Source organism: Centruroides vittatus, unplaced genomic scaffold, assembly GCF_030686945.1.
Source record: "Centruroides vittatus isolate TY-2023 unplaced genomic scaffold, ASM3068694v2 contig_108, whole genome shotgun sequence".
NCBI classification, from domain to species: Eukaryota; Metazoa; Arthropoda; class Arachnida; order Scorpiones; family Buthidae; genus Centruroides; species Centruroides vittatus.
In genome coordinates this window covers 151,475-223,563 of record NW_027120695.1, presented here as the reverse complement: position 1 = coordinate 223,563, position 72,089 = coordinate 151,475, and the positions used below count along the sequence as shown (strand labels likewise).

Here is a 72,089-nt window from a genome sequence, read left to right as displayed (position 1 = left end):
ACGTAGAAGACATATTTACCTCGAAATTACGACAGCGAATGTTCAAATTATAATTTTTAAAAACAAATATTTGCTTAACGAATGGGCTGACAAAGTAGACCCAGACATTTTAAAACAAAACAAAACTATATCACTAGCGCTAGTACACGACAATGCTAAAAGCACGTGCTTCGCTTAGAAAATGGCGGGTTGCAGTCACGTGACAAAATACAATGTTAACTAAACTGTGATTGGTTAAAGCGTAATAGCTATCGATATCATGCAACCAGACGCATCTCGACCGACTACCCGTAGCGAAGGCTGCGTTTCTTTATGCAGCGAGAGTGTAGCGAAAATGACGTCACGAGCAGCTATCGCTACACGTCGCTGCATCATAGTTTAGAAACGCTTTCCGCTGGAGCGAAACATGGATGCCGTAATCTATCCACAGTTAATTCCACAGTTACAGCCGAAAGTAGTGCTTTAGTTAAAGAACTTCAATGTTTAAATAAAGAGATATAAAGAATTGAGCATTTCTCTTTCCGAAAATGTGAACGAAGTAAAGACATAGATGTATAATTATATTTAAAATATAGTATTTCCTTATTCTTTAGATAACTTTCAGAGTCATTTTATAAAATTTAATCCTTAATGTTTCCATAATATTTATTTTTTGTGTTTTAGAACTTTGTTTCCAACCAAGAGAAAACAAAATTCTAAAAACACAGTATTTCTAATATAGCACATCCTTGCGTAAACTTTTATAAATAGCAATTGTAATAAATAAATAATTTTTTTTAGAAATTGTTACTTCTATTAAAATGTATCTTTATATACATTTTAATGTATATAAAGATACATTAAACATGTTGATTAAGGAAATTGCCTTCATCTTGATGATATGATGGAAAAATTAAATCAATTTGATAAAGAATATAAAGAAAATTAAAAAATACATCCTCAATTTTTCTTGACTTAAAATAAATATATTCGTAGAAAAAAGAATAAAAAATAAATTCGAGAATTCGAAAGTATTTAATTTTAAAATAAATTTTATGCTGGAAATAAGATACAGTAAGACCCCGCTTAACGCGGGGGATGCGTTCCTAGACGACAAAGCGCGAAGCGAAACAACGTTAAACGAGGTCATTTTAACATAGAGTAAATAGGGATAGGAGAACACGCCACCAGAAATAAACAGATTTTACTTTAATTTTAGGTTATTTTTACATTAATTTGCATAATAATATACGTTAAATAACACGTTAACATATGCACACAGAAATGGAAAGTTCATCTTTTGTGACGAATGTCTTGGCTCTTTTGAAATTCTTAAGATCGCATCAAAAACACTGCGGATTTTTAACCTAATTGTTTAAGACGATCGTTTGGTTGAATCGATAACTTGGACGGACAACAACACTGGTTGAGATGCGAGTGGTTATCTTCATTATTGATATCATTCCCTGACCTTTATAATCAGAAACAACTTTTACTCCACACTTTAACGAAGCGAGGATCGTTATTGAATGTAATACATATTTAAGGTACGCAATGGTAAAAAATTATACACTTTAACGGGTCTGTTTAGATATTCGATGAAATAAACAGGTATTATCTAGAATAACAGTTTATTAACTTTAACGGTAACATATATACAGTATCGATACTGTATACAATACTCTATTTCATTAATCAGTATCCCGTTTGATCCAACTCCATTATGCATTATAATCGTTTGATTTCAAGTACCTTTCATATAAAAATATTCACTAAATTATCAACTATGTATTATAATTTTTAATTACAGAATTCAACTATGAATAATTTGTAGGCTTTACCGTTATTTCTACACCAATAAAGTAAGCAGATAATATCTTCAATAAAATTTCATACAAACAAATTATTAGCATTAAAATTATTCATTACAAATGACTTTATATGCAAATAAGACAAGACAATTCAGGTTTTAACGCGACTCGTCAATCTTCGTTTGAACAATTGAAGTGTAACTTTTTTACAAGAATTTGATACTTGTGTTGGAAATCAGTAAACTGTATGTAAAGATTCTGTTCATGAACATTATAGAAGACTCTTTGCAACTCGTAAGGATCTGGGTGTTTCTGCAAATCAAAGTATAGAAACTCTTCGTCGTTCAAAGCGGACGAAATATAAAATTTAGGTGGGCGATAATGGACGCAATACGGCTTATTATGAGCAACGAACATTAACTCGTGAATACAATTGTTCAAAGTGAAATTCTCTTTAACAAGACTTTTAAATTATCCAAATCCATTTTGTACGCCACGAAAACGATGTCGTAAAACAACCCTTTCGAATTATCTGTATAATTTATCAAGTCAAATGCCCATAAAAAGTCGTCACTTACAAATAAATATACGCCGTAATCGTGCTTAACAAAATCGACTTTATCCCCAAAAGTCAACTTTCCAGTTTCAATGTTATACTTGACAATTGTTTTCTTCGAGATATTTTTATGTCGACTATAAATATTTCCATTGTATTCCATAATTGCCCAAACATACATTTGTTCGGGTAATTCAAACTCTTTCAGTATTTTCACTTCTCGTTTCTCATTAACTCGAAATTCTTGCATTGAAACATCAGCCCATTCTTGGAAAATAATCTTGTAATTGTCTTTTGGACCCTCTTCAATATTTATCAATACTGACTCGGTTTCTCCTGTAAAATGAAAATTGAGGATCTGATACTGTAAAGTCTCATTCTCTGTAATTTTTTGGAGAATGCAATCTGAAAAGTAAAACGTCGATTCGATATTTAGCTTTATTTATATTTATTTTAAAAATAAATTGCATATTTATTCAATATTATTGAAATGTAAATGTTTTCATCGACATATAATACGTCACAATTCACTTTGAGTTAAAATTGAACCGTCTAAATGTTAAAAGATAATTAAAACATTTGTGTTTTGTGAGAGAAATGGTTTAATTTCGTGTGTAAATGAGGATTTTAAATAGGTTTTTCTCACACGAAGTTGACAGAAATGTCAAAATCGCGTGGAAATTCCGTGTTTTAACCAGGAAATATAATTTTGTGGAAATTACAAAGATATTAATAATCGAAATCAAAATACATTAACACATTTAGATAGAAAGTTTATAAGCGACTAATATATAATCTTTAGACCAAATTGAATCAATAAAATAGTAACAAAACAACGTTCGATCTTTAAAAGAATTGATCAGAGACCCTTTTTCAAGTGATAAAATACTTAAAACTACTTTCAAGACTAATAAATCGTGCAATATTACGAATTTTTTAAGCGAGATCATTAAGTAAATATTAAAAGTTTATTTTGTTCACATAATCTATGAGGAAATGTTCGTCAATTAGCCTCAACTTGGAATTTACCTTTTCTACCACAATGATAACAAACAAATGTAGAAAAAGCTTAAAGATGTGCGCCCCACTAAGGAATATGAATGCAAGTAGATAATGGAACATTCTACGCGTGTGAATGAGTTGGTGCGAATTGCAAGGCCTGTTGTACCCTTCAAGAATAGCAGCTCTTATTAAACTAACGTGATTGTACCTACTGCGGAGAAAAACATTCCAAGTCGTGTTTGGTCTTCCTGAATATTACAATCACATTATGGATTGTCCCCAAGGTTAAATGAATGCACGTATTGCTTAAGTTGCCATTTCCAATAAGTAGCCGAGTGAGGGTGTAACGCTATGATAATAATAAACACGTGATTTTAATGAAAATAAAAGTACACAACTGTAAGATTAAATTCAAAAGTAAAACTAATAGAACTGTCGCACCTGAAGTTAAAACACAACAAAACATTAAACTGCATCAAAAAACACAAATTAAAATAACATTCTGTGAATCCAATTACCGTTTTGATAGCAGAAGAAAAAATGTTTAAACCAAAATAAAAATCAAAGCCTACGAAATTATAATATTTCAATAGAGAGATTTAAATAATAGAATAAACTCTCTTATCGACTATTATTTGAAAAAAAAAATGAATTTGTAAATACACAATTTAACTGTTGTAAGTGATGTACAAATGTTCATATTTTGTACATACAACTGAACTTTACACTCATCACTACAAAAAATTTAAATAAATACGTCTAATGATATTCGAAACTTATTTCTGGCACTCGCACTCGATAAGTTTACATCATTTTTTTTCAGAACGTATAAAACTATTCAGTATTGTTTCCATTTTATTGTAAAATTCAAACTATTTGTTATTGTGTTACTTGTTTCCATAACATGAAAAATTTTTCCACCGTGCAGAATGAAAACCTTAACACAAACTCTACTATTTCTAACCTAAGAAATCATTCTTAAAGCATAACAACACAATTACTGAATCAAATTGACTGTGTTGTTCCAATTCTTATCAAAAGTACAATAAATTCGGAATTTCGTCAAAGAAACTATTAAGAATTTGTACAACGTCAATATGAATTCTGAATATAATATAAAACGAGTTAGAAAATTCTCTTATTATTATTTTCCTGTTGCTTTTCTCCTACAAAATTGTCTTTCTGTTCCTCTGCTTAAATGAATGCTAACATAATAATATGATTGCCGTCTATTCCACAAACAATTCTATATATAATAAAAGAAATACCTTTTGATTTTTCTCTGTTCCTTCGACAAAAGTCATCGGCAGTAAAACAGTATTCCAACAGATCGGCTTTCTACATAAACAACAAGCGAAAGACAATTTAAACAAATAATTAATAAATATAACAATGTGTTATTTTTTATTTTAAGTAATTAATTACTAATTATTTTAGATTATACGGGTTTTACTAAACGCTTACTTTTACACTCCAATCTCCCTTTATATTTACTGTACCGTCGTTTTTTTCAGATGGGTTTCCTGTCAGAGAACAATCCCCTTGGCATTGTTTTTCGGTTTCGGACGAAATTTCCCTTTTCTTCACTCGGTGACCCATAGTGTTTTCATTAATGATAGCTTCATCATTAGTTTTTCGAAACTTCATATTGCCCACTTCGGTAACGGGTGAAGCCATTCGAATATTCGAATGTTGAAGTAAATAGATGAATATAAAAGGTTGTACGAGGACAAGGAGGAATTGCAGCAGTATCAAAAAATACACAATTCTTATATGGGTTTTATAATCGTTTTCTTTGATATTTTTCATTGTGCTATTTGTAATTCAATACAAAAATTAATTAGTAAATAATTTTCTGAAAAATAAAATATTATAAGCTTTGTGAGAGATGAAAACTATATAATATTAAATACGGGGTGCTTCATTGTTGAATTTTTCGAATTTAATTCGTTTTAGCAGGCCACAAGTTCGATGAAATTTTCCCGCTATAAATAACGGAAATTCAATTAAACTATTCCACGACCCGAAACGATACCGATTTCAGAAAACATAGAAGAGAAAGTACACGTAATTTAAGGTAAAAATAAGGCAATTAAATGCGTTAATAATAAATTAAAAACAATACCATTAAATAAAATAATTGAATATTATACAATAAAATGAAAATTGCTTAAATAGGCAATGGTTGTATTGTGTTTAACAAAAATGTTTTTGTACTATAATTAGCTGTCGTTACTTATCATAGATGTGTGAATAAATAATTACACTCAACTCTAAACTACACACTCTCACATTATTACTACTGTAAGATCGTGCTCATTGTTCAAAAAAGCATTTTGACGTTTAGTGTTATTTTATTGTTATAAATCGACGAAGAACACACAATTTAACAGATAGAAACAAATAAACCTAAAATAATGCGATGAAAGAACGAAATACATACGAGCGAGAGACGACTTCTGTTGGATTTTTCACTGCGTGCGGTTCGAACTTGAAATGCAAATGAAATTCGAGATTTCTCTGTGTATTTGTGATTTTTAGTCTATGTGTGTGGAGGCGGTCGACTCTATTAAAGTTAGATGGTTCAAAGTCGAGAGGGTAAGGCGATATAGGGAGTGAAGACGAATTTACTCGTTATTAAAATTTACAATTCTTTATAAAATTCATTATTACACTAAAAATTAAGTTAAGGTCCATTTTATAATTAAAAATATGAAAGTTCATTTTAATAAAATATCGTATCAAATGACGCCAGCAAAGCCAAGCCACTGGTTGCCGGATTTTTAATAAAGATGTTACAAGCTAACAATTAAATAAATAATAAAGTTAAAATATATTCCGAGTGATTCTCTCGAAAACATTATTCGAATGCACACACTTTTATGAATTATTGAAGTAACTAAAGTAAATACAACTGATTAAATAGATTATTAAAAAATAATCAAGATAACACTGCACTCGCCTTCTTTGTTACAACGATAAAGCTTTGATGCAAATGATTACTAAATTAATGTATCTGTTACAGTAAAAACGCGTTTTTACTGGATGTCATTGTTAAAACTAGAATTTACTGCTAGTCAAAAATGAATTTGAGTTAAAACTAGTTTTAACTAGACAATACGGGTTTTAACAATGACATCCAGTAAAAACTAGTTTCAACTAGTTAAAACGCGTTTTAACTAAAAACGGGTTTTTACTGTAACATATCGATATTAATATTTATTTCTGCTTTAATTTCTGTACATTAAAAATAGAAATATTCAACACAGGAGCAAGTTTTATTTATAAAATTGAATCTAGAGCTAATTTTAAATTCGAAACTGTAATTATTTTATAAGAAAAAGGTGCACGAACTCGAAAAATATTCATTTTGATGAAATTTAAGTAATTCTTTTTAATAAATCGAGTACACACCGAGTGATGTCTTCTGTGGGCTTTGACACTACAGGCTTTCACTTCGAATTTTAACCCACCTAGACACGAGCTTCCGTTTGTTTTATATTTTTGATAAAAGCTTTGCGTGACGTTATTTATTTAATTACAGCATGTTGATACTTTTGTTTACATAAAATAAAATAAAAAATTAAAATTAAGTAAATTGATTTTCTGTTTAAGTTTAACATCCTCTTTATAATCAGAACAGCATATTTAATTGTATTTATGTTAGAGTTTTAGAAACGATTTGAGTGTATTTGGTTCTCATAATTGATTGTTTTATTTTTGTACGTAATTTAGTTAATTTTATATACTTTAAATAATTAACATTCTGCATAATTCGAAAATCGTCGAGATCTGTGGAATCCATTCTTGACATCCACGACATTTTGGAGATTCAACTGTTGAAGAAGCAAAATTGCTTTGTTCTATGCTGTTTTGATCGTTGTGGATATCTTATACGCAGTTTATTTGAATCTACATTAATATATTAATTTTGAAATTATATTATACGGCAGTGCTGGTAATAACCGTAGCTTTTCGTGCGTTTTTCTTAATGATATCATATATTTCCGTGTATCATTTTAAATCCAACAAGAATTCTATTCGACAACTGTTTACAGGAATGTTCGCATGCTAAGATATTTATTTCGAGAGTGAAATAAACAGCAATTATATCAAAATTAAAGTAACTGCTTTATAAATTTCTTACATTATTTTCTGTGTTCTATCGTGTTTAAAAGCTACTACAGCACAAAAGAATATCAGAGCATTTGATCCAATTGATAATGCAATTATGCATGTCTTTATGTTTCTTTTAGAGGATTTTACTGCCGTTTCATAATAATGCCATTGTTACTGTTATTTGTCTTTTTTACTGTAATTTGCTTATTTCGAACATCTATATTAGTAGTGGCCATACATTTAACACACGTGTGTTATTCATTGTACCATTTTCATTAATAGCCAATATGTTATTTGCATTCATTACGACGTCAATCGTCCCATTTTTCTATTCTATCGATATGTGCTTATCTAGATCGACAGTAGTTAGAGCAAAGAGCGATGTCAAAAATTTTGTTTATGTAATTTTTTTTATCGAAATTGAAATATTTCGTGCAATTTTTTGTTTCTCACATTATGCTGAAGTGTCTCGAATAGTTACTACACTTTACCGCGTGCGGAATGTACTTTATTGATAAAAGTTTGATTGCTGGACTCGTCAGCGTGTTTTTAACGTATATTGTTATTTTGCGTCAGATATATTAAACAAACTTAAAACCTATAATAGTAGTAACACTTTAACGAAAACTTCGAAGGTTTTCGGCTTTTGCCTGATCCTTTAGTTGAGCCAATATACACTAAATCTCTTCAGAACTTATCATTTCTCATACTGTACACTCCTGGGGCTGTGCTTTGATCCATTTTACCTTTCGCGTTGCGTAGTAACTTGTATTTTGTACTGGATATCCTGTAAACGATTTCGGTACCACTATGGCCAACAACATCTTCGTATAAAGAATTCAAATGCTGATTAAACTGTACTATAGCGCGGCTGGAGCCAGCGTTGCGCTGCTGGCTCGTGTTAGAAGTGGTGTGGGTGTCGCGAACGTTGTGTGTGGCTAGATGGTTGGATTAGGCGCGGTTAAATTACGTACCAGGTCTCTTCTATATCCGTGTTCTACAGCTATATCCTCGCTACTTTGTAACTCTAGCAAAACGTCGTTCCAATTGGTGTGATTTAGTTAAAGCACGGAATGCCGCAATCTTATACAATAATGGGTGAGAAGAATTTGCTTGAATGAATACTGGTAAGTAGCCCGGTTTGTAATAAACGCTCGTTCGATCCTTGTCAAGACAAATGCTGATATTGAACAAGTGAGCGCAAGTGCTACTTATCTGATCCAGAGGATAAATAGGTCATCCACGTACATTTTATAAACCACAATGTTTCCTATAAAACTACTTATTACCTCGCCTTCCAATTGCTGCACCACCAACGTCTGTATTCACCAACACGAGTTACAGTTAAAGTTAGGGTTAAATTTCGAGTTAACCAATCAACGTTTGCTTAACTTTTAGTACGTGAATGCTCATTGTTTAACTTTTAACTTTAACTATAAATTCTAACTCTAACTCGTGTTGGTAAATACAGGATAAGTCGCATGGGTTTTCTGATAGGGGTTGCCCATAGGTACACCCCGTTTTTGTATGTATCTGCCGTTGTCAAATTGGAACACTGAAATATAGTTCATGATGTGTGCAAGCTCCAGTGCCTGTTTGCGATGCGCATGGGCCCAACTCTCGCTTAGTAAAAGGTCCGTAATGGCACAGAATTACGATTGCAGCTGTCCTGATGGGTACAGGGAAATGAAATCAAATAGAGTGATGCGGGCCTCATCACCTACCTGTACCTGCCGCATGATATTGGTGTCTGGGATGTAGACAGAACATATGTAAAGGTGAGTGTTATTGTCTGTAACACAGACGGTGGTAATGTATTCTGTGGTGTGTTGGGAGACAAGGCAGGCGGTAATGTTTTTGTTCCTTATGATAGTATCAGCCTCGATGCTGTAGCCAGAGTCCTGAGCTGGATGGACCTTCCAGTCATTGAACCTGACTATAATGTTGTTAATTGTGTAGGAAATATTATTAAAACAATAAGTTACATACAAGGGTATTACTGTCGAGCCAATGATATTGTTCCAATTAGCAAAAAGATGCACGAAATTGTTTTTTTTCCCTCACACAATCAAGCATGTGCACAGAACAGCCATTATATTTAGAGTTCGAAAATGGCTGTGCAGCCGCTAGATGCAAGCATCTGTTGAGATAGAAAATTCTGAACCGTTTCGTTAAAAACAGGTGGCTACATAACCTACTGGACCTCATTCTTTCACATTCCTTTACTTCTAGCAAAAAACAGGCATAATTTAATGACGTTGCCTGATAGTTTAAATTCAAAAATCCTAAATTCCTATGTTAATCTTTAAAATTTGCAAGCAAGATATTAACAATCTCTCATTACATGAAAAAAAATTAGTGCTTTTAAAAGTATTATCATTTATTTACCTTTACAGGTTTTAAAAATGCCACCAATTTCCGTGTTACTTCCACATATAGTGCTGATCAAATTTTATCTATTTTTTTATAAAAGATTTTCTGATTTGATAGCGTTTTTGTTGCTTTATTTGTTTTCCAAAGTTCAAAACCCGGTTATATTCCTCCTTAATGGTTTCGTTCTTTCTGTATTTCCAAAAAGAGAATAAATTTCTGTTGTCTGTAAAAAAATAAATTTTACGACTATATTAAGAACTTTTGAAATCTGTTTTTATAAATTTCTGTATTTCCCAATTATTTCACGTTTATGCGCTGTCTCGCATTCAGGTGTAGACCACCATTTCACCATTTCACGACAAGGAATACCTCGAAATACAACATTACATTTTATCCAATTTTGACATTAAACTTCCTTCATATTGACATTGGTAAGACCTTCGGATCCGTTGTCCCTAGTACACTATTGGATAAATTAGCTTTCGAATTTGCTATCTCGGTCTGTTTGGAATTTGTAAGTGGTGACCTTTTTCTCTTTCACAACAGAAACATGTATTTGTTAAAGTTAAGATTCTCGAAAATCGAAAATTTTATCAATGTAAACTGTTTTGTAGATCACAATGGGAAACCTCGTACTACTTTACTTTAGTATGATAATTATGACCTTAATTTACACGGCATATACGATTGCACAAGTACTGACAAAAGTGATTATCTTCTTAACACAAAGAAATTTCTTGATGACTACAAGTCAACGAACAATAGCAATAGAAATTTCATTTAACGACTATGGTAAATATCTTAACGATTTACGTTATCATCTAAGTTCATTAGTTCTTGTTATTAAAAGAGCTAAACAAAACGAGGACCATCCTATGAGAACATTATGGTCACTAGCATATAACGAACTGACTACGCTAAACCAACAATTAGCTGACTATAAATTAGAGTATAATGAACTGAAGTCCACGGTTACGACAGGTAATACTACAACAGCCAAACGAGGACTTATAAATGTGGAAGGAAAAGTCCTAAAGTTTTTGTTCGGGACAGCAACCTCGGAAGAAATCGAAGCCACTAATAACGTGATTCACAAACTGAACAGAAACCAAAAACGAATGTTACGCATCTTGGAAGCCCAAACGACGGTATTAAAACAAACACTTCGAGCCGTCGAGGAGAACCGGAAGTACAGTACATGGATATGTTGTACTTCCGGTTGATAGTTAGAGATCCAAGAAGCTGGGAGATAGAGTGAATACATATGTTATATTTCATGTTAGATTTTTATCGGTTGTTAACATTTAGAATTTTTATACAACCCGTCTCTGGCGTCAAAATTAAGCTTGCTGCCATTTTAGAATTATTGAAAACATAAAAAGATTTTTAATGAAATATGATAACAGATGGCACCACAAACAATTTAAATTCTATTTCCAGAAAAGTTAGGCAACTCGTTACTAGAGTATTTTTACTAAAGAACTGGCACTTTTGAAACGAGACGAGAGTAATAACTGTAATTATACGTGCTTAAGTGGTTTTTAATTGAAACTATTTCACCGATTTAATTCGAATATACTGCACATTTACACTGTGATTTTACTATTCGGGAGAGGCTATTATAGTCCTTGCACATATCCGTTAGTGTTCATGATTAACAAAGTATTTAAATATACATGTATGAAATTTTTATTCGTAAGGTAAATTATACTTAAATGGTGACTGGTATCTTTGTTTATATTGACTTTTTTTCATATACCTCTAAAAAAGTTAATTAAAAAGTACACGTACTGTGTATATTAACAAATTCAATTGCTATCCTTGTGCCATTTTAAACATTATCAGTTGTTTTAATCAAAATAACAACTTATGTTTACTTGTGTTATCACTGACATTATCAGCGTTTCTGGTTAAAACATCGTAACTACTTCTTGTATTATTTGTATAAAATTGCTAATTGCATGACAATTGTGCGTAATATAATAGCAAAGTTGAAAAAATAGTAAATAATAATTCGAAATAAAATGTGAGAGGCTGGAGACTAGCTGACTATTTAACCCACATTTTAAGGGAGATTTATTTAGATATTATATTAAATACCAATTACTTAACCATTTAAGAAATTATTTAATTTGAAAAAATGAAACAAAATTTTCTGTTACTTGCGAAATTAATAGAAACAAGGAGTAGAACTTTTACCTGTTTGTCAACATCTCTTGGCGAGCGATATTATCTCACATGTTGATGAAACGTCTACTGATGCGATTCATCCCTCGAATCTCGTTAATTGGGAAAGATTTGTAGATAAAAAGGGTAAACATCCTGTTTTTGAGACGCTTTCGTCAAAGTTCTCCTCCACTCTCGTTGACTTTTTTCCTGTCTCCTGTCAAGAAGCTTTGTTCTATATGCAGTTTGTAATATTTGTCTGTTTTCTTAAGAATCTCAAATACGTCGGACGAACAGAGAATAAAGATAAAGCAATATTATTCACTACTTTGTAAAATCTCTCTCTTCACGATCAAATGTATGTGTAATTAGATAGATTATCAATAGATAATTATGATTTATTCGCTTGACTCTATGTTAAAGATGTTAAATTTCTCTGTATCTAATCTCTGATTCATTTATATTATTAAATTTTTGTTACGTTTAGCTGGTTTCCAGTTAGATTTATATTAAATTCTTCCACCCTATCGGCAGATTCACCATGCTTCCCACTCGAATTATATAATCTTTGACTCAAACATATATCTACGTATATTTATATTCGCGAGTTAAAACGCGAATTCTATCTATCTTAACTTGTTTCAAGGTTTTGAGTTGAAAGATCTCACGATCCTTGAAAGACAAATAATTTGGAACTTTATAGCCACCCAGTGAGTAAGTGAGCGGGCCTAATCCTCTCGAGTTCGCAAATTGCTGTTAAGAGCAATTCCACCCCAAACTCGATCCCCCAGATAATCATATTCTGGTGTTAATATAATACAGTATAGATTTAATACTGTAAAACTATAATAAATTTTATTTATTAAAATAAGAAGCGTTGCAGTGGCATTTAGAATTGCAGAGAAGATTCTTTTTTTAGACAAATACATCTTTTGTTGTTACACTGTTTGTTACATGAGCATCTTTTGAATCCTCGACCTGTATCAACACTTTGGGTTGTGGAGACAGACCGGAGTGGTATCTCAATGTCCGGCATTTCGTAAATTCATATCAATTTTTGTTCGCAGATATTAAATTGATTCATGGAAAGTAACTGTTTGAGGCGTCCATTTTTTGTTCCCAGTCGATAAAATTCTCGTCGAGTTTCTTTCATAACAACAGCAGAAATGGATCACGCATCTCCTTGTCCCCTGTCAGATATCAGGCACTGGGATACCAACTGCCATGCCTGTAGATGCCTCAGAATGTGGTTTTTCTGACAGTATTTTCATTTTCTTTGCTTGTAATTTCTAATATTGTATACACATTGTTTTGGACATTCAATTTATTTAAACGTAATATGCATTTTTTCTGTTTAACATCTTCTGAAATGTACCTTCCTAGATTGTCTTCACAATTTTATAAGCAAATGTAACCCAATGTAGATGTGGCTTCTTTCACGAGAGTGTTCATACTTTGTGTTGCAGACAGAGAATCTTGCAAACTATCATTATTTAATAAATGAAATGCTTTCCCTGAAATGGGTATTGTTCACAATCTCACTTTGCTAAACACCCAAACATAGTACAGATTTATTCCAAAGTAAAAAAGCTGTACTTTTCTTGAACCGAATCAATTTTAGACCGTTACTCCATGAAGTAGATTGATTGTCCTGCATCCAGATCGACAGCATATTTTATGTGTCTTGATTGGCCTTCTCTACGCTTCCGTGACTCTAACTTTGCGTTAATTTCCAGTTTACAATTTTAAGTTTTGAACGAGTTATTTTCAATTTTCTAAGACTATTTCAAACGGCCGGATGGCCGAGCGGTAAAGGTGGCAGACTACCGCTCTGGGGGACCCGGGATCGAATCCGAACGGGTCGAGAAATCCCCAGGAATTTTTCGGGGGGTGGTCCGTTCGGATATGTCGGGCCCCGTCCCTCACCACCCGGTCGCCCCATTGTGGGCCTGGCCGAACCCATAATGGGCCTACTAAAAGAGGCCCTCTTAGTGCCCACAGGGCGGAAAGTATTTTAAAAAAAAAAAAAAAAAAAAAAAAGACTATTTCAAAATTCGATACCGTTATCAGATTGGAAGGTGCAGAGGATACCGAGAAGCAGAAATAAATAAAATGAGTGTGAGTCAACTTTTTTCACCCTGTTTGTTACGATTGGCTTAAAACAAAGATTTAAACAAATGAGTTTGGTACACTAAAATAAACTTGTACTTTTTATCAAGTTGAGTCTGAAAATAACGCATACTCTCATAAATCACCTTCAGAAATATTTTTCAAAAAAATTCAGTGTATTTGTTATCCGATCTCTGCCACCGTGTCCAATAGAAATATTTGTTAATAATAAAATATGAAACAGATCATTACTTAAACAATACAATAACTTCTTCTGTAAGTTTAAGCGGAACTATTCATTTCTGTATATTTTTTCTCATTCAGAACATTATTATAATGTAACCAGTAATCTCCAGGTTCATTGTTCTCGTTCGCTCTAACTGTCTTCACTCCTCGTATAAATCGAAATAACTTTTCGTCAGTCAGCATAGAACGTTTGTCTTTTACATCGAAGGGATTCGAACCTTGCATTTATCATCACCATTTTACTCATTTTCCCTTCAAAAAAAATTGTATGCAAATAATTTTAAGAAATTTAAGTACAAAAAATTTACCATTTTCTTAGCACCGAGCAAAACTAGAATGGCGGAAAACAACTGACAACTTGACAAAACATCTCGAAGCCCGATACATAAATACTTAACCAAACGATTTGTTCAATCGGACCGTAAATCCGCTACTATTAATGATTAGATACTAAATATAATAATAATAATATAATTAATTATAATTAATTCACATAAAAGGTTGCGCTTAGCGTCTATCTTTAAAACCAAATTAGTTAGCATGTAATAATTAATAATAGCGGATTTTTAGCCCAATCGTTTAAGCCGTTCATTTGGTTTAACCGATAACATGAACGGACAACAACAACACTAGTCGAGATGCAACTGGTTTTCTTCATTATCGATATAATTCCCTCATTATTATAAAGAAACAATTTTTGTTTTACACTGTAACGAACAGGGGATCATTATTCTATGTATTGTAATAGATAGTTAAGGTACGCAATGCTACAAAATTATACATTTTGACGGGTCTGTTTATATATTCGATGAAATAACCAAGTATTTTCTAGAATGACGGATTATAGACTTTAACGGCAACATATATACTTTACATAATATTCTATCTGTACTTTTTACTGTTACTTCTACACAACAAAGAAAGCAGAGAATATCTTTATTAATATTTCATACAAACAAATTGTTAACATTAAAATTATTCATTAGTACAAACGATTGTATATAGAAAAGTAAAAATAAGAAAAAACGATTCAGGTTTTGACGCAACTCGTCAATCTTCGTTTGAACAATTAAAGTGTAACTCTTTTACAACAATTTTATAGTTGTGTTGGAAATCAGTAAACTCTATGTAAAGATTTTGTTCATTAACATTATAAAAGACTTTATACATCTGGTAATGGTAATCGTGTGTGCCTATCTGTAAATCAATAAACGCAAAAGTTTTGTCTTTCAAAGCCGACGAAATATAAATCTTATCATCGTTACGATGATCGACGCAATAGAGCTTGTCGTAAGCAACGAACATGAATACAAATCTACATTCAATCAGAGTAAAATTTCGCTTTGACAACACTTTTAAATTATCCAAATCCATTTTATACGCCAGCAAAACGGTCATACAAACCTGAATTGAATGCATAATGTATCTCGTCCAATGCCCAGAAAAAGTTGTCACCTAGAAATAGAAATACGCTGTACGTTTTATACTCAACAAAATCGTCTCTATCCACAAAAGTCAACTTTCCAGTTTCAATGGTATACTTAAGAACTCTTTTATTCGTCAGATTTCGAGGTGTACCATAGATATTTCCGTTGTATTCAATATGTCCTCAAACGTCCATTTGTTCAGGATATTTAAACTTTTTCAGTATTTTCATTGAGTCGAATCTCTTGCATTAAAACGTCATACCATTCTTGCAAAATAATCCTGTAATTGTCTTTTGGACCCTCTTAAATATTTATCAATATTGACGAATCATTATCGCTAAAATAAAAACTGAGCTCCTGATACTGTAAAGTTTCATCTTCTGTAACTTCTTGGAGAATGCAATCTGAAAAAAATAAATCGGCCATTAAATATTTACGTTTATTTATATTTACTTAAAAACAAATTGGACACTTATTTATACGAAAATGTTTTTATCGACATATAATACGTCACAATTCACTTTGATAATTAAAACATTTGTGTTTTGTAAATGAAATTGTTTAATTATTTGCGCATTTTCCACGATAACAAAAAGAATAAAACATTTCTCTTTTTTCTATTACAATTGTTTCTATGTAAACACCTAACCACCTGCTTATTTTCCAAGCCAAGCTTTTGCCTTTTATATATATTAATAATTTGAAGTAAATCTAACATTTTAAGTCTCTCGATAGACTGAGAGTAATGAATAAAATTCTACGTTGCAGCCACATTCTGAACATTTTCACCGATATAAATTACTTCTACTGGTCAATATTCCTTTTCAAAAATGAAACGACCAATCGTGAATCAAGAAACATGTCTTAAAACTGTAATATAAAAATGAAAGTTTAAATCGTGATGATCAGAAATTGTCGAACTTTTTCCTTATTTTCTTAACTTTTAGTATGAGGATTGAGAAATTCCAGCCAAAGCCTTGCCAGCTCTTTCCTTAGTTCATTTGTTTATCACGTGTGTAAATAAGAGTTTAAAAAGATATTTCTCACACGGAGTTGACATAAATGTCGAAATCGCGAGAAAAGTGCATGTTTTCAACTAGGCAAATGTAATTTTGTCAAAAGAATAAAGATTTCAATACTCCAAATCAAAATACATTAACACATTTAAATAGAAAGTTTATATGATTCTAATGATAATAAAAACTTATTTGTGACACTTGCACTCTTGCACTTGTATTCTTGCACTTAAAACATTACAGTTTACGTTTATAGCATTTTGATTTTTCAGAGAATATATAAACTACTCGTATTGTTTCCATTTCATTGTAAAATTAAAAAAATTTTTTTTAAGACCTAAAAAATTTCATCACTACAAAAGAAATTTTTTATTATACTTGTAAAGCGAATTTCAAAAAACTAAACAATGAAAAGCAAATTATTATAGCAGAATTTTTATACGATTTTCTTGCCACGTTCGAAACAAAACGAATTAATTTTAATAGAAATTGTCTCTATAAATACTGAGTTATACGAAATAGAACACAAAACGTTCGAAAATAAACTGGAAAAACATCTTTAAGCTAATCAAGATGTAAATTTTTCAAAACTGAAAAGTGTCGGGAAACAAGAAAATAAAATTCCAATTTAAATAACATTGAGTGATCTGATATATCGAGATTCCTGGAAAACTGATATCAACCCTTTACTTTTTCCCCACTAAATGAAAAACTTTTTTACCGTGCGGAATGAAAATCATAACGCAAACTCCACTATTTCTAAATCAAGAAATTATTCTTATAGCATGACAACACACTAACTGAAACTAATTGTCTGTGTTGTTTTAAGTCTTATCAAAAATACAATAAATTCAGAATTTCATCAAATAAGCAATTAAGAAATTTTCCAACGTCAATAATAATTCTGAATCTATATATATAATCCAATCGAGACGAGTTGATAATAATAATAATAATAATAATAATAATAATAATAATAACTCTCCTGTGGTCACCACCTGGTCGTGGTGGGAGAGCCCAGTAATTTTACTGATCCATAGGGCAATGCAGGCTGGAGCACAAGCTCCTGGTAGGGACACCCATGCCAGTAAGGTCTATGGGGAGAAATGAAGCTAAGAGTGACCACACACTCACATTCTGTGGTAATATATATCATGGTAGTAACCAGATCTAAATGTGATACCGGCTCGGACGTTGCCCAGGTTAACAAGGTCCGCGTTCGTGGGTTAGGCAGAGGCTCACGTTCGAAAAATAGGCCACAGTCTCCCTTGGTTACCGGTGGCGAAAGCAGCACCGGCCCAAGCATGGCTACTGCAATGCCCTCAACAGATGTGAGGAATCAACCCAGCCTTGGTGTTTCTGTGGCAATGCATCTACAGACCACAAAGGCTGGAAAACCACGCCAACAGATGAAATGGACAGTAGAAATGAACGAGTTTATCATCTGTAATTATTACATTATCACAAAACTCGAAACAAACATGACAGCATACAGACAACAACTACACCATAAATTCACACAACAATATCCTCACCTCACTGTTACCGAACAAAGGGTTGTTGATCAAAAAAGAACAATTATACACAACAACCTTATCTCACAAACAACACTTGAACTTATCAAACAACAGGTTGCTGATCAAATACATCAACAGACAGAAACATCTAACATTAATGAAGATCATGTAACCTGTCAGGATAATCTAGCAACAAGCATTGATAATAACACACATACAACAATTACCACTAATGATACTACAGACACTTCCTCTTCCATCACTGATAACATAGACTTGGATTTAGTTAATACGCTCTCACTTATATTTCAGGAAACACTCACTAAATATACAGGTACAGATCCCACACAACGACCACGAATACCAAAAATCAACACGTCAAAGGAAGTAGGAAAAACACTAAATTATGTAAACACTCACTTACTACCACACTACATTCATTCAATTTCTACACTCGCAGACATTCATACATTAGTTTATGCTGGGGCAGCCACAGTAGTGACACACCATGGACTGAAAGTACAATCACAGACAAATACACAGAAAACACAATTCTATCACAAGCCTGCCTGGCAGAGAAGAATAGAAACACAAATAAATGACATTAGACAGCAATTAGGCAGGCTAACACAATACACTAAAAACAACATAACACCCAAATTAAGGAAACAGCTCAAAAACATTTTCAAGAAAATAAAAACACACACAAGACATGAACATCACAACACACGCATTACAGAATACATTGATACACTAAAACAAAAACTTGCTGCCAAAGCACGTAGACTCAAACGATACAAAACATGTACACTACGAAAACAACAAAATAAATTATTTACAAACAATGAAAAACTCTTTTACAGACAAATTAATAACAAAGCAAACACTGATACACGGCACAGTGGCACACCAACAGAAGAAGAACTCACAACATATTGGTCTTCTCTTTGGTCCAGTGCTGTCACGCACAATGCTGATGCAGGCTGGATCGAGGAGGAGAACAGAAACTTGCACAACATACCAACTATGCCCTGTGTTGAAATAAACATACACGATTTCCAATACACTGTTAACAGAACACACAACTGGAAGACACCTGGTGTAGACAACATTCACAATTTCTGGTACATAAAGTTTACATCACTGCACCAGGAACTAGCTAAACACCTAACACACATCATCATCAATCCACAAGACATGTCAAATTTTCTTACTCAGGGCATCACCTACATGAAACCTAAAAACAACAATACCACAGACCCCACACAATACAGACCAATTACATGTCTTCCAACACTCTACAAATTATTGACATCTTGTATTGCAAACAAAATATACAAACATGTTGAAGAACACGACATTCTAACAGAACAACAAAAAGGTTGTCGTAGAAACCACAGGGGATGCAAAGAACAGTTACTCATAGATTCAGTCATTCTACGGCAAGCACACAGACAACACAGAAACATACACATGGCATATATAGACTACAGAAAAGCATTCGACAGTGTTCCACACAGTTGGCTGCTACATATCCTACACATGTACAAAATACATCCATCACTCATTGCATTCTTCCAAAACACTATGCAGCACTGGAGAACAACACTACATCTCAGGGCCCATAACACTTCCATACAAACAAACCAAATTTTTATTAGGCGAGGAATTTTTCAAAAAGATTCCTTGAGTCCTCTCTGGTTCTGCTTAGCCCTGAACCCATTATCCAACATGTTAAACAACACGCAATATGGTTACAATATCAGACACGAAAAAACAACACAGTTTACACTGTCACATCTCATGTACATGGATGACATAAAACTTTATGCATCCACACAAAAACAACTTCATCAACTCCTACAAATCACACATACATACACCAAGGACATACAAATGGAATTTGGCCTAGATAAATGCAAAACAGTTCACATAGAAAAAGGAATCCTGAAGAAAGAAGATTTTGCACTTGGAAATGGAGACGTTATTGAATCCATGGAAGAGGGCGAGTTCTACAAGTATTTAGGATTCCAACAGGCCAAACTAACAGAACATACGCAAATAAAGCAAAGATTAATTAAAGAATACCAAAGTAGGTTAAATGCTATTCTCAAAACACAATTAAATGCAAAACACACAGTTAAAGCAATAAACACATATGTCATCCCAGTACTCACATATTTTTTTGGAGTTATACATTGGACTCACACAGATCTTGAGCAACTCCAAAGGAAAACAAGAACAACACTTACTAAGCATAAACAACATCATCCTAAATCTGCCACAGAAAGATTAACCCCTTCACGTAAAGATGGCGGACGTGGCCTGATTGACATAGTTAACCTTCACTACAAACAAATACAGTCACTGCGAGAGTTTTTCTACAAAAAACAAGAAACATCACAATTACATAAAGCAGTAACTCTAGCAGACTCAAATAACACACCATTAAACTTACACTCACATCATATGGACACAACACAACATATAAAAAGCATAGACACCATTAAGCAATCGTGGGCTCGAAAGGCACTCCATGACAGGCATCCTTACGATCTGGCCCAGGATTTTGTTGACAAAACTGCGTCAAACAGCCGGTTAGCTCGGGGATGCCTCTTTGGGGAGACGGGAGGATTCATGATTGCCATACAGGATCAGGTCATAAATACTAAAAACTACAGAAAACACATACTCAAAGATGCAACACTCACAAATGACACGTGCAGAAAATGTCACATCATGCCAGAAACTATACAACATATCACCTCTGGTTGCAAGCTCTTGGCACAGACAGATTATTTACACAGACATAACCAAGTAGCAAATATAATACACCAAGAGCTTGCAAGGAAACACAAATTAGTAGACATCCACGAACCATATTACAAATACATTCCACAGACAGTATTGGAAAACAACACGCACAAAATGTACTACGACAGAGCCATAATCACAGATAAAACAATTTACCACAACAGACCAGACATCACACTCATTGACAAACACAATAAAATCACATACATTATAGACATATCCATTCCAAACACACACAATATACAAAACGCATGCACTGAAAAAATTAGCAAGTACACAGAACTCGCCCAGGAAATAAGGCATCTGTGGAGGATGGATAGGGTGCTTATTGTACCTGTTGTTCTCTCCTCTACAGGTGTCATACCACACACACTACACAAAAGCCTGGGCACATTAGAATTGAATAGAAACACATACATCACTCTACAGAAGGCCACTATATTGAATACATGTCATATTGTGAGAAAATTCCTGAATACAGACACACACACTGACACACTTCTTTAATTTCTGTTTTGGTTACTATGCCTTGACTTTGGTCCGGCATAGTACTTAGCCACCGGTGTTAACCAAGTATATCTAACTTAACCCAACATAATAATAATAATCAGTGCAGAGCCCAAACGATTAGAAGTTAAAAGTTGAAATTTGGTACACAGTTAGGGTACGTCACGAAGACGCACACTAAGAAGGGGTCTTTCGAAATTCCTCCCCACGGGGAGAGGGACAGGATTAAAACTTAACATTTCCATAAAAAATGGAAGTGTTAAGTAACAATGGAGAACAAGAGAAAACGACGTGCAAGATTTACGGACGCTGGAGGGAAAAAAAGAAAAAGAGTAATATGTTAGAACATATTCGATTTTCAAATTTAAACAGATTAGTTCGGTTTTTCTCGACTTTTCTTCTTTAGAACATTCGATGAAAATCGATCGATATAATCAGAACACGTCGTGAAATCGAACAATATCAGAATATTCGATTTTCAAGTTCGGATTTTCTTTCGAAATATTTAGTTTGTTGATGAAATTACTGTTTTTCTTTTGTGACTATAACGTAATAATCTAAATCTTCGCTATCGTTACTTTTGCCCGAGCAACGCCGGGCCTATCTGCTAGTATAATATAAAACCAGTCAGAGAATCATCTTACTCTTATTTTTTTGTTGCTTTTCTCCTCCAAAATTGTCTTTCTGTTCGTCTGTTTAAATGAGTGTTAATATTTTAATATCATTCTTTTCGATTCCACAAAAAATTTTCCATATAGGTCATATATATTAAAAAAAAATACCTTTTGTTTTTTCTCTGTTTTTTGACAAAAATCATCGGCAGTAAAACAATATTCCAAGAGATCCGCTTTCTACATAAACAACAAACGAAAGACAATTTAAACAACTAAAAAAGTAACACATTGTTATGTTTATTAATCATCTTAAATAATGAATTTTTAATACTTTTTAGATTATACGGGTTGAATTAAACACTTACTTTTACAATCCAATTTTCCTTTATCATTATTGTACCATCGTTTTTTTATATGGGTTTAGTGTCAGAGGACAATCCCCTTGGCATTGTTTTTCGGTTTTTAACGAAATTTCCCTTTTCTTCACTCGATGACCAATAGTGTTTTCATCGATGATGGCTTCTTCGTCATTAGTTTTCCGAGACTTCATATTGCCCTCTTCGCTAACGGGTGTAGCCATTCGAATATTGAAGTAAATAGATGAATATAAACGGTTGTACGAGGACAAGCAAAAACAGCAGCAGGATCAAAAAATAAAGTATTCTTATATGGGTTTTATAGTCGTTTTCTTTGAAATTCTTCATTGTGCTATTTGTAATTCAATATAAAAATTAACTAGTAAATAATTTTCTGCAAAAGTAAAAAAAATTATAAGCTTTGTAAGAGATTAAAACTATATAATATTAAATACGGGGTGCTTCATTGTCGAATTTTTCGGATTTAATTCGTTTTAGCAAGCCACTCGGTCGAATTCCGAAGAAATTTTCACGTTATAAATAACGGAAAGTCAATTAAACTATTTCCCGGCCCGAAACGCTATCCATTTCGATAAAGATAAAAGAGAAAGTAAACGTAATTTAAGGTAAAACAAAGCAGTTAAATGCGTTAATAATGAATTATTAGTCCAAAAAAAAATAAATAAACTCGTTCAATATGATATAATCAAATGAAAATTGCCTGAATAAACAATGGTTATAGTGTTTTCAACAGAAACGTTTTCCGTAATACTAATAGCTGTCGTTACTTATCATACATGTGTGATTTAATTACTAAAATTAAACACAATCTCACATCATCGCTATTAAGAGATAATATTCTTTATTTAAAAAGGAATTTTGATGTTTAGTGCTATTTTATTGTTATAAATCGACGAATAACACACAATTTAACAGATAGAAACAAATACGCTTACAATAAAGCGAAGAAAGAACAAAATATGTACGAACATAACGCGCAAGCGAGAGTCGAATTCTCGTACATTTTTCATCGCGTGCGGTTCGAACTTCTAATGCAAATAATATCCGGATTTTAAGAAAGATTTTACAAGCTAACAATTAAATAAACAATAAATTTCATATAACTCACGAGGTGTTCACACCAAAACATTATTTAAATGCACGTGATTATATAAATTATTCTAATAATTCAAGTAAATATTTGAGATTATCATACTATTAAAGGAATAATCAGGAAAACTCTTGACTCGCCTTCTGTGTTATAACTGTTACAGTCAAAACCCGTTTTTAGTTAGAACGCGTTTTAACTAGTTGAAACTGGTTTATACTGGATGCCTTTGTTAAAACCCGTTTTGTCTACTTAAAACTAGTTTTAAGTCAAATTCATTTTTGACTAGCAGTAAATTCTAGTTTTAACTAGAAAAAACCGGTTTTAACAAAGACATCCAGTATCAACTAGTTTCAACCAGTTAAAACGCGTTCTAACTAAAAACGGGTTTTGACTGTAACGTAACGATAAAGTGTAAATTAAGGTATTAAAATCTATTTCTGCATTAATTTCTGTACATTAAAAATAGAAATATTCAACACAGCAGCGAGTTTTATTTATGAAACGCAATTTAGAGCTAATTTTAAATTCAATATTGTAATTGTTTTATGCCGAGAAAATTTAAAAAACTGGAGAAATGTTAATTCCGATTAAATTCGAATAAATTTCTTAATATAAAACGAATACTTACCGAGTAATTTCTTGTTTGGTCTTCCACACTTTTCGCTTCTACTTCGAATTTTAATTGATTTAAACAGGAATTTCCGTTTGTTTTAAGTGTTTGATTACGTCTTCGTGTGACGCTATTTATTTAATTGCAGCTGGTTGATACCGTAAATTAGCCGATATCAGTTATTAACACTCCGTTTAAATTTTCAAAACTGATTTATTTAATTAGCAATTTCCTTTCATTGATTCGAAATGTAAAGTAAAGCGGAAAGTAAACGAAGGGTGAAAATATAACAAAATTATGTGTTTAGAAAGTTTTAATTACTTTCATATTTCAAATTAAACTTTTTAATTTGGCAATCGAACAATCCATTTATAAATAAAATGGTCGACTGCAGAAGTAACGATATAGAAAGAAGCTAGTATTAATTGCCACAACTTGTCACAAAAAAATATTAGCTTCTTTCGTGTATTGTGATGATTCATAGACTGAGAATAATGCGCAAGTTAGAAATTTCTTTGTCCTGTACAATATTCTTTTCCTGATAGCGAAACTGTCGTGCCGGTCATCAATCGAGCACCTTTGAGGAAAAAACATTTGAATTGAAATAACGTGATTTCTGGTGTGAATCGGTAGATCTAGTGTACTTAATCTGGGTCTCCTATTTCTGTTCATTCCTTATCCGTTCATATTAAATCTATCTGACTTTCTTCTCGACATTAAGACAAAACAGACAAACCCACAGACAGACGGATAAAAGCGCAAATTTGTAAGACTACGATTTTTTAAAATTGCAGCTCATTATACATGCTTTAGGCAAATGATAAAATTAAATTAAAATTGATTTTTATTTTAATACGAACAAGCAATAAACCGTTCTTTACGAAATGGTACAAAAGTCAAATAGAAATAACATCAATTTATAACTAAAATGAAGGTTATAAATTTAATAATTAGTTAAGTAAACACGCGGTTTATCGCGAATAGAAGTCGTTAACGATCGTCCGGACAGAAATGCATTTGCAGTTAATTACTTCATCCGGCAGCACTCGAGGATGTAGATAAAGTGCAAGAAAAAAACATTCTTACGGTAAATTCGTAAATAATTATATATTTAAAGTTTTCAGAATAAATCGTACAATTTACTTAGTATCGTATTCATTTTCTAAATGTCTAAAATGATTTTAATGAACTGTCAAATACTTTTATCTGTTGTCCAGAAATAACATTTTCTCTGTTGTGTTTGACTTCGTTTATATAAAACTAGCGGGTAGGCCCGGCGTTGCTCGGGCAAAAGTAACGATAGCGAAGATTAAGATTATTACGTTATAGTCACAGAAGAAAAAGAGTAATTTCATCAACAAACTAAATATTTCGAAAGAAAGTCCGAACTTGAAAATCGAATGTTTCAATATCGTTCGATTTTCACGACGTGTTCTGATTATATCGTTCGATTTTCATCGAATGTTCTAAAGAAGAAAAGTCGAGAAAAACCGAAACTAATCTGTTTAAATTTGAAAATCGAATATGTTCTAACATATTACATCTCTTTTTCTTTTTTCCCTCCAGCGCCCGTAAATCTTGCATGTCGTTTTCTCTTGTTCTCCATTGTTACTTAACACTTCCATTATTACATTTATGGAAGTGTTAAGTTTTAATCCTGTCCCTCTCCCCGTGGGGAGGAATTTCGAAAGACCCCTTCTTAGTGTGCGTTCTCGTGACGTACCCTAACTGTGTACCAAATTTCAACTCCTAACCGTTTGGGCTCTGCACTGATTATTATTATTATTATTATTATATATTATTATATATCATCATCATCAACTCGTCTCGATTATATATATAGATACAAAACATGGAAATTAAGTAAATTGATTTTCTGTTTTGGTTTAACATCCTGTTTGTAATTAGAACAGCGATTTATTTTATAAAATTTTAAGACCCGATTTGAGAGAATTTGATTTTCATTATTCATTGTTTGTTTTTTCTTTTGTACGTAATTTGGTTAATTTTATTAATTTTAAATAATCAATATTCAGCCTACTTCGAGAATGCGTGATAATCACGATGATCATCGAGATTCGGGGAATCCATTGTTGACATCCACGACATTTTGTGGATTAAACTATAAAAGAAGCAAGATTGCTTTATTTCATACTCTCATGAACGTATAAGCAGGTTATTATTTCTACATTAATATACTAATTTTGAAATTATATTACACCACAGTGTTTATAATAACAATAGCGAGGTCGAGGCCAAAGTACTCAACGCGAAAACGTGTACGTCGGACGTTGAGCGCCGCTTTCATGTAAGCCTAGAAGTTTGATAATGGCGTTTGGAAAGTCAGCGGAATTATGTTTGACGTTCCAAACGCCATTGTCAAACTTTTAGGCTTACATGAAAGCGGCGCTCAACGTCCGACGTACACGTTTTCGCGTTTAAAACTTCGGCCTCGACCTCGCTAATAGATTATAGTGCACTTTACTTAAGGATATCTTATATTTCCGTGTACCATTTTTACTTCAACAAGAATTATATCCGTCACCTGTTTACAGGAATATTTACATGGGAAGATATTCATTTCCAGTGTGAAATAAATGGCAAATATAGAGAGGTTGAGGTTCAAGTACAAACGTTAAACTTGTACGGCAGGCAGAAGTACGCGGTTTACGTTTTAACTGCAAGTAAAAATCGTTACAGCGCACGTTCGCAACATCCCACGAGTCACTGAACGTCGCGCACTGACACACGGGATAATTGTTGAAAAATGGCGGATACATTCAACAACGACGAATGTTAGCAGCCAAGATAAACAAACAAAACAAAATAAACTGGGATCATCAGTTATTGATTTTGGTCTAACAACTTCTTGTGTATTGGGTTGAGTTAAATCTTTTTTTATTGATGATTATGGTTTATCGGATCATCTTCCTATAGTATTACGTTTGGCAAATCCTGTTCAACCTAAGGTTAATAATAAGGGCAGTTTTTACGAAAGAATTTTTTGGAGTTGTGAGACTATGAAAAGGTTTGTGCTTGATTTTAAGAAACATTTTTTAGAATGTTATTGTTTCTTTATAGTAAATTAATTGTCGAGATAGCTAATTCCCGTAATATTAATTTCAAATTTATGGATTACATAAATATTAATAATTGGTTTGATCTGGATTGTCGCCTAATGATCCGTAATAGAAATAGAGCTTGGCGAGCTTTTAAGAAAAATGGTTTGGAATCGTATTGTAAATTGGTGTGATGAAATTTTGGATGTAGACATTACGGACTCTGAGTTGAACAATGTTTTAAGTAAAGTCAAAGTTGGCTCTACGTCTGGAATTGATGGTATACTTTCTGAATTTTGGAGGATGGAATCTGTCTTTCCAATATTGCTTAGAAGTTTTGATAGAATCTTGATATCTGGGGTAGTCCCAAAGGATTGGGGTAGTGCTATGCTATGTCCGGTATATAAAAATGGCTCTAAATCGATTCCTAGTAATTATAGAGGAATCTCTCTGCTGAACTGTGTTTCAAAGATTTTTTGTAGTATGTTGTATTATAGGTTGGTTACTCGGTTAAATTTAAAGGATATTTTATTTGAGAATCAGGCCGGTTTTCGTGAAAGTTATTCTACGCTAGACAATGTTTTTATGTTACATACAGTACTCTTATTACTAAGACGTTAATTAGAAAAAGGCGAAAGGTATGTGCATTCTTTGTTGAATTGTCTTCAGCTGTAGATACCGTAGATAGGAATTTAATGTGGAAAAAACTCTTGAAATATGGTATTTGTTTTAAATTTGTTTCTTTGCTTACAGAATTATATAAAGTGTCTAAGGTTAAGATTAAATGGAGCCGTCTCTGTTCTAGGTCATTTTTCACCGCTACTGGAGTTAGACGGGGCTGTGTTTTAAGTCCTGCGTTGTTCAGTGTATATTTAAATGATTTAATTGAACAAATAAATAATTCTGACTACGAAGGTATCGACGTGAACGGCATTAGTATTAAAATTTTGGCTTACGCAGATGATATAGTTTCGATTGCCGACTCTGTTAGAAGTTTACAAGGATTTATTAACATTTTGGATAAATATTTATCAGAAAATAATATGAGTTTGAATCTTATGAAATGTAAAGTTGTCGTCTTCCGTAATAGTTGGATAAATGGTGGTTTAGAAACGATGTAATCCAGGCAGTTTTCCAATGTAAATATCTGGGTGTCGTATTTAAATGTAATGGAAAATATAAATCCCATATTCGGACTGCTAAAAAGAATGCTTTTATAAAAACTGATAGAGTTATTCAGATCGGCGAAATTACGTAATTTAAATGATTGTTTAAGGATTTTTAATTCAATTGTGACATCATCTTTGTTGTATGCCTCCGAGGTTTGGGGATATCGATCTAACGAGTTATATCCGGCCATGGCTAATTTTATTAAAAAGTTGTTTGTAAATAAGTGTTTGAATTGGATCTTTACGACAATTGGGTTGGACGAAAAGCGATGGAGTAGGAGGTGTTTTTATACAACTCGCCTCTGGCCTCAAAATTAAGTTTTTGCCATTTTAGAATAATTGATAACATAAAATGTTTTAAAATTAAATATCATAACAGATGGCGCCACACAGAATTTAAATTCTAATTCCGGAAAAGTTACGCAACTCGTCTCTGAATTATTGTTATTAAAGAACTGGTACGTTTGAAACGACACGAAAATAACAACTGTAACTATATGTTGAAATGATTTTTACTTGAAATTTTACATCCATTTTATACGAATAAACGGCGCATTTTCGCTATTCGGGAAAGGCTATTATTGCCTTTGCACATATCTGTTTGTGTTGACGATTAACAAAGTGTTTAAATATGTATTTATGAAAATTTATTTGTAAGGTAAATTATACTTGAAATGGCAACTGGTATCTCTCTTTATAATGACTTTTTTATACACCAGTGAAAAAATTTATTAAAATGTACTGTATATATTAACAAATACAGTTACTATCTTTGTGTCATTTCAAACATTATCATTTGTTGTAATCAAAATGAAAACTTGTGTGTACTTATATCATCATATACATTGTCGGTGTTTTCGGTTGATATACTGTAACTACTACTTGAAATGTTTGTATAAAATTGCGAATTGCACGTTGACTGTGCGTAATATTAGAAAGGGAAGTAAATAATAACTCAAAATAAGTAAAATGTTAATTGCGTTAATTCGTTTTTTCCGTTTTACTTTATCGTTGTTGTTATGACGGTTGATGATTTTGCCATTCGTCCTTGTGGAATTCAACGATCGTTCCTGTAACAGTGGCGGGTTATCCTGTGCGAAAAAGGGAAGTTGCCTGGGCTCAACCCAATCTTTTATACGAAAGCATTTCCCCCAAAAAATGTACGAAGTCATCACTATACGAGGGGTCCCCCAATTCAAATTCGCCTGGCCTCATAAAGCTATAAATCGTCACCGTCCTGCACAATACATAAATATATTTTTACTACATACGTTTACGGTAAAGTTTATGGCTTTGAAATAATTGAAAATAGCATTAAAATTATATTAGATTGCGTTGACGTCATGATACATCGAGACAACTTAATTGGTGTATTCATAAATAACGTGTTTTGTCTTTATTATTAAATGCCATCTACAACAAAGAAGGAATGTTTCGATAAAAGGTTTGAGTTTTCAGATAAATATTTAACCTGAAAGCTGATCGCGGGTGGAATTTTTGTCATCTGTAACACACGAAGAATCTTCGACACTGTCCACTATTACTTCATCTATCAGACGAGTCATTTCCTCGATCAAGTTGGAAATTTTGCTATCGATACGTTTCGTCTTCTGTGCTTTATCCAGATCGGGATGAAGAAAATCCACACCGCCATCTTGATTTTGAGTTACGTTGCATCGCTCGATGACGATGGGAGCAGTTGAAGAAGGCTTTTCGGAATCATCCTCTTCGGTTTCCGTAATAAAAGCCCGATTATCGAATAAGATATCCGTTAACATCTTTTCTGCTTCGGCTAATTTCTTTGGATCTTTACCAATTACGAGAGTGTCGTTGACGTCTTCGGATCTGTTATCGCTAGCGTTACTTCCGTTCCAAATGTCGTTATAAGGAGGAAAATTGTGAGGTATGTTGAGTCGATTGTCTTCGAAGACACATTTGTACTCTACGTTATTCCAGATATTATTTTCGTTCTTAATATCAGCTCCAGCTTTTGAAATAGAAATAACTGTATCCGACATATGTCGAAAACTGTAAAATGATGAAATCTATTATTATTTTTTTAATCAGTAAAATTAATAATTAATTTATTCAAAGTATAGTCAAAGCCTCGATATAACGCCCTCCTAAATAAAGCTACCTTGGTAAAGCGCCAATGAATATTTGTGAATTGATTTCTCCCGCAAAACACTACAGAACTCTTGTGTATTGAAGAATTACTAACTGTACAGTTTTATATTGCAAACGACATTTTAATGCCCTGGTTATGTCTCACACGTCATCATCCGCCCCCCTATATTGTGGGCCAGCCAAATCTAAGATGGTCATAGGAAAAGCCCTCTCAGTCCCGATAGACGGCGAGGTCAAAGATGTAACTACAACCTTAGTAGATAGGAACTTCATAGGTAGATCACTTATGCTAGATCACATTGTGAGCCTTGGCCAGCCAATGGTAAATACGAAAAACTCTCCGAATGCCCACAAGTCAGAAAGATTCAAAGAAAGAAGGGGAAAGTCTATTTCCCAAAAAATTAAGACGGCAATCAGTAGATGGCGCCAAAGCATCCAGTCACTAATAAAATTGTTGTAGACGTGCTGCCATCTATCGATGATTAATTTAGCATTTAATTAATGTATTTAAAATGCTAATACACTATTATTTTTAAAACCTCTCTCAAAGAAAACTTCTACCCACAAAGCAAATCTTCCCACGCGAAATCGTTTAATACCCTCAGATGTTCAGCTATATTTCGAGTAAATGCATAACGGAGTATTAAATTCCCGTACGTACCTGTTGCCATTGTTTATTCCCATTTTGCCATTCTCCGGCGATTTCTCGCGAAATTCGTCATCTCCAGGAAACCACTGTATAAACAATTTGTTAATACACGTAAAGTATTCTTGAATCCGAAAAGAAAGCTAACTTACCACCCATTCATTTTTAGTTTTACTTTCTTCATCCGTTCGGCAGCACTTCCTATCCACTTTCGTTTCTGGCACGCCACCCGACTCGATCCCGGTGTGAATATTATCCGACAACTTAGGAAAAAACCAATCGTGTGTTTGAATTACAGATGGGCAACTGCTAGCCGTCAAGATGGAAGATATTCCACAAATCTCGGGCCAAACCGCATCGTTTACGATTTTGGTGTTGCTGTTGGGTTCCATATGACTGCTGAGGGACGATATGGTTTCCATCTCTTCCGTTTCGGATCCCGTGAGGTGACTTCTAGAACATCTCACCTGTAGAGGAGGATTCCTTTCCACGTGCCATTCGTTATCCTGCGACGTGTCCAGAGGAACCAAATACTCGTTCCAAATGCTGAATTGCCCATTGTACTCTCCACTGCAACAGTTAAGAATGCACTCGGTTACACTAAACCGGAAACGGAATTTCACAATAACAGAAGATTTACAGCTATAATCTGTTATTCTTCGAGTTATCAGAGAGATAAAGACCTTGGACGACCTTGTGCCACTTTCTTGCCAACTTATCTATTCGCGTGGCAACAAAATTCCTGCGAATTTTAGGAGACAGAACGGTTACATACCTCTCTGTTGATCCCCTGTCTCGTCGCCGTCTTCTTAAATTTTGAAACCAAGACTTAACTTTGATTCCAAGCTGCAAACAATAACCGGCCATTTTGTATCCTGATAAAAACTAATCGCTTTGACACAGTTATGACTTATCATCCAGAAAAAAGAAATAAATGTATATTTATTTCTCAATAAATTCCTGAAAATCGCTGAAATATTTTGCAATACGAATACTTGAAATTTAAATAATTTTTCGAAACACCAAGAATAAGCTCACGTGTTATCGACTCGAACAGAATTTGAATTCAATATCGAATAATTAAAATTAAGTTAAGTTGTATTCAGATTAAACTATTTTTTTAACTTCATAATCGCTTTCAAACAAGAAATATTTCTAAAATTAAATATTTACACGTAAAAGCTATTATTAAAAATGTTAAAGGTAATTACACCAACCATCGCTTCAATGCCACATCCGAAGCGACGCGACGTCGCGACGATTTTACAATGTCGTTTGGAATGACGATACGTTACGTTTCTTCTATTTAAACCTTTTATTTTTTTACGTAAATAGCGTAATATCGAGGAAATTGTCGTGTGGGTGTTTTTATTGGATTCTAGATAGAAATATCGTATAAATAATAATCGAAACAGCGGGTGGACCTCGCTCTTGTTTATAATAAATCGCGATTATCTTTCGACAATCTATAAAGCGAAGAAAGACGTTTTAAGCAGATTTTTTTCCGCAGCACTTATTTTGCAGCAATTGTTCGAAACATGAGCGAAGGTTTGCATCGGAATTGCCATCAACACATCAGAATCCTTTACGTGTTTGCCGTGTTGCAATTTATCGGATTGCTGACTTCTCCTTTTTTCTTCTATGCATTGACTCGTTATAGTGACACGTGCCAGGAAAATCTTTGTGTTCGTTATGTTGGAAGTGATGACGACCTGCCAGTTGAGGTGGTTCGAGTCGCGCGCCAGATCGGTAAAAGGGGGCAATCTCCCGAAAGAACGAACGAACCTCCTGGGGTTGAATTCTACTTACACCCTCAACCAACACAAGATACTGACGACTTTGTTTGGCTCACTTCTATGACTAGAGTCCCGGTAAGTGTGTCAGTTATTTTTAACCCATTACCTCCTTTAAACCTAGTAATTCGGGTAAATTACGTTCTTCGGGCTGAGAATGGGCACACCAGTCACGTAATTTCCATTTATGATACATTCTGAATAACCCATCGTGAATTTCAAACGTGCTTCGATAAAAGGGTGCACTGGACTGAAAATATAAAGTTAAATAATTATTCTAAATAATTAATTCATCAGTGATTACATTAGAAATATGTCTGCAGGTAACTTCGCTCCAAGAATACTGTTATTCCGCTCAAGAATATTGCCCAAAAGCCAAACAGGGTGCACCGGGTAAGAAACAATAAGGTAAAGTTGCGTGCTGGTAATTTTATGGTTAAAAAATTAACCACCATTCTACCATATTATTCAGGATTAGCAGGAGAGAAAGGCGATAAAGGAGACATGGGAATTAAAGGAGAGAAAGGTGATCCGGGAATGCGAGGTGTAATGGGTCCACCGGGTCAACCCGGAGCAAGAGGACCCAAAGGTGAATTACACACTTCTTAATGAATTATCATTTTAAATCACTGGTATAAATGAAAGTTATTGCTTATAGGAGAGCGAGGAGTGGAAGGTTTTCCGGGATTTGATGGTCACGATGGAATACCGGGACCACCCGGACAAGATGGAAAACCCGGAATGAATGGATTCGATGGCATCCCGGGGCGACCTGGAATTCCAGGAGAAAATGGCACCGATGGTAAGGTACAGTAAACATTTAATTCTTGCATCCCAACTTAGCTGTTAAAATAATTCCTATTAACAGGTTCTCCGGGTCCACCGGGTGAAATTGGTGCACCCGGTCCTAAAGGACCTCCAGGTTTGTTGAACTATATATAAATAAAATTCACATTATTATAAAATAGCATCTCGAATAGAAAAATCTAATTTCGCTCTTGAAACAGGATTGCCGGGACCTAAGGGTACTAAAGGTGATCCCGGATATCCAGGAATACCTGGTAAGTAGTATGTAATTCATTGATTCCTCCCGAATTCTGAGAGTAAACTACTTAATCTCTGCAGGTAATCCAGGAATTTCAACGTACAAACTCAACGGCTCCGCGGTGGATAAGCTTTTAAGTAATTTAAATATTCTGAATCGATAATTATCCGTTTTCTGTTGTAAATAATAAATATGTTTGTCAGTTCCAGCAAAGATAATAGATACTACAGATAAGGCCACCATATCGGTTCCCGAAGGTACTAAAGTTGTGCTTTCCTGCATGGCTACCGGAATACCCGAACCCAAATACACCTGGATAAGGAAGGAACACACTTTTCTACACCGCGGAAACAGAACTTTCAGTAAGGATATAAATTACGCTCCAATTTTACTGTAGAGAAATGTTACTAATGCTTATTGTTCTTCAGCAACGTCGGTACATAGCGAAAACATCACTCTAGATCCGGTAACACGGAATCACATGGGTACATACGTGTGCATGGCAAGCAACGGTTTGGCTTATCCAGACACAAAAACAATAAAATTGGAAGTATATTGTAAGCTTAAACACGAGAAATATAATTTGAGATTTCTAAAGATGCTGAAGTGATGTTTATTTCAGTTTCGCCTTACATAAAAATCGAAAATTCCGTGCAATGGGTGCGGAAACGAACAACTCTAGAATTAACGTGTAACGTGGAAGCTTATCCTTTGGGTATCTTCTATTGGTTGCATAAGAATAACATAGTGCAAAATAGCACCAAATATGAAGTTTCGCATCGTGAAACCGGGTACAACACCCTGATGATTCTAAGGGTCAAGCACGTCGAAGAAGACGATTATGGATACAACATGTATCGTTGCATCTACAAAAACGAGAATAAAGAAGTTGCTGGTGTATTTTCTATATTCGGTAAGTATCAAAATAGAACTTTATGACAGTGTTCAGAAGTGTAATTTTCAAATTTCCAGAACTACATTCCTCGGAATTTAACGGGAAAGATCCAAAGCCTTCAGTACACGGAACACGTAAGTACATTTCAGGAATTTACCACATTTCATCTTCTCTAACTTGGGGGATTTATATTTTTATACAATGTATTCTTTGTGTGGTAGCTCCACCTGTAATAGAAGAAGAGCCGCAATGTACTCCTTGCGAAACTTGCCCATTAATTCCTAAATGTCCAAAATCAGGTAAACTTGAAACAAATTTAGAAACTGCTGCATCTAGTCACAAAATCTACAATGGTTTCATTAATTATCACTAAATTCAATTAGAATCATTTCGGAAACATACTAAATGCTTTCTATATCATTTCAAAAATCGTTCGACCTCCGAAACAAATTTTCATGCCAAATTTATTTTTCTTTACAGGAATATATACGGGAAATGTCGTGAACAAAGAAAAATATAATGCAAAATGGAAAGAACTTTTAGGAAAAAGAAAACATGGTATTTATTAAGTTTATTTACAAGTAACTTTCGTATACTCGCACGCTTTCCCCTCAATAACTACATCTCTGAACTATTTGCATAATTTGCATAACTTGCGCGTGTTTAACGCCTTGTGACATTCAGTATCCTCAATACACAGTAGTCTCTCATTCTCAATACATTCAGGGTTTCTATGAAACTTTTGTTTTAAATTCAAATCTCTGGCTAGATGGTGAAGCAGTAAAGGCACGCGGACCAGAAATTTCAGGAAATTTTCAGTGATGGCCCATCCTAGAAATGTCATATTTTACCCCTCATCATCTATGCCGAATTCTATAATTGCTAATTTTATTGCATTGCATTTAGATTTATTTACTAATACAGTAAATGTAGCAATAATAATTATTACAATAACTTTAAATAAATTATGATTTCTAGACTGTGTTCTTCATCAAATTGGCAAGCCTGTTTTCTGCCATTCCTTCAAATTGGACTGGGGATCTTGGATGACCGATCCGATTCTAAACGATAGAGATCACTCGCACATTTGGTTAACAAAGGAAACCGAAGGAGAAACCAGACAATTATACCAATTCAGAAATATGGAAGATTTCAGAAACGACAATATCTTCAGGAATTACACCCTCCCGCACGCTTTTACGGGAAATGGCCATATCGTTTACAACGGTTCCCTTTACTACCAGACAAAAAACAGCAACAGGATCGTCAGGTTCAACACTTTTACTAACACATCGGAGGAATTCTCTATCGAGGAGGCATACGGCGACGACAAATACTTGTACAGCAGCAATCACAATTACATAGATTTCGAAGCTGACGAAAATGGTCTGTGGGCCATTTACGCTTCGAAGTTTTCTAAAAACATCGTAGTGGTTAAAATCGACGCGATCACTTTTGAAATCTTATCCAAATGGAACCTGACCCTAGACCAACAGGGAGTGGGTGAAATGTTTGTGGCTTGTGGCTCGCTTTATGCCGTGGACAGCGTAAAGGATATGGACACTAAAATCTACCTGGTGTTCGACCTGTACCTCAACACTACCAACGAGATTGTGGCAGATTTCATTAATCCTTTTCGACAGAATTATTTGGTTAAATACAACTGGAAAGAACAATCTATATACACTTGGGATAAAGGAAATTTGCTTACTTATCCCCTTCTCTTCACCAGTATGAATGAAGAATAATTTGAAGTTTTCTTATATACAGTAGTAACTACTTATTGTAATCGCTTTGAAACTCGGCAGTAACAAATTACTTAACATTAACAATTGGTACAGAAGAGTTAAATCGGTGAATACAAAGATAAACACTATTACAGGGTGGTGCATTCGTATGTCCTGGTGGTAAAATTAAATTATTCAAAAAGTCCAAATGCAATTAATATAGTAGTAAATGGACTGTGAAATACTGTAGTCATTCATAAATTTCACTTCTGCCAAATTCCTTACATTGCATCTTCGCCGCACTCCCGGAGAATCGGAAAATTGTCCAACGGAAAAGGGAAATCGAACCTCAATTACTCACATATTCCAAAGTTTAGGGGATTTAAATTGGAATTTTTAAGGGTACAATTTGATATTACCTCCAGAGCTACCGATATTGGAGGAAATGGTGCCTCCTAACCTCTAACACACACCCAAAAAATTAAGTATTTTTCCAGCTGGACACAGAGTGGTGTATATGCTTTCAAATTTACAAATTCTTATAATATTATCTGCAATCACAACAAGAGGAGTCTCTTTTCACCATATTATAATAAATCAGATGTAATTTAAGAGATGTATAAGATGTACTTTCCAACTTTTGACACTTTAAAAGTAAATATTTATCATCCTACACTATTTAAAAACCTGTAACAAATGTAGGATTATACAGGATTGCTCAGTTAACAATTGTAGAGACTAAAAACTGGTCTTAAATAAATATTACAAAAATAAATAAATAAATGTTTAAAATGAGATCTTTCCTGTTATCTGTATGTATGCAGTCAAACAAAGAACACAAAGACAATCCATTGCTGATATTTTAGTGACCAGAAAGTTGTAACTGAAGGGATATAAACAGGATGAAAATCACTAGGTACAGTACATTGCAGTATGCATCAATCTTGGCCAAAAGCAATGCACAAGTGAAAGGTTTAATAGGATTTTACCAAAACGTCTTGCAACTGAACAATACGGCAGAAGCGAACGGCATCGTATTGACATTTGCAGATTTATTTTGTCAAAATAACTTTAGATTAATACAGATGAATAGTAAGAACGATACCGATAGTATAACCATAAAGGTCGGCATGTTGCTTTGTCAGAGCTTACCGTACCGCAGTCCGAGTGTGAAACGTATCTCACCGAATCTACAAACCTGTCGGTGAAAATTAAAACAATTTTAGTATGTCACAGTTTGCCGACGTGCCATTTGATGCATACTGTAATCTACCCACTGCTCTAAACAAATTGGTCACCTGCAACCGACTCCTTGCTCGGTGAAATGTTCATTGGATCACCCTGTCATCGTAACGCGTTACAAATTAACTTTCATTTTAACACTCCAATAAACAATCTCAAAAAACACTTTTTATTAAATATGTTTTCTCTCTATATGTACATTATTGATACAACAATATGCTATGTAACAAAATATTATAAATACTCAATTTGTATTTTTTGTCGTCGATTTTATGTACATAACTTTTTTATTAATATACCGTGCAGCGTCGAAAATCTAGACGTCAATAAATCTGGATTAGGCTCGTGTACATTTAAAAATCTGGACAGAGTCTGGCTCCGATTAGTCTGGATTTTCGACGCTTCGCCATGTTTGAACCGATTGGAAACAATCTTAAACGAGTGTCGACACCACATTTTCTGTGCAAAGTTCTAATATGACAAAACATGAACGAGAAATATATATTTCTACACATAGGGTATATACATACAACAGCAATCCTTTAAGCTATGCATTCAATGAAATATTTTCTTTTGAAACTTCTAATTATTAACAACTTAACAATTTTATTATATAAACTAATAAATATTCAGCCCTGCGTTTTCTAAATTAATTTAATTATTCAGTAAAAATTGGTTTCAAATGGCACTATTTTGAATCTATCATGTGGTAGTTTTGAAGAGTTCAGCTCCACTAGCCACGACAAGAAACTTAGTTGCGCTCGCGCAGTAATGTCTCGACTCGCAAAGTTGCCGTCAATCATAAGTTTTTACCATTCAAATGCCAGTTCTTGATTACCTTCTTACATGCCTGAATTTCACTTTGTGATTATTTTTTGTAGTGTCAACTACAACAGTAAATGAAATCTGCTATATTCTGAAAATGTTTGGACCAACATCACACGTATATGCGCATATTCTTCCTACGAAGGTCATTTAAATGTTTTACAAACAGCATAAAAGCATTGTTGAATGTGTTTTGAATAATGTGCAATAAAAAATGCTGTTAATTGCAGATATTTTAAAATATTTTTAATAATTGTAAATTTAAATGATAGTAAATTAACTCTTTTAAATGTATTTTTTAACTTGGAATGTCAGGATGAAGTTTCATCCATCAGTTAATTAAATTCACATTATTAATAGTAATAAAGCTGATAATCATACAGTTTCGTCTATCATTGGAAGAGTTTTGCATGCATAGATTAAAGAATGTTTTGTATATCACATTACCAATACCTATCCTATAACATATATTTGTCATATTCATAAAACAAAAATAAAATTTTACTATCTTTCTGCTGCAGAATTTCTACCTAAATTAACTATTTGGAATTAACATTTTAAACCGATAAGCTCATTTAAAGTGTCAAAGACACTGTTTGAATCTATTTGTACTTAAAAGCCTGTTAACGTATTTCGCATTCAATTTATTACCTTGATAATACTGTTTTCTGAGATTATCAATGCTATTTTAATAAATTAGCCATAAATTTCATATATTTACATAAAGATTTAAATTAACATAGTAACAGAATTGTTACAGCATAAAAATTAAATTTGATCTTATTTTTGTATACTTTTTAAGAAATTTTTGATAAAGCAATTGAAGTAAAATTAACATTGTTATGCACAGTAGCAAGATAAGTACAAGTTTGTACAATTTTCATCCTCTGTACATTAATTTAAAAAGATCTGAAACACATCACAGATCATTGATACATATAAAAATTCTATTTTCAACCATAACCGGGAGTAAAAGATTAATCGAAATCTGCAGCAAAAAGATTAGATTTATAACATACAACTAAGATAACTGACTATTTAACTGACGAAGTATGGATAACACTAATTCTTGAAGTTTCTGAGGCTTACAAAACTCTTCTAACCAACTGAAAACACATCCCGATAATTCGGCAAAATTGGAGACCGAAATCGAAGAGTTAAACGACTGGAAGAGAGAATCGCAGATGGCCTGAAACTGAAAGAAAATACAGAAATTTAAATTAGCATTATGAAATTAATTCAATGAACAGAAAAATATGCCATTTGTGGAATGTAATATACTGTACTGTAAATAAAACATGAAAATGTTTAATGAACTAATACCGTTCGTCATTAGAAATTCAGTTCTCTTACTATGGAACTATAGGAAAATCTTGTTCGTATGCTCTTGTTCCTGTTTGTTTGAAAGTTCTACAACATCAACAATTTCTTACATTTTTAGTGCATTATACTCTCACAAAAAGCATTTTTTTCTGTCTATTTATGTCTTTGAAATTTCTTCAAATATTTTATGAATGAATTATTGTTTTAATTTTCTGTGTCCAAACTTCAAATCTTTATTAATGAAGTAAGAATCTTCAGGTAATAAAACTTATTAAACCTACAATGGTACAAGGATTTCAATTAGTAACACACTAGCTAATCAAAGAAATTCAAAATAACAAACAATTAGCTGAATTTCTTCTAAAGAAGTGCATCCAAAGTTCTATTAATATGCTATAATTACAACCATAAAATATCCACAGAAGCAATCTACTGTATACAAAAATATACATGTGACCATACAGTTATTCTTTACTAAAAGCATAAATTGTTATGAACGGGGGCATGTCCTGGTCGGCAAGCATGCCGATGACTTTTTTTGAAGAGCTGTTGGGAATACGTTCGTAATAGAAGAAATAAGAAAAAAGAATACATGCTATGCTAAGATAAGAATTATAAAAGTATTAACTGTGGAACTAATTAAGACATTACTAATAATTGCTAAAATCGAAATTAACTCCGATCCTTTCCCCCGTTCTCCTCCTCAATCAAGCCAGTCAGTTATGCAAAAGAAGGGGCGAGGTAGACCTCGTAAGGAAAATATCAAGGTCGCAGAGGATGATAATCAATTAGTGGATTTTTTGGGGGTAGAATATCTACTTGAAGGGGAAAATGATAATTTTGGATCCACGAGGAATTCTAGTATTCGAGATTTCTTTGAACCCGCGAAAGAACCGGAATTACAAGGTTGTGACGAGTCCAGTTATACTCTAAAATCGATTTATGAACTAATTCAAGAAGAGTTCTCATTTAAACTTTAAAATTCAATCAATAAAATCCGAAATTAACAAGATGAAAAAAGATAATTTTAATGTTAAAAAAGATATAAAGAAAATCTGTCAAAAGATACAAAAATTAGAAGAAAGGTCCAAATTTAACAATAACTTAAAAGGTAAGCTGGAATTTGTATTTGATAAAATGTTAAATGAGACTACAAATAAAAATATAGTTATTTTCAATTATCCATCTAAAACTTTGGACTTTTTGGAAGAAATTAAAAAATTCATTAACGACGACTTAGAAATTAATAATATAGAAATTGAGGGCCTAGTACAATTAAAAAATAATAAGAATAAACTAATAATTAAAATAATGATAGAAACTGTAAAAGCCAGAAATTTAGTTCTTAAGAAATTTTGGGCAGTAAGATCGAAAATGGTTGCTGAAATGAAGAAAAAAATAACAACAACAACAGATTTATGCTTAAGATCAAGGATTAGAGGAAAACAGACACAAAATAGGGTTAAATTAGAAAAAACTAGTAATAATAAAATACTAGTAAGAGATGATTACTATATAAAGGATAACCTAATACAGGTATACCTCGCCTTACGTCGGTAATTGGTTCCAGGAGGGGCGACGTAAGTCAAATTTACTTGCGTAGTTACCACGTCAGTCAAAACTACAGTGGAAAATGCCAATAACGAGCACTTAAAGACCGCCAAATAAGACGACAACACAGAAGTTTTCGTGTTTCATTCTCTAGGATTTATGATGATTATATTAACATTTACTGTAAATGTATATATTTTAATATGATTTTATGAGCTCTTAACACTTTTCTAGTGATATTACGACTTCAATATTTGTGGCGAATGGATGTAAAGTCGAATAAAATGACTTAAACTCGATTTTTATTTTTCCATATACTTTTTTGACGAACGACGTATAATCGAGAACGACGTAACTCGAGTTATACCCGTATATATTTATGATACTAACTCTAAAAAGATTATACAACTAGATCGTTTTTTGGAAATAGACAAATAACAAATTTAAAAAAGGAAGAGAATAAAAACAAAACAAAGCAGGATCTTTACATTATGGAAAAAGATATTGATAATGATTACAATAATAGTCAAGAAAAATTGGTTGTTAATGAAGGTAAAGAGAGAAATAATGATTTGAGAGTGTCTAATAGAGATAACAATAATTTATTGGTAACTTTTTGGAACATACAAGGTCTTTGAGTAAGATTATATAAAGCCTCTGTTAGAGAACTCATAAATTCAAATACCATAATTGGGTTTACGGAAACATGGATGACAAACTTGAGTGAAACTGAGAAGATTTAGAACAGGAAAATAGATTAATAGTTAGTAATGCTCAAAGAAAAAGTAGATTTGGATGTCCTTCATGACGATTAACGCTGCTGGCTAATAAAAGTCTGAGGAGATTCTCTATAATTATATATCAGAAAACTTTATATTTGTGATAACAGAACTAAATAATATTAAAACAATCTGGATTAATTCTTATTTAGGGATATTATTATTTTATCCTTCTCCATCTACAGAGAAGAAAACTGTCTTACAGGAAGCCTAAGGTCATATAGAAAAGTGATCCAATATGGTCTGGTATGGATAATGGGTGGAGATTATAATGCTCGTATAGACGAGAAAATAGATACAGTGTTTTCTCAGAATTTTGAAAATATTAAAAATAGAGATCATCTAAAGATAAATTGTTAAATATAGAAGGTAAAACGCTCTTGGAATTTGTTCAAGATAATCAATTAATAGTGCCAAATGGTAGGATAAAGAAGAGATATTCCTGCGGAATATACCTATATTTCCTCTAAAGGAAAATCAACTATTGATTATATTATTTGCTCAGAATTTATTTTTGATCATTGCAAGTCGCTTACAGTATTGGAAAATGATGTATCGGACCATTTCCCTGTACAACTGGTGTTGGAAAATTATAAAGAAAAAAGTATAGCAAAGAAAGTTTCTAGACAACTTGACAAGACAACAATTGGTAATAAACCTTCTTATAATAAACAAAAATTTTTAAAAGAAGTACATTTCATAATTAAAGAAATGCTAAGTCAAAAGAAAGTATACCAGAAAATAATTATAAAAAACTTATTTAGAAAAATATAGATTTAAAAAAAGTGTAGAATCCTATAGGAGAGTACAGTAGAGAGTCATTAATCCGAAACAATTGGGGACTGGGGTTGTTTGGATTAGTGATTTGTTCGGATAACCGATTATGTACGAAAAAATATATTAACCTGTCTGACGTTCAAATTTTTCTCCATTGCGTGTCGCTTCGTGTTGAATTTTCGTCGATTTTAAGCCTAACGAAAATTTTTATAATAATAATCGAGGCTATTGTATCATTTATTATTTCTTTATTTTGTACAAACAAAATAAATATATTGAAGAATATAAAAACATGAAAATTATACTTTAGAAGTAAATCTAGTATCAAAAACGCTTGATTCAGCATGACACAATCCGACCGAAAATCATTCGGATAACCAGCGATTTGGATTACCGGGGTTCGGATTAACGACTCTCTACTGTATATAAATGTGACTGGTATGATAATGTGTGTTATGATCGTAAAATTAAAAAACAAAAGAGTTTAAAGTTGTTTAGAAAGTTAAATTCAGAAGAATCGTTACAGAAATATTTAGACAATAAAAAAATATATAATAATTTAATCAAAGCAAAAAAGAAGATCTATTATTCAAATATAAGTAAGAAGTTAACTGAATCAAAGAATTCAAGAATTTTCTGGTCAACAGTCAATGGATTTCGAAAATCGAAGTCAGGGAATAGTGTTAAAAAAAAGGGTAGATGACGATAATTGAATTAAATATTTAAAAAATTTCTCAGAGAACGACTTGAATAAATGCAGACCGGCACAAAAAGATATCAAGATAATGCAAGCAGAAATTTCGAAAGAGATATTTAAGGTGAAAGTTCAAAAATGTATTAAAAACCTAAGAGATAAATCAACACCAGGATCTGTCATGATACCTAATAATTTTATTAAAATCTTTCCCCTGGAGTTGATTAAATATTTGACCAGACAATTTAATGACTTCTATAAGCAAAGTACTATACCGGAAAAATGGAACGAAGTTTTTTTTGCAACGATATGTAAACAAGGTAATAGAGACAAGCCTTCTAACTACCGACCGATAGCTTTACTGTCGGGGTTACGCAAAATATTTACAGCAATCTTAGATGATAAATTTAACAACTGGACTGCTTCTAATAATTATATAAATGCCACGCAATATGAGTTTGTCAATAATCGCGGTACCCAAACAGCACTGTTCGTTTTAATGTCCTTAATTCAAATACAACTGCTTAAAAAAAGATAAAGTCTTCGCTTTGTTTTTGGACTTGAAAAAAGCTTACGATTCGATCAGTATAATAGATTTACAAGAAAAATCATAATGCATGCGATTACCCGACGAAAATGATAGGAATACTATTTGAAAGATATAATATAATCATTAAACAAGATAATATCCTACGGCCATCTTTTGAAACCAACAGAGGACTTTTACAAGGATATCCATGGTCACCATATCTATTTAACTTTTATATATTTGATTTAAATAGCTATTATAAAAGGGAGGAGGATGAATTTAAAATTGATAATCAAATTTTACACTCTATTGCCTACGCAGACGACATTGTACTAGTTGCACCTACAGCAGCAGCAATTTGGAGTATTGGCAAATTTAATGATTTTGAAAAAATTCAAAATAAATTTATCCATAGAATTTTTCAATTGGAAAATAATATCCCTGGAAGTGCTCTAAGATTGGAATTAAATAGATTTAAACTAAATACCACATTAATAAAGAGATATATGAATTTTCTAATAAACACTATAAATTCAGGAACTCTAACAATGAAATTACTATATTTATTGTATCAAAAATCGAAGCATAAAGAACCGAATAGACATTAAATATGCCAACTATCGGAAATATTAAATACGTATGGGTTTTCCATGAGGTTATTCATGGAACAAACAAACATAAACAAACAGCAAAGTAAATTAGTAATACAGAGAGTACTGAAAAATTCCATTATTCAAGATATTGATGATATACAGAAAAGAAATAACCCAGACTGGTATAAAATAATTCTAAACTACCCATTGAATAATAACTATATGTTCACGAATCTAGCATTTAATGTCAAAAAATTCTTTATACAGCTCAGATTGAATAAAAATGGGATAATAATTGATAATAAATTCTTAAAATACTCACAATCCAAATGCCCAAGATGTAATAAAATACTATCTAAGTTTCACATTTTTTATGAATGTAGTAAAGCAGAAGAGATTATTCAAAAGACTGACAATGATTTGTATTACATGATAAATAACTACATTTAAAATATGGTTGTAACAATGCTTCTAAAACTAATATTGTGCGGAAGGACAAGTTGTGATAACAAACCACACCCTATGTAACAGGCGAAAGCCTTTTACGTTCGATAAAGTTTGATATATGATATGAAATTGTTATTAATATTAAAAAAAATCCAACTTACAACTTTAAATTTCACTTCATCACTGATTTGACTAGGATTCTGCCCGGGTTGACTCTGATGCATTTTTACCATCTGCTGGTAATTTCTATCGACGTCAAAATAAACAATTAAAACCAAGATTTAATAAATTTTCTAATGACAAATTATTCGATTAAAAACAAATGCAAATCTTACGCTTCCATGATCTGCAGCGCTACGACGTCTTTGCGTAGGGAATTTAATTCGTCTTCTTGTTTTTTCTTCTGTTGTAATAAGAATTGGATATAATCTATTGCTAAAAATAAAAACAATCACTTATCAAGACTATACTTTATATTCTAACACAATTGATTATTAATTAATTTGAGCTTAACTACAGACAACAATAAAAAGAATACAACTAAAACTTGACAAAAAGTTATTTCCTACTTAAATTTAATCAATTTTAACACAAATTCCTATGGCTAAGTGCAAACTATTTTGGGACATTACATCAAACGAAATTTGTATGCTCATCCTAGATTTGACTAACGACTGCAAGGTTGTTGATTTGATGTCATTGCAAATCACATGCCTTGACAGAAAATAGGAAGTCCCTTCGACAATTCTTAAATCCAACTTGTTAAATATTTCTCGCACTGAGAAAACATTTATGCTATTATCACTTATTAATTCATCATCAGTAAAAAATATGCGAGAGTTCTTAGCACAAAGCCATAAGAAAATGCATCGTAATTGCCAATTTTGTAAACAAACTCTTCCAAGAAATAATTCGTAGAGGTTGGATGAAGTATTTATTGATTCATTAGAACTACATTAAAAGCAATATCACAATCTGCAACACTGCAACACCAACCTAAAGAAAACAGTGATGTGACTACAGAAATCTCATTTGAAGATTGCCATTACAGATTGAGTAAATAAAATCAACAATTGTTTACTGTAATAAATAAGTTCTTTTAGCCTTCCTTTATTAATTTATTATAGTCTTATAAAAAAATTACACATATACCAAGTGATCATAATTGAGAGTACCTCTATTTGATGTTTTGTAAAGAAATATTTTGGGACGAATGGAAAATATTAACGAGGTTGAGGCCGAAGTTTTAAATGCGAAAACGTGTACGTCGGACATTCGGTGCTGCTTTCCCGTAAGCCTAGAACTTTGACAGAGGGTTTGGAAAGTCAGTGGAATCGTGCTCAACATTCCAAATGCCATTGTCAAACTTCTACACTTACGGGAAAGCAGAGCCAAACGTCCGACGTACACGTTTTCACATTTAAAAGTTCGGCCTCAACCACGCTATTTCCATTAAAAATTTAGTCTCTAAGGCACATTTGGAACTACAAGTAACATATATCTTTATAATATATATTTTATTTGTTGGGAAATTCCATCATCATTGATTATGATTTAGAATTTGGCTGCTGTTACGCCAAAAAGTTTTGCACAACTCGATTTATATAACATAATTGATTTCCAAAACAGTTTCTGCATTACTGTAGCATATCACATATCAAATTGCCATTTTCTAAAATTAAGTTTTTGTTTAGGCATATTTCCATTTACAAAAGGTTTCTTTTAGATACATTTTAATGTAGTAACTTGTGTTAGACTGATGCAAAATCTACACAAGAAAGAACCTTTCGAAACATCAATCGTTAAAGTATTAAAGTGATGTTTTAACTCAATACAGTAGAGCATCGTTTATCCGAATCAATTGGGGACTGAGGTTGTTCGAATAACTGATTTTTCGGATAACAGATTATGTACAAAAAAATATATTAAACCTATCCAATGTTGAAATTTTTCTCCGTTGGGTGTCACTTCGTGTTGAATTTTTGTCGATTTTAAGCCTTACGAAAATTTTTATAATAATAATCAAGGCTATTGTATCGTTAAAAATTATTCCTTTATTTTGTACAAACAAAATAAATATATTGAAAAATATAAAAACATAAAAATTATACTTGAGGAGTTAATCTGGTATCAAAAACATTCGATTCGGCACAACACAGTCCAAGTGAAAAGCTTTCGGTTAACAGACGTTTCGGTTGACCGGCTTTCGGATAAACTATGCTCTATTGTACTAATAAAAAAATTATTTTAAATTATACACAAACAGTGATGCTCCTTTGTTTGGCTTTATAACTTATGCCCTGTGCAAACTAGTCGACGTAATTGCCTTTGATACAAAGTCAGATAAGACCCCTGTAGTCGTGTGATCGTTTTCCTTTGACAATCTCGTGGCATCTGAACTCACGACAAGCTTCAAAGAACCAATGGACACATGTTATGTCCCTCTACAAACCATTACTCATAAGTGTTAGTTTATGAAATAAAGAAAATTGGTGATCACAACTGTATTGTTATACCTTCATGCTAAAACCTCATGTGTTTTTTATTAACAATGAATTAATTAGTAAGTGATATATAAGATACCTATAGTCATATTTAAACAATTTATTGAATTAATTATGATGTTCTTATAAATCTGATAATCAATCAAATAATTGATTCAAAATTGCAAGTTGTAGATGAAGCATATATATTTCACCACACAGAAAATCAAACAGCTTGGATCTGTCTGTGACTTGCCAACTTTCTGTCAAAGAATGTGACGTAGAGTTATATCAAATGAAGGAACACGTGGCTGATGTACGAACCTACAATAATCAGACAAATTATTTCAGTGTCACATCTGATCGTGTGCTGTGATATTGACTATTTTGCACTTAGCATCAGATTCATTTTCGTTCAATAAAAGTTACTAATTAATTTTATCATAAATATTTAGATTAAAATTCAAAAATGTCTTCAAATAAAGTTATGACATTTGTCTTTACTACATTCATTATCATAGATATTAATTACTACTTACATCTTTGAAGTACTGTGGCTTTGCTAAGTTTGTAACTACTAACGCTGTCTTGTTGCTGACAGGTCGGGACCAGATTCTGAAGATCTTCGTATCCTTTCTAAATAAAATTTTCTAAATTTATTATTACGTATCTAGTTATTGAGATGGCACCGAAATATAATAAAGTATGCAGTCGTCGTACGTCAACATTTATTGCCAAAATTGTTTTAATAATTTATACTATTGTCAACTAACACAATGACAGAAAACAATTTTGTGTCCACGTGCCGAAAAAAAATCCGTAAATGTGGAAAATGTTTATGCATGCCAAAGTTTCCGTTGGCTTAAAGACATAACGTTTATAACTGGCATAGGCGCAGTGCTACTGCATGCGATGTAGTTATACTGTACTCTCTCTTGTGACGGTTCTGTCAAGAGATGTCTATTGAGAGTGACATGATATAGCCTACATAGGTGACAGTTTGATAATCAGTGTTCATGTTGGTTGATGATTAATGGTAAGTTATAGTATATAGTTACTCCTATTGCCCAACGCTCTAGTCAGTCTCGAGCAGATTAAATAGCGTTACATAACAAACGGTTCTGTTGGACCCTCAAAAAAAATTTTTTTTTATTTTCGGGTATTTTTTAAGTCTCCAAATTTTTTCAAAAATTTTACCCGCACGAAAAAATTTTATCACGATTTTAATCAACCTTTAATGACAAATGATTAACGCTTAATTGCTTTTTTATGGGATTTCTTTTATCAAATTTCATTCGTCATTCTAAAGTTCTAGTGCACGGATTTTACTTCGGTAAATTTATTTAAAGCTACTTTCTGATGTCAAAAACGACATCCAATAGTTTTTAATTTTTTTAATTAATAGATTTTACTATATATACGTTAAATTAAGTCGGGGGGTCGGAAATCGCAATAAAAAGTGTAATTTTTGAAGAATATTTAGAAATATACGGCTAACTAGTATTCACCCTACTTTAGACCCTTCACCTCCTGAGACTTCTATGGAAATGTCCCCGGGGTTTGTACTGGTAAGACATATGGAAACACAACATAATCACCTTCAAAGTAGGATACTTTGGAACACACACTTGCTCCATTGTCCATTGATCCAGCCAATGTTGGAAGTGCCATCTGAAAGCATTTTTTGGAATATTTGGGAGTTTGGCAGTTGCATTTAATTCGATATCCTCCATGGTTGCAAAAACAAGACCCTTCAAGACCCATTTTCAGTGTAAGGGATGGCCAAAGTTGCTCAGAACAATATCCAGTGAGTAAGGTGATCAATCAGGTGACATTGGGAAGTTTTTTGTTGGCAAGGAACTGCTGCACAACAAGCAACAAGTGACTTTGTATGTTATCACAATGCAAAAACAGTCCTCACAGTCGTATGTTGCACCATTTCCTCTGAACTGCATCTCTCAACCTAAGCAAAACATGCACATAGAAATGATCAGTAACACACTATCCAAGAAGTACAAACATATGGTGAACCACATCATACATGTCATAGAGGACATCAAATCAAATGAGCAGGCAAACTCCCAAAAATTTCAAAAGATGTCTTCTGATGGTGTTTCCAACAATAGCAGGATCAATGGGGCAAGTATGTGTGCATCAAAGGGTCCTGTTTTAAAAGTGATTAGGTAAGCATTTCCATATGTTCTATCATTAAATTGTTATACTACAATTCTAGGAATTTTTCAAGTGCCCATGAATTTGGTATTAATATGAAAATATTTAATTCTCAGACATTCAAACTATATTTGAACCAAATGTATTTTTACTTATTAAACTGAATACAATTTGATGATCTAAGTTAAGACCAAACCCCTTAACTTGATTAACAGTAAGCATAATACTTGAATTTCAATTGCAATTATTATAACTTGTGTAAGTGGAAAGTGGTCGACAAAATCCTTATATATTATATTCAGGTATATTTTTTATGAAAAATCATTTTTAAAAACTTATAATTTTATTTTGGCATAATGTTCAAAATAATTTATAATTCCATTTTACCTTAATGGCATCTCGTCTCTTCTGTTCAGCCTGAGTGTGCGCTTCTCTTCGTCTTTCTTTGTAACTCAGAGTAGATTTGTGGTCACTGTCTTCGTCATCTAAAATAAGCCAACAAAGTAACGTTTAGTTTCTCCTTTCTTTATAAATTTAGCCTTTCTATATTTAAATGTGATCAAAATCACAACAAATAAAATAAACTTTAAAATTGGAAGAACTGGTAAAGCTCGTAAGTATTTAAGAACTGTTAATAAGCAGTTCTGTTCTCCAATAAAGCAGATAATATATAGCTTATTGGAAACTGGAAGTTATATTGAACAACACAATTATATCAAATATACCTCAAATACATGCTAACATTTTTAGCACATCATCATCATTTCATAGGTAGTCTAGCATATAGTTAGCTATAGTCTGTTAAAGCTAACGGAAATCTTAGCTGGGCACAAGTTCGGGGTGATCGACACTCGAGAGTCTGTACACCAAGGTTCAACTCTATTATGGAGTATGTGTTCGTTCTTGCTTCGCACTCGCCAACATCCTAGCAACAAGTGACCAAGTAACAAAGCGTCTGAACCTGCGGTTCCTCTTGTACTGTGCAGGATTACTATTGCAACCACTACCGTAGGGGGCTTTCGCCTTAGGGGCATTCGGTCATAATTCCGTGAACAATAGCTTCGCACCACTGGCCACTCGACCAAACACCTGTATCAAGTGTCCGTTACATAGTTTGTACAGTGAAAGAGTAAATATGAGTCAGCCGGAGCTAGAAAGGTCTATGTCAGATGAAAGGGATTGAAGAAGACATTTGGCTACCCCCTTGGAAATTGACACATGGATCTGAACACTCAATTGTTTTGTTTTTTACACTTTTAAAACATTTTTATCATAATTTTATTGTTTTATTTTTCTTTACAAATGTTATTACTTACTCTTAATTCTAACATTACTTATAGATTAATTACACGTCTCTTTTCTTACCTTTCATCTAACATAGATCCTTCCAGCTGAGGATGACTCTCGTTTACTCTTTCTTTGTGCGGACTATGCCTGTGTGAACCCAGCATTGCTCGAGCTTTTGTGAGGAGAGGAACTGATGAGTTTGGACTGGGAGAGGATGATAAAAGCAATGATCTTAGTAACTAAAATGTACATTTATTAACCAAGTATTTACAATAATGAAACAGCAGAAAACAAAAAATTTTGGGCTTTAGGAATGATGGAAGGTGGGAAATGCCCACAGTATTTTTTCTAGGTTGTCAAAAGACATTCGTTTCAAATTTCGTAAAAATATTTGAATGGTATAGAAGCCTTTACCAAACATACATATATATTTTGACTTTTATACAAATAGATACAAAAGCATATAATTAAACATTCAGATTTTAGAAAATTAAATAATAATTTGAAAATATAGCTGTATATTTATTTAAATATTTTCTAATTTTCAAAGCTCTTCAATTATTCCTAGCAATTTTATGAGTTTTAACAAACAACTATCTATGAAAATTCTAATACTTTATAATAAATTATAGGAGTTTATTATGACTACATGTTAAATTTTAGATATAAAATGGTTATAAGATATTAAAATTTGAGCAACATACCTGTATTCTGGGCGGAGGAAGAAGTCAGCATGTCTATGGAACCGGTCGACGACGTACGAGAAAACGGAAACGTTCCCGCAATGGCGTTCGGACTGGGAATGCTGATATTATCTCCTTCACCTAATTAAATTAATTATTTTTAGTAAACCGACCTTAAATCAATCATTAGTATGAAGCATTTTATACTGCTTTTTGGGTTAATGATAATAACTCATTATTAGTATAGGCATATTCCGGTCTGCGAGTAAAGACCACCTTAACCTTAAAAGTATAATCAGATCAAAAATTAATCTGCATGACCTTGTTTGTAACGCTATTCAAAAGACCCGAGGAGTAGTTTTTTTAAATTTCTCTATTTACATATCCTATTGTCTCGATATCTTTAAGGTCGAAATCGTCTTGTTCGCATGGCAAGAGAAATCATTAATAAAGATAAACAAGTGTAAAAAATGCAATTTACAAACCGAAATAGTATACATATTAAGACTTACTTTATACACTTGAACAACGTCCAATTGTTGTGCAACAGAGTCTAAGGTTCTTAAACATATTACAGCACTACATAAACATTAAAACGTACTTTTATAAATTTACCAATCGGTTGCGATAAGTTTAAAACCACATACGCACGCACTTTTCTATTGAAAGTTTATAATCAATATCCGAGACAACTGGAGGGTGCATTTTTTTAAATGTTACGGTATTAAAACTATTGAAATAACTACCATTAACATTGGCATTTGAATGATCTTTTCTACAAATTCTCTAGAAATTAATGACAGTAGTCAGTCTTAAATTAAACTTGGAAGTAACCGATATGCATCGGTCTATTGATACGAAACAAGTTTAAAGTTTAAGAGTGAATTGGCTTGGATTACACAGAATTTAATTGAAAATTTATAGAAATATTCGAATTACATCCTTCAGAGTATACATTTGATATCTTAATATTCTTACATATTAGATAGAATGAATTTATGACCAAGAAAGTTAACGTTTGACTAAAATTTGAAACATAATTTAATACTTTAAATATTCACATCACTATTTAAAGCGAACCGAAATACATAAAATATTAAAAAGTTAGCGATCTAGTAGTATGACGCAGGACTGCCGAACAGAGAAGCAGACACTGAGTCTCGACTTTCGCTCCCTGCGATCCACGTAAGTCCGAGATCCGTCGGGTTACTTTTCCGAAGAGTACTCAAAAGGAGAAATTCAAAAACGGTAACTAAAATTTCTTGCAACCACATACAAAGGGCTCAAAAGAATTAGATTGAGACGTCCTCTTTACAACTCATTGTGATAAATTTAAGTCTAAAACAATACTCCTTAAAATAATAATATAAAATCTGATCCTCTCATTGTTTTTTTCAAAGAAAACAGTTTTAAAAAATTGAATAAATCGAGTGTTTTTAACAGCTTGGGACGTAGTCAAAAATAGGTAGAGATACTTTTTCTAAACCTTAGAAGTAAGAGAAGTATAAAAAATAAATAAAAATACACAAAGTCTTGTAGATTTCATCAAAATATAACATTTTTTGAATGGTTGTACTCATCATCTTTGAATCCAAAACACAAAACAAACAAAATTAAACAAAAAAATAGCTCAAAATATTTTAAAAACAAAACAAATAATTCATTTGAAAATATTCAAACTCACAAACTTGTAAATAGAAGCATTCCGGAAGCATAATCGGCATTTATATTGTATTAAAACTCAAAATAAATCATTATAATTACTTAAGTCATAAAATTTTTGAATGTACGGGTGCTTTTCTTTCAGAATTTTTAAAATTCTAAAAGAAAAGCACTGGCACATTCGATTAAAGTACAATAAAACCCATTACAGCCATCTAAGATACATTATTATTACTCGACTACTTACGATTCGTACAGACGTCAAAGATTACGAAAAATATATTATTTTCGCCTAGTTTGAAGCTAAATATAGTTCAGAAAAGTAATATTCGAAGTCGGCTGATTTCGGCAGATGTTTTTTGACAAAAAACTAAATACTTTCTGAAAAAATTCTGGTAAGGTGACTTAAAAACTTGAAAGTTATGATGATTTCTGACAAATTTTCATTAATTAAAACTGAATTTATAAGAAAATTATGCTTTACCAGACAGAAATTGTTAAATTCTTGTAAAGTTTAAAGTATAATTCATTAAGACTGTTGCTAAAAAAATGTTAAATATTAATGCTTGCGTTAAATTCACGTAACATAAAAGTAATATTTGACCTAAATTATAATTAACGAACGAGAAAAATCAGTCCGTAAATACTTAACTTTTACGAAATACTTTTTACGAGGAACTTTTCCGCGTTTTCATATTTAGATATTTGATTTTAGTGAAGCAGACTTATGAATTTCGTCATTACATTAATGAAATAAAATGCCGATTTGTTATACATCATCTAAACACTGATTTGTTTGTTATTTACCTTATCCAGTAGATAAATAACTAGAAGCAGAGGTTAAAATTTACATAGAATAACCAGCAAAATCTCCAGAATGCATGCATTTTACAGCAGAAACAAATAATTTGATCCCAAGAATTTATCAACGTCCTCATCCACGAAGAGACGTATCGTCCATTTTCTAGTGAAAAAAAGTCATCATAACTTCATTATATTTTCTTGCTTCAAGCAATAACCTACTTTCTAAATAATAGTAATATATCTCCTGAAGTAATTACAAGATTGTGATTGTCCTTTATTATTTTTCTTTTGATATTTTGGATGACTTCTTGGAACTTTTGTGACTGTTTCTTTTATTTTAACAACACCGAATGTAGATTTAGGCAAATTTAAATACAGGTATATTATTCTCACTCCTAATGTGCTGTGGGAAAACATTGAAAACTGATTAGAAATTTGCTTTGTTCTACTAGCATTCTGCTACTCGTTGCTTTTATTATGCTCAATAGATTAAGAAATATTTATTTCACTTTTCTATATATAAAAATAACACTCCTTTTAATGTTTAGATAATGATGCAAGCACAACAAATGTTTTTGACACATTAACGAGCCGACTTCAGACATGAACGAGTGCTAGAGATTTGCTAATTAGGAAAGACAGGATAAAGTAAACAAGCGAAGAAAGATAGGGTATGATATTGGTAGATAGAACAAAAGACTAAGGTTTATTCTTGCCTGAAGAGATTGTACGCTTATCGGTGTTCAAATGGTGATGCATAGCTCTGTACCACCAGAAGGCTGGCCGTATAAAATGGTGACAGCCCCAAGACAAAATATTTCAAACACCTGCATCAAGTAAAGGAAACTAAAAGACTGAAGGAATTGATGGTGAGAGTTGTGTGTCTCACAGACCTATAAGCACAATGGACATGCCAGGCAGGGCTTTTCTAATTTAAGAGACGAGACCTTGCTGGCCATTAAAAGTGATCCAAACCCTCATAGAAAAAGTATAGAACAAGAGATACAAAATTGTAGATAAAATTAGGGGGTTAGATACTAAGGGCAATGAAAACTATAAAGGTTGATTCCTTTTAGGTGTTGTATCACCAGAGGTGGAGCATACCTCAAAATTTTATGATTTAGAAAAAAATATGGTCCGACAGTTAAGTAAGTCTCTAAATTACATCTAATTACACTTTATTAACAAATAAATAAAGTAATACATCTGTAAATATAATATATAAATAGAATATTAAACAAATATAAAAAACTCCGGACTATAATTAAATTAATTACATTAATTAAATAATTATTTAAGTATCAACTACACATATTTAAAGACAGTTGCTCAAAAGTAATTATTAATGTTATAAAGAAACAAATACAGCAATAATTTATTAAATTGTATAGTTACTTTTTGACGTTCACTATGTCAAAGATCAGAAACACAAAAAATAAAGAACACAATCTTTATCATGGGATGTAAAAATAACAGGATGCTTACTTAAAATTACTTGCCAATTACGTAATTAAATATTCAATTTTTAATACGTCTGGCTTAATAAATTAAATGTATTTCGACCGTCGAGAAGTTTAACGGCCAAAAAGAAGGTCGACATCTGCATCCTATTGTCAGAATAACTCATATAATGATATATAAATAGCTTGTGTTGAAAACATTAATTGTGTTTGTAGAAAAACTTGTACGAAACCCGAGAAACCATTTATCATATTAACGACCATTGTTATAATTTAAATAATATATTAAATCACTAATGTTATATATTTCATGTTTCCTCTTTTTAAACTAATATGAAATAAATCGTTATAACTCAAAAAATTTGTTATATTCATGTTTATTCTTCAAAACTTATGAATAAAATTTGCAAATAATATAAAAATTTAAATTACTTATTACAAAAAACTCTTACCTAATTGTTTATCGAGGTCGTATAATTATACAAACGACCCAGTTAAATAAAATGTATGAAAATTAACATGTCGTGAACCTAACTGGAAGTAATTTTATCCAAATTCTTTATACATTTATGCTTGCGTTTTATTAAGCATTGGAGAAAAGCATGATAAAATTTAACTTTTCGGCATAACTGAGTTGAAATCACAACCCATTTTAATTTAATTTAATTAAAAAATTGTCAAATTTTAACTGTAAACATAATCAAAACCCACGAGTTAAGTTCCTGCACTACAGAACAGGGAATTCATATGGGAAATTCATGACTCAAATTAGAATACAAAGTCAGATAAGAAATAGAAAATGGATAACAATCAAAGAGAAAGATGTTTCGTCATACAAAACATGAATAAAAATAGTCTTTTCTTAGATTATTCGAAAAAAGACAAGCCAAAGAGTAGCCAAGGGAAATAGTGCAAGAAACTATGTAGAAAATTGGACAAACCCTCAAAAGGAATAGAGGAATGACAAGCAGATTGATACAGTTGACCTAGCGTAGCTAGAATAACAAGAGAATAAAATGACGTTAATGTTAAAGTAAGAGTATATCAAATCCATTCTTTCAGACTCTTGATTTGGCTTCATTTTACAGCCTAATGCTCTTATTGCCAACTTTTTTCATCTGGACTTGAGATCGGTGAGAGCAAGTTGGCAATTCCACGTCGTCCTTATCTAGAGTAATGTCCGAGCGTCTAGGCCGTTTGTTACTTAACTACGGTCACCCAATAAAAACCAGTGCATAAAGTGAAGACAAACCATTACAAATGATGATATGTATTTAATTTTCCTATTTTTAATTATAAACGAAATCATAAACGTAATAATTTCTTCGGAATTTGGGATAATTAAAAACAAATCTACTATGCTAAAAGAATCTGGCTAATCACTCTACTTGATATGCAGATTCTTCTTCTTTACATCTTTTCTTTTGTTTGTTTAGGATAAACTCAAACGTTAATATTAAAAATTATTTAAAATTCAATCTTCTTTTGACTCTTCCTTATTATTTAATTCCAAAATAACTCCTTGATTAAAGAGTTTCTATACTGAATAATACAGAAATCCTGTTCATGTAGGATTTACTAAGGAAGCTAAACTTAAAATAAAGTAGATAAACATAAAATGTAGTTTATAAAGACATTATTTTACAATGCAGTAAGAAATACACCTTAAACACTGGATAAGTAGAAGAAATGAATACTTGAATATTAGAAAGTATTAATAGAAAATAAATTTGAATACTATGAACACCTCCAATGTCATGCTACATACAGTCAGGGTGCGACTATGCAGATGCAAGCTAGCAAATTTTCCGAGCAAGCAAGAATGTGTAACAAGAGGTAATGACGTTTCACGCTCTCCGTTTCTCGCTTTCGTTTATTATGACCACACAGATTACAGCGAGAAACAGAACGTGAAATGTCATCACCTCGTCTCGCCACATATTCTAGCTCGCATGCGTCTGCATAGTCGCACCTTCACAGTGGTATCCAGATAGGTGCTAACTCAAAAAACTAAGAATATTCGATTAATTATAAGAATGTTTTATTAATACCTTTCATTCATCCGAAATATTTTCAAGATAAATAATAAATATTAAGTAAATTACTAATATATTCATGGTATTCGAGATTCGGTTAATATTCGGATTTCAGATAAGTGATATTTCGTCCGTCCATAGTTTAAACAATAAATTATACATTTAAAATTACACACCCTATACAGTTTCGAGTGAAAGCTTACAAGTTATAGAAAAATATAAAACAATTACAAATAATAAAAACACCTTTAAAAAACCCTAAAATCAACAGTAAAATTTACTAAAATCAGTGAAAAATAAACTATCTACTCACAATCATAACTGTCAATAGAGTGAAGAAGTTTATATACAAATCAACAAAGAACGCACTTTACGTACCTAAACAAGTCAGTGTCTTAATGTATAATAAAAAGACCTCTTAAAATCCTTTTCGTTACAATATATTTCATAAAAATAATCATAAGCATACCGGATAAGAAAATAAAGTTATCCATGGAATAAACTTTTGAACTCGTAAACTGCTAAAAAGTATGTGCGAAAATGCAGTAAACAATCTCCGAGAGCGACAAGTCGGAATACCAAAGACGTAAGGTCGAAATACCTCCACGGTGAAAACTTGTTTTTCAGAGAATGTAAAAAATGACTGTTAACTGTGATTTGAATAAATAATTATTTTGTTATGAATATTTTGTCCTTGATTTTTCTTCATTATATGTTTCTGTGCTCATGTGTGTGTATGCATGTGTGTTCTGTGCGTTCGTTTTGGATTAAAAATGCAGTTTTAAAAATTATAAGTGTAAAAAATTTATACTAATGAATGTAAATTTATCAAGGTAAGTGTATATTCTTCCCGAGAGCACTTAATTTCTAACCAACTAAACTGCTTGACGACTTTGTTAATCGCATACAAAATTATAACTCTCGCATTGTTCAAAGTGTTACATTAATATTCTGTTTTGTTAATAATTAATTTTTAAATTAAATAGAATCAAAAATTCTAAATGTATTTATCTGTTGTTATTTAATTTCTCCATTGCAATTTTTAAAAAATTTTTTTATTAGTTTTTTAACCATATTTATCAATTTTTTAACCATATTTAAATATTTATCATACTTATCAAAAATTACTCACACTTTGTTACACGCAGTTTTCTTTTATCCCGTCGAAGATGAATTAATAAATTTTACTCCACTGTATATAATACTGACCTAATACACATCTGGAAGGTTGTTACTTCCAATTTTATGCTATTCGCGATCGTTACTTGGTTCGTATATTGAAGAAAATTGGTTGCCGACAATATCTGACTTGTAGAATTTGCAAATAGCACCTAATAAACAGCAAGTATATGCAATTTACATCAGTCTGCCTACATCAGACTCAACATAAGAATCAACAAAAATCTTATTTTAATGAACTATTAAGTATTTAAAAATTTTTTGAAGCATACTTAACTCTCCAATTCCACAATTTCAATTTAAATTTAAAAATATCCTTCAGCATTTCATTAAAATTGATATTTAGACTTTGTAAACACTTAGCGTAAGCCAGTACTTTCAACTTAGACATCCAGAGATGAGATTCTCCATGTTTTGCTACATTTCAAATAGGCACGGTATACACGAGACATAGATCCAAATCAGAAAATTTATGAATATTTAAATAGAATAGTCCAAGTGGTGGTCTAAAAACCATATTGAGCAGTGAAGTAAATCATCATTGATTAGGGCAGGTGTAGTTTTTTTCATTTATTAACCACTACAAATGCCTTGGTTATGCAATTACACTACAAAGATACAGTACGTTCTACATATAGGCCTAGTCAGATAATACAACAAAATGAGGACCCGCTACAGAGTCTAGTGAAATAAAAGTACAGTTTAAATAAAGAAATGCATACATGAATAATTACAGGTTCAAATATAAAACAGATACAACAGGAAACAAATAGAAAAATACAATGTGGTGCACGTAACTAAATAGAAGCATAAAATAAAAGTATAAAATTCTAAAATCGTAGGCACAAAAAACCTTTCACACACTATTTCTAGCAGACAAATTAATGAGCACAAACGTTTTCGGCCGTTTTAAAAGGCCTTCTTCAGGTGCACTCCGATTGTAAATTAGTTCTAGCTTTGTGTGCAGAGATTATAAAATTCTAAAAACTGAAAAAATAAATGTATATTTACAAAGGGCAGTATACATACAAATATACATAGTTTACATAAATACAAAAATGAGTAAAGCAGTTGAACACAGAAATGAGAGTATTACCAAAGGAAGGGGCCAAATCCAAGCCAAATGTGAAATAAAGGAACAACCTTTAGGGTCGATTTACACACAACAGTGACGTGCCGGCACAGTGCAGTAAGCATCGATAACTATCACACACAGCCAATCAGAGTTTCGTGTACGACACTTGTACGATTGACAGAATACAGATCACGTGTCGTAGATGAAACTTCGATTGGCTATGTGTGATATTTATCGATGTTTATGGACCAAACGGTCACTGTGCCGGCACGTCACCGTCGTGTGTAAATCGACCCTTAGTGGGGCAGTAAGAGTCTAGTTCACTTTAGTCTGCTGGAAGTAGCAATGAACTGTATTTATAGGATATTAACAGAATGTAATGTGAACATAATTATCCAAACAAGTAGCTGGATTCTTATCGAGCTATCCAGTAAACTATTAAGCTGAAAACTTGTGTTAAATTTAATTTAATTTAGAGTATTTTGGAAGAAAAAATTGACCTGCAGTGGAACTCAAACCCATTTACATGCAGGTTCATTGCCAGTTACGCTACCCAAACTCCATCCAATCTTTGCTTCCTGATCAATTAATTTAGTTATAACTGTACCAGTCGCTTGCTGCACCAATCTGTAATTTCTGGTAAATCAAAATGTTTTATTTTCTACACACTTATAAAAAAAATTTCTTCTCTGTCCTGTAACTTATGCTAGAAAGCATAATTTGGCTTATAAACTAAAAGTTCAGAAACCTTATTTTAGACAATATCTAACAAGTTGGAATATCAAGAGATAAGCATTAGCATTTCATAATTTTGTCTAAAAATAACCAATAATCTGAGATATAACTATAAAAAAAAAAGCCTTGTATGTTATCCGTCACACACTATCACAGCATATATTTTACAATACAGTACTAGAGATTTTTCACTCCAATAAGAGAAGTTTGCCTCACTTTATTTTATATTTTACATACAGTAGAAAGAACATAAATGAAGATGAGAAGTTTAATAACACATTTTAAAACAACTTATCTTAATATAAGATTAAGTAAAAAAATTAACCTTAAATATAACTCTTCCAAACCTAACCTTGACCCTGAACTGCTAGACTGCGTCGACTAGTTTTCACTCGAACTACCATTTATTACATAAAAACCATGGCACGAGTCTCACTTAGTAGGAATTTGTAGCCTTTTTTGAGTCTTCCTAATGTTAATATTTCATTATAATTTATGTAAGTTGAAGATAGAGATTCCCAGAATCACTAACTACACAGTACTACTTTTGACTTCTAAATTTAAACGTAATTTGTTTACTTAATCTCAAGAGAAAGATAAATTTAAGTTAAAAGCTTAACAATGTTACAAACTAAAGGTGATTTCAAGTAGATATTTATAAATTAATTCAAGATTTTGTTCTAATATAAAACAAAGCTTTAAAAATATAAAGACAGCTTTCAAAGTAAACTACTTCTGAGTACAGTGAAATGTGCAACGTAACAGCTAGATAGTAAAGGTGGTTGAATACATGAATAGTAGAAAGTATTTGATATTCAAGATCATTAATATTACGTTCAGAAAAAATAATTTAAATACTATGAATATATCCAATATAACACAAAATGTACTGTCGCAGTGCAATCTGTAAGGGGCTAACTCAGAAAATTAGAAGTATTCAAATAATTACTTATAAGTACTATATTGTATGATGATCATATTGAGGATAATACAAGAAATCATATTTGCCGTCATAAATGTTTTAAAACGTTATTAAGTTCCGTATCCCCTTGTGTTTGCCATAGCATATAGACAGTGCTTGTTCAACACCTCTAGTTTAATAAGCAGCAAATTCATTTGATGCACAAGTCATTGTCTTAGTCCAATTGAAAAGAAAATACTTCCAGAAATTCCAATGCATACTCACACACTAGGAACCAAAAATGAACCTGCTGCCACAGTCAGTAGTGTGTTAGGATGGACACTTTATATCAAATTACCTCTAAAAACCACCAGTTATAGTCCTATGTATGCATCTCCCCTTCATAGTAATTCTGCAGGAAGTAGAACATGCAGTGGAAAGGAAGTTTGTCTTCAGTTTGCATGATTCAAAGGTCATGTAAACTGAAGACAAAATCAAAGATAAGAGCCAAAGATTCTATCTTTAAATCCCAAAACTGAGTACAATTAAGTCTCACATAATGTTAAAACATTCTTTAAAGAAGCAAAAATGTACAGAGACGGGTTCTATCAATCTCCATATTATATACATAGCTATTTACAAACAATATTTAGGCTATAATAATTAGTGAAGTTACCAATAATTGTCTGTAAAGAAATTATCTAATGGATATTTAAGTGAAATGTAAATTCTTTTCTTTTCGAAAGCAAACAGCTTTATAGCGGCCAGGGTGGAGATTTATACGACCTGGGAAGTACGATGCTATCCAGAGCCGAGTTTTGGCTAACCTGTTAATGCCGTTAGCAATAGACGTAAGTCAGTACTCGTCTACCTCCTTGTATTCAGTTTCTTGGATATAACCGAATGCAAGTAGGTATTAATTTACAATTAAAGCTAAAATTATTCTTTATTCTTTGATAAAAATTATATACCTCTTTCCCTTTATAGCAGTTCAAACTAACATCTACAAACCTTTAAAAGAGTTATAAGATAAGGCAGACAACAAAATAATCACATTAACCTTGATACGAGGAGATAAATAACTCGGTATTAATATTAAAAATATGCACAATGTTTAAAGACAACGGTCGGATATTTTAAATGATTTTATATACGTTTTGGAAATAAAATAATTACTATTAATTTACTATAATTATATAAAATTATTATAATTTACTCTATATTCATAAGTCTTGTAAAGACATTCATTTTTCCCATAAAGAAATTTTTATATTATATATTAGACAAATAACTACAAATTATTTTGACGGACATATCAGTGATCTGTGGTGTACTTTAGAGCAGTTGTCAGTCTTATTTAATCTTTACATATTAAATATAGGATTTGATTAGACAATATAGGCAAGTATATCAGACAAAACAGAATTCTTATATTGTTAGAACAAAGGTTTGCAATATTTAAGTATTTACTAAGTAAATAAACACTAAATTAATAACAATTATAATTTGTTATTTATTGACTATTTCTAGATAAAATAGTGAATCGTGTGCAGAGGTGATGCAATTCTTCTTTTCGGAATTAGTATCGCTAGCATTTTCAAGTGTACATTATATAAGACATAATTGAAAGTGCATGTTAATTGCCAATAACAGCAGATTTACGAATAAATGATAAAAATATCCACTTTAATCATGATTTTTCAATAAATATTACAGTACAGAGTAGTAGTGTCTCTGTTCTTATTTAATAAGGACATTCCTTACATACTTATTTAGTAATAAAATGTCCTTTCTAATTAACAGGAAAATAAATAAGAAAAATTAAAAACAAGTATCGTGACTAATATGACAGCCCATGCTTCTAATTTCACCTAGTGTACAGCAAATTAATTTGTGTTTCTTGAAAATATAGCAGAGAAGCTTATAACAGTGTTTCTGGAATATATCGCAAGACCTTTCTTCAAAACTTTTTATCTGAAAATCATTAAACTGGGCGTTGTCCTCAGTAATGACCCCCCCCACATCATTCTTCAAGAAAAATTAAAATGTCATAACTCTAGCACAGAATTGAAAACGTATTTGGACATGCGATAAGCTGTAACATTCTTTTTCTTTCAAAACAATTCTTCCTCTCTACTGATATCAAATACAAATTTATTTTTGAAGATGAGACGAAATTCTATATAAATTAGACAAGCTTTAAGCTGCAGCTCGTTTAGGTTTTTGTAAATATGACGTAAGTACTACATTACTGTCTAACTTGGCCAGATTTTAACATACCGTAACAGGAAATTAATCGTTGGAAACGATTCATTTACAAATAAACATCAAACACCGAGTAATAAATTTTCTTAAATATTTAGTACGGGAAAGAATCTAATTTTTAGATTCATTGACCAAGATTAATCTGCAAAACAAACATACTTATCAAATCAATAATGTAACGGCATAAAATGCCCGACAGCCAAATACCCAAGCAGCCAAAGCGGCAATCTACCAAACCGGGAAACCCGGAATCGAGTCTGGACGGATCGAAAAACCTCGGGAATCGAAAATTAACAGAACATTAAAAATCCAGCAAGATAAACCCTTTGCCAGACAGACAAACGTTTCAAACCATTTTAAACGATCGTCAACAAGTTAGAGCCATCTTAAACAACTATAATTGGAATAGAATCCGACAATAACCATATAAGACTATCAAAAGCATTTATTCTTCTAGTAAAGCATTTCTGTCGTCAGTATTTACTTTCACGTGACGTCCAGTTATACGAGCAGTTTATTTATATAAATCCCAGGAATTTTTTGCCAATCTGTCGACGGAGAAACATCTCTCCATACGAAAGAACCAAGCGGGTGATAGCCAAACCCTTAATGTGCACACCTGGAAGAGGTCACCTCACTGCACCCAGCAAAACATATAACCGGTACAGTAAGAAAAGGTCCTCTTAGTACCTACGGGGCAGAGAGAGTTAGGCCTTAGTAGATAGGCATTTGTGCTTTGTTTTTACAAGAAAAAAAGGCCTATCTACTTCATAAAATAACTTCAAACATTAATTAAGCTTACAGAATAATATTTAACCAACCTGATCTTCTCCCTAAGGTGTAATTATAATGGAACATATATCTTCATCAGTGAATATTGTGGACATCAGAAACGATTGAAAAAGCATGTAAAATCCATTAAATTGCGTTACATTAAGTTATTAAGCGGTTAAGAGGGGAGAATGTGATGATGTAACAACAGCGTATCAACCAATACGTAACATAGCATGGGAGCAGATAAGACAACATCCACTACTGCGATACATCTTTCAGATAACATTGTTTATCGTAATGTGTCTTCGCCAGATTAATCTTATCGTCTGTATCTCTTCCGTTCCGAAATACAAAAAGAAACAAATTAAGCCTAACAGTGAGGCGTGTTCGTAAACCCTAACTCACCTTGTTCGTTGGATTTCGACTCACAGAAACTCACTTCAGCCATTTAAGGCTCGTTTCTTAATCGATTGTTGAATAATTTACCTCCAGATTTACGTAAAAAGGCACCGATTACTTAAATTATACCAGAATTAATCGAGTATACGAATTTACAGAAAGTTACCATGGTTACTAAAATAACTTCCGCCATTTTGGTTTACGCCACCGGCGTTCGTTTTAGAGCAGAACTCTGAAAATAAAAATAATAAACTAAAATTACTTTTAATAATATTAAAAGTAATTTTAGTTTATTTAATAAATGTAAATATTTTTTAAAACGTAATTTTTATATTTGTGATTATTTATAATATAACTCTTGATTAGCAAATGGCAATATAAAGCGAAACTTTTGTATTTGCACAACGCGCTCGGTGCAATACGGAGCGTTCGGTTAACATAATCGAATGCTCTGTGGTATTTTGAACCATGTACCAATTACTCTAAATCTTAAAAAATAATTTTTAAAATTTAATAGTTAATCGGGAAATTAATATAATTAATTACTTTAGATAACAAATAATTTAATAATACATAAGAAAAATAAATTATATAACAGGGGTGGGCAAGCAAGAGTTCAGTGGGAGCCGAAATGTAGGTTTTGCAAAATGCATGGGAACCGCAGTTCTGTACTGTCGTGGCGGATAGTATGGTAAGGCGCGCGATTTTATTATATAATATAAAACAAATATTGAATTTTTTAAATAAACATCCCAGTGTCAACCTTAGGGATGAAAGTGTAGGTGAGCCTACCAGTGTGTCACGGTCCCAGCTGTCTTGCCAGAGAATGAAGATTTGCTTCTTGACGTAATTTTTGATGTACGGGGTAGGAACGTAAATGAAAGTACTTTTTTTAAACTTTTTCCGCCCTGTGGGCACTAAGAGGGCATCTTTTAGACGGCCCATTATGGGTTCTGCCAGGCCCACAATGGGGCGACCGGGTGGTAAGGGACGGGGGCCGACATATCCGAACGGACCTATCCGACTTTCGTTCGGACAGTTCGGTATTTGCTGCAGGGGGTCACAGCGTAGCAAGACCTGCCACACCTGAAACCCACTCATTAAGCACAATTAACGAAAGTAGATTTTAAGCCCTTCCTTTTCTCATCGAGACAAAAACATTAAATGTTTTAAATGTAAAAGGAAGGGCTTAAAATCTATTTTCGTTAATTGTGCTTAATGAGTAATGTTTGTACAAATTTTGTACAAACATTACTGTTTTATAATTATTTTCTTTAAAAATATATTTTTATGTATTGATAAATTTAATATTAACATATTAGTCTGAGGCGAACAGAATGCAAGCTTCCCTTCTTAGTGTAAATTTCTTGACGTACCCTATTAAAACACAATCAAAAATGCAAAAAACTGCATCTAAAATAGTATAATAAAAGCCCAGTTCTTCACGGTAAGCCTTAATCCTGTCCCTCTCTCCCGCGGGGAGGGGGAATTTCGATATTTATATTATATAACAACGCATGCAACAACGATATTCGAATGCAACGTTGTGTGAAAAGTTCAAAGGAATCGGTGAAGAACTTTCGGAAATTAAATATTAGAAACAAACGAACATTACATTTTTATTTATATAGATATTACTAGTATTATTTATATTTTCATACAAAACGATATAGTATAAAGTTAAAAAATTCTTTTTAAATATTATTTGATATTTTGAAAACTAACTCAGAAAGTACATATTACTTTCATTGTATTTATTAAGCGTTATTGGGCTGCAATTTGAAAAAATTTGTCTACTATAAATTCTCACGGGCGGGGACGACAGGCACCGGCACCAATTCACTAAATAAGAACTTCCGATGAAAACCGGAAGTCACATTTTTTTAATTCAAAACATTCCCCCCCCCGAAAGCGGTTAATTGATGAACGGCACGACTCTATTGTTAAAGGAAAAGTATGATGTACAGGGGCAAACCACTACTAATTTCAGGCGGCGAGGATATACTCTATTTTAAATGAAATAAATTATAAATATGATTAAAAATAGCAGCCCGGCATTGTCACGATGTCACAAATAATCGTTCATAATTAATGTAACATTTTAAAATAAATGTATAATTTTATAAAAGTATTTTATTTAATTTTTCTTTTCAAAACAGTGATAATTATTGCTCGTTTCTTATAATTATAATAACTATTCGATGACTAAAAATATGTAAATAATTTATTTCGAACAAAAGTATGTTTTTCTATGAAAATTCAACAGAGAAAATAAAAATTGGGATATTTCTTTTCATATATTGAAGTAATATTTCAGATTTTAATTTTAATTCTAATAATATGTGGTGATTATAGATTTCTAGTTAACTTTTTTTTTTCAATTCTACTGCAATAACTCATCACACACAAATTTATACATTTGAGATTTAATGCACAGTCTTGCATATATATACTACTTACATTAACTATTACATTTTTATTATCTATATATATAAAAACGAATGTCTGTCTGTCTGTGTGTCTGTCTGTGTGTGTGTTTGTCCTTCATGCATTACCACACCATTTATCCGATTGCCATGAAACTTCAGGAAGTTGTTTAATACACTCCCGCGAAGGTTAGTGGCATATGTGAAGACCACCATTTTCCCCCTTTCAAAAATAATATTTATATATGGATTAAGGCTTTCATGTCCAACAGATGGCGCTAACTTCTGACGACTTAAGTTTGCTTTTCTGTGAGGCATTATGCTTTTCTGTGAGAATGGACTAAAGCAGATCATTTTCTATCTATCTATATAAATAAAATATAACGTTTGTTTGTTCCTACCGATTCCTTTGAAATTTTGACACAACGTTGCATTCGAATACGCACGTGTTTTTATATAATATACGTGTCGAAATTCCCCCTACTGGGGGAGATGGACGAGATTAAGGCTTACCGTGAAGAACTCGGCTTCTATTATACTATTTTACATGCGGTTTTTTGCGTTTTTAATTGCGTTTTAATAGGTTATGTCAATAGAATATACACTAAAATGGGATTTTTCGATATTTCCTTGCGGGGGAGAGAGACGGGATTAAGGCTTACTGTGAAGAACTCGGCTTCTATTTATACTATTTTAGATGCGTTTTTGATTGCGTTTTAATAGGGTACGTCAACAGAATATACACTAAAAAGGGATTTTTCGATATTCCCCAGTGGAGAGAAGGACAGGATTAAGGCTTACTGTGAAGAACTCTGCTTTTATTATACTATTTTAGATGCGTTTTTGATTGCGTTTTAATAGGGTACGTCAAGAGAATGTACACTAAGAAGGGATTTTTTGAAATTCATCCCACGGGGGAAATGTTATACATTTATAATAGATACATTTTGAGCCACAACAACGCATGGCCGGGTCAGCTAGTATATAATAAATGCAGATAGTTTTTAACCTTTTTGTGTTACACTTTTTACTACTTTTGGCATTTGTCACGATTACTTTTAACTTCGTATTTGTTTAATTATTTTGAATAAATTTACATATTATCGTTTTTGCATACTTTTGCACATATATTTATTAGTGATTAATCGATTTATTCTAAATCATTTTTTAAAATAAGGCTTATTTAAGCCAATTTTTGTAAAAAATTCAAATAAATACGGCTATTCTTAATGAATATGCATAAAATTTCGCTATAATTTTCAGATATGTATCTGATTGATAATTTATTCTTGAATAAAGTATCATTGATCAGAGTATTTATATGCCAATAATATTCATAATACCTTTGGAAAATTTCAGTGAACGTAAAACTTTTGATTATCGAGTTTCGTCCTTGGGTAATTTTCTTAATAGATCCAAGAAGACAAGGACGAAAATTACAAATCAAGATTTTATTTTTATTTTAAATTATATTAATGAACTAGAAAATGTTATAGCAGTATTAAATTCTAAGTTACCCAAAACATTCTTCAAATCCAAATATATTATATTCAGGGTTAGGTTTAGGCCCAAAAAAATCCCCTTCGTGTTTGCTCAAGTATCTGTATCTTCCTCCAAACTGACATAATTTGCACAAAATATGTTAGAAGGTACAGATACTCCCACATATCGAGCTGAAGATGCTGTCTACCAAACTGTTCAGTGGGCCAATTCGCTAGCAAACAAAACTCTGTCTATCAACATTTACAGTGATTCTCCTAAAAACTCTATTAAATCCCAATTGCAATAGCAATAAAATCACATATATCCAGCACCATATTAAAAATCTTGTAAATAAGATAACTTTTATATTTGTCCCTGGCCATAGTGGCATACTAGGAAATGAAAAAGCCGACTTTGAGGCTGTCAGGCTGCAAAGGACACTGACTTGGACTACACTCGCATCCCTTTCTCATGTAGCAGTCTTAAAAATTATATTTGTGACAACGCTATGCACAAGTGGAATCAACAATGACTTAGCAGTAAAACTAGTAAAATAACAAGACTTTATTTTCCTAGTGTTGAATGCAGGTTCTCATCACCACTCAGAGATTTCACGTTTGCTACTGGTTAACTACTTACTGAGCACGTATAACCGGGCAGAAACTGCCTCTTACTTTTGCTCTACAAAAAAACCTAGACACCGTCGACCATAAAATCTATCATTGTCCAATTTACGATCAAGAGTCTGAAATTAGAAATTTTTACGCTCGCTTTCGGGTGGCCATGTCCACTCGATAAGCTTGTTCAGAAACCACTGTTTGATGCTTTTTACAATTATGTTCAAAAAATATGGAAGAAAAGACTATTTATAATTTATAATTTCTAATATTGTGTGTACCGTCCTTGTAATCCAAATAATGATACTGATAGACAGACGATCATACAGCAATGGTTAGGGAAAATTTTTGTTTATTTACTCAAATGCATTTCGGGTTGGTTTATCTCCCAACCCCTCTTCAGTGCTGCCAAAGAATACAAAAATACGGTAAGGTTTCCGATCCGACAATAAGGGGTTAAACATCACGTAAATTGGAATACAACAAGCATAAATTTACATATCATACGTTGGTACACTTTTACAATTATTTTTCTATATTTTAACACAAAGGTGTATTACATTCTCTATAACATAAAAATTTTTTTGTGATTTAATACAATTTGTTAAAAAAAATATATATATACAGTTATTCAATTTAGATTATTTATATAACAACTTACATTTGCAGTGAAAGTGCTTTGTTCCTAATGAGGGTGAAGATGAGTAAAGACTGAAAGGCAGGTGTTTATCCTGTCTTGACAGTGTTAGAGATTACTGACATGTGTTGTAATGTTTTCCAATACACCCGGCATTCCGAAAGTGGGGTGTGCTTTAAACGATGTTTAGCGTATGAAGGTGTCTTCTATTAGTTTGTATCATTGGGAGTTTATTGTCATGCCCTCGGAAATATTAATAAGATGCTCTTTAGGGTGTTTTCTAATTTCAACGTTTTCTTTAAATTTCCGTTTGTATGGATCTTTCTCGGAATGTAAAATTCTGATATTGTTTTTATTAATTTGACAATTATTTTCTATTGTGTGGGTGTACCAAGGAGAAGTGTTATGTTTAAAGCGGATAGCAGCTTCATGTTCTTTAATTCTAGTTTCTAATATTCGGCCAGTTTCACCAATATAAATTTTCGGGTTATGACAGTTGCATTCTACTTTGTAAACTGTTCCAACACATTTAAGGATGTTTGTTCTGTTGCCGTATTGTTTATTAACGTTACGATGGATAGAGTTGGATATTTTGTTAATCAAGGATGGAGCCAAACTGATGTTGTCTTTTTCTAAAGATTTTATTGCAGTTTTCAAAGATGTTTTTTATATATTAGAAGGGCTTATATATTTTGTCTGGTTTTTGTTTTGTATTATATCTGTGTTTCCAGTATTGTTTTTGCCATGTGTTTAATTTCGATTTGGGATAGTCGTTAAGTAAAAATTTAGTTTCTAACTCTCTTAATTTAATTTTCCGGTAATTATCATCTGATGTTCTTGTGTAAATGTTTTTTAGTTCCATGACAAAAATATTTCTTTTTATATTTTCCGGAAGATATGAGTAGTAGTTGATGGTTTTGTTAACATTACATGGTTTTTTGTATGTTGTGAAGGAAAAATTATTAGGTGTGTTTCGTGATTGTTATGTCAAGGTAATTAATTTTGTTATTGTTTTCTATTTCTATGTCAAATTGAATGTTTTCGTTAATATTGTTTGCGATGTTGAGGATAATATTATCGTTTGTTATTTTGTTATTGTATATTAGTAAGTAATCATCTGCATACCTCATTACTAGTTTTATGCCTGGGATATTATTTAATTTTTCATCTATGTTTTTCATGACTAATTCAGCTAATTTTGGCCCCATCTTTGATCCCATACTGATGCCATCTATTTGTCTATAAAAGTCGTCATTAACTTTAAAATAGTTTTTCTTGTATGCAAATTGAATTAGGTTAATTAAAGTTTTATCCGCATTTTGCTTAATTAGGGTTTCTTCTATTAATTTCCATTTTATATTTGGGTACATATTTATTGCATCTAGACTTATTAATTTGTCAGTGTTTTCTTTTTTCATTTTCTGTATTCTGTTTATAACTTCATCAGCGTTTTTCACG

At 32.3% G+C, this 72,089-nt stretch overlaps 4 protein-coding genes and 1 long non-coding RNA gene across 8 annotated transcripts in view; 1 reads left to right on the top strand and 4 right to left on the bottom strand.

Annotated features, from left to right (window-relative positions):
* The window catches only part of LOC136975137 (putative uncharacterized protein DDB_G0270496), a 13,227-nt gene extending 6,435 nt beyond the window's left edge, over window positions 1-6,792 (bottom strand). The window contains exon 1 of the mRNA XM_067270163.1: window positions 6,763-6,792. The gene's annotated coding sequence lies outside the window, so the exon portion shown is untranslated. The remainder of the gene's footprint in view (window positions 1-6,762) is intronic.
* On the bottom strand, window positions 4,497-4,970 carry LOC136975160 (uncharacterized). Of its 2 annotated transcripts, none has more exons than XR_010880754.1 (3): window positions 4,813-4,970; window positions 4,617-4,686; window positions 4,497-4,541 (listed from the first exon to the last, which is right to left on the bottom strand). It is a non-coding gene; the product is annotated as an uncharacterized lncRNA (long non-coding RNA). The 2 variants fall into 2 exon arrangements; XR_010880753.1 differs by having other exon boundaries at window positions 4,503-4,538.
* Window positions 6,793-29,934: 23,142 nt separating the features above from the next.
* LOC136975128 (uncharacterized) lies at window positions 29,935-32,336 on the bottom strand. Its single transcript, XM_067270153.1, has 4 exons — window positions 32,110-32,336; window positions 31,487-31,904; window positions 31,350-31,423; window positions 29,935-30,589 (listed from the first exon to the last, which is right to left on the bottom strand). Exons 1-4 carry the CDS (start codon window positions 32,199-32,201, stop codon window positions 30,028-30,030), a joined length of 1,146 nt encoding a protein of 381 aa, XP_067126254.1. The 5' UTR covers window positions 32,202-32,336; the 3' UTR covers window positions 29,935-30,027.
* A 322-nt stretch (window positions 32,337-32,658) lies between these two features.
* Window positions 32,659-37,238, top strand: LOC136975098 (gliomedin-like). Its single transcript, XM_067270103.1, has 14 exons — window positions 32,659-33,205; window positions 33,451-33,520; window positions 33,600-33,716; window positions 33,786-33,929; window positions 33,996-34,049; window positions 34,135-34,188; window positions 34,253-34,309; window positions 34,376-34,534; window positions 34,601-34,729; window positions 34,795-35,085; window positions 35,145-35,201; window positions 35,289-35,366; window positions 35,548-35,625; window positions 36,046-37,238. The coding sequence occupies exons 1-14, from the start codon at window positions 32,873-32,875 to the stop codon at window positions 36,813-36,815; spliced, it is 2,391 nt and encodes a 796-aa protein (XP_067126204.1). The 5' UTR covers window positions 32,659-32,872; the 3' UTR covers window positions 36,816-37,238.
* A 2,088-nt stretch (window positions 37,239-39,326) lies between these two features.
* LOC136975058 (max-like protein X) lies at window positions 39,327-65,665 on the bottom strand. Of its 3 annotated transcripts, none has more exons than XM_067270055.1 (7): window positions 65,476-65,665; window positions 52,201-52,320; window positions 50,597-50,694; window positions 48,577-48,673; window positions 45,890-45,989; window positions 45,716-45,800; window positions 39,327-40,056 (listed from the first exon to the last, which is right to left on the bottom strand). In XM_067270055.1, the coding sequence occupies exons 1-7, from the start codon at window positions 65,516-65,518 to the stop codon at window positions 39,883-39,885; spliced, it is 717 nt and encodes a 238-aa protein (XP_067126156.1). In that variant the 5' UTR covers window positions 65,519-65,665; the 3' UTR covers window positions 39,327-39,882. The 3 variants fall into 3 exon arrangements, with proteins under 3 accessions (XP_067126156.1, XP_067126163.1, XP_067126170.1); XM_067270062.1 differs by lacking the exon at window positions 65,476-65,665 and adding an exon at window positions 65,118-65,410; XM_067270069.1 differs by lacking the exon at window positions 65,476-65,665 and adding an exon at window positions 62,317-62,405.
* Window positions 65,666-72,089: the final 6,424 nt, after the last annotated feature.

Excerpts from the sequence above, each read along its gene's own strand:
- LOC136975128 (XM_067270153.1), bottom strand. The coding sequence starts at position 32,201 with ATGGCCGGTTATTGTTTGCAGCTTGGAATCAAAGTTAAGTCTTGGTTT. Across the intron at positions 31,905-32,109 it reads GACAGGGGATCAACAGAGAG|TGGAGAGTACAATGGGCAAT; the intron begins GTATGTAACCGT and ends TAACTGTTGCAG. Across the intron at positions 30,590-31,349 it reads GGAATAAACAATGGCAACAG|TTTTCGACATATGTCGGATA; the intron begins GTACGTACGGGA and ends ATCATTTTACAG.
- LOC136975058 (XM_067270055.1), bottom strand. The coding sequence starts at position 65,518 with ATGGCTGAAGTGAGTTTCTGTGAGTCGAAATCCAACGAACAAG. Across the intron at positions 45,990-48,576 it reads AGCCACAGTACTTCAAAGAT|CAATAGATTATATCCAATTC; the intron begins GTAAGTAGTAAT and ends TTTTATTTTTAG. Across the intron at positions 40,057-45,715 it reads ATGAAGTGAAATTTAAAGTT|TTTCAGGCCATCTGCGATTC; the intron begins GTAAGTTGGATT and ends ATTTTCTTTCAG.
- LOC136975098 (XM_067270103.1), top strand. The coding sequence starts at position 32,873 with ATGAGCGAAGGTTTGCATCGGAATTGCCATCAACACATCAGAATCCTT. Across the intron at positions 33,521-33,599 it reads AGCCAAACAGGGTGCACCGG|GATTAGCAGGAGAGAAAGGC; the intron begins GTAAGAAACAAT and ends CATATTATTCAG. Across the intron at positions 34,730-34,794 it reads AATAAAATTGGAAGTATATT|TTTCGCCTTACATAAAAATC; the intron begins GTAAGCTTAAAC and ends TGTTTATTTCAG.